Raw genomic sequence first — 72,089 nt, forward strand, 5'->3', positions numbered from 1 at the left:
GAGTGACGACAGTGGTCCGGCGTGACTGGCTGGACGGCGGCGACAAGGAGAGGGCAGGGTTTGTGCGTCGTGGATGTTGAAGCAAGGAGAGAGAGAGAGAAACGGTTGAGGGCTTGCTTGTGGTTTTTTTGTACGTGAAACAGAGAGGAGGAAGGGCTTTGGTGTTTTACGTGAAAATAGTTTGGGTGGGGTTTTGAGGTTTGGGTTTTAATGTTGGGCTTTCCCAAGTGGGCTAGAATTAGGATTTAGCTTTTAGGATTCGAATCCAAAACTGAATAGGATCGTTTTCTAAATTCAATCAATTTTCGTAATTCAAATTCTTTTCAACTTAAAATTCTAAAATTATTCTTGATTGCACAAATCGTTAAAATATTTATAATATATTTACATAAAATTAAATATACATTAAATATATAATAAAATTCAAAAATCGTTAAATATTTAGAACGTACTTAAAATAAAATAAATATACGTTAATTATATATTTATTACTTAAAATTCATAAATTCTATTTAAATATAAATAATATACGTTAAAATATATTAATAAAATTTATAAATTTACGGGGGATTACAATCTACCCCTCTTAAAAGAAGTTTCGTCCCGAAACTTGACACGAAATTTCCCACATTTTCCCCAAAAGCTTTTAACTTATTCTTACTAGAGAAGTACTTGTGCCACCTATGTGCACTCTTTTGCCAACTCAAAGCTATTTGTGTTACTCATGAACACCTTTTCTTATGCGAAGAGTCTATTTGCTTTGCCTAAACTTGTAAAATTTGCTAAAATAAGAATAAAAATGCATAAAAATGCCATAAAATAGGTAAAAAAAACGCGAATTTCTATCGCATTCTACCCCCCTTAAAGAAAACGAGTTACGCCCTCGTAACTCACCTCAGGGAATAACTAACCAAAATTTCTTTAGACGAATTCTATCCTCAAAATTCTTGTTTCACTAAAACTACTAATTTTAGACTTTTCACAACAGATGACGAAACAAAAGAACAAGTCACCACGAATTAAATAATGCTTAACTTGCGCGGAGTTGATAGAAAAGTACCAGAATCTATATCGGCAGATCATTCAATTTCATTCTGATTCATCATGTACAACTTTCCTGGAGCCTTATTCGGGTTGTTGTCATCATTTGCAGGCTTATTATAGTTCTCTTGATTGTTTTGTGCCCCTCCAGGCTTTGAATTTTGACCTCCAGACTGGTTAAACCTCACTTGGTTTCCACCTCCATTACTATTTTGTTCCTTTCTGTGCTTAGTGAAGCACTCATACTCCCTATGCCCCCTTTTCTGACAATAGTTGCAGGTCACTAATTCTCTTTTGCAGTTCTTACCAGGGTGATTGTTACTGCACATCTTGCAATGATACACTCTCTCAGATGGGTTTTAGTTGTTGTGGTGCCCCTGATTGTTTCCTCCTTGGAAATTTCCATTTCCATTCCCATTTCCGTTTCTATTCCTTTTAAAGTTTTCTTGGTTACCCCCAGTATTAAAATCTTTTCTCTTTTCCCCAATTACCAAAGTTTTCTTGTCCCTTCTAGATTGCAGACCATAAATATGAGCAGCTCTCCCATACACTATGTCTAAGGATGTAAAAGTTTCCCCACCTAATCCTAGTTGAATTTCATCAGTCAGCCCTTGCTCGAACCTATGAGCTTTCAGCTCCTCAGTAGCTACAACCTCAGGTGCAAACCTCGATAAAGCTATAAACTTGCTATAGTATTCAGCAATAGTCATATTCCCCATCCTAAGGTTGATGAACTCCTGCGCTTTCTGCTTTCTCATAAAAGGAGGATAAAACTTCCCCCTCAAGGCAACTATGAATGAATCCCAATTGAATCCCGCAACAGCACTTAGTCTATTTCCATTTTCCCTCCACCAAAGGTCGGCCTCATCTTTCAGATAAAGGACAGCTTGACTTACTCTCATACTCCCAGGGCAACTCACAGCCTCAAATAGTTTCTCAAACCCCCTAATCCAGTTTTCCAGGAAGGTTGGATCGGCTTGCCCCTTGAAATATGGTGGCTTAACCTTAGAAAGTCTTTCAAACATTTCCCCTGCAGAGTCGGGGCGCTCAGTTCTCTCTTGGGTTAGCTTTTCCGCCAAGAGGCGAATCGCAGCAGCTAGATCATTGTTGTTGGCCATTCTAGAACGCGACCTGCAATTAGTATATTCTACTTTAGGTTTGAAACATCACTTATACGTTATCCCATACAATTTAATACTTGAATTGACCATAAAGATCGCCTCAACCAACAATGTTCACATTAATACACATCATTTACGAAGGCGCGACAATCGTTTACGAAGGTGCAACGATCGTCTACAAGATGCAATAATCATTGAAAAATAATCATCCTCAATAATTCACGAAAGACATTTACACACTATACATAAGGCATAACATTTTGAATCATATTGGTCATGAGGGTCTAGATTGGCCCTCACTTCCTTTATGTACTCAAATCATTTAATATTTTTGTGGCAATTGAATTGATCCACAAATCACACTGAGTATGCAACAAATAGGAAGATTAATCCACGACGTACTACCTAGAGGTTGGGGTATTATGGAATCCTCAAAATAGAATAAAGAACAATTCCTTGAAAACTTTAACTTTTATTGCTAACTCCATAGAGGTTTATTACATCCTTGAAAATAATAAAAAATATTTCAAACTTCAATAAACTTAAACCTTAAACAGTTGTAGCTTTGCTACTTATTCTTTAAAACATAAAAGAGCTAATTAACTATTTATGACTTCAAAATATTTGTGGCCTTTTGCCTATCCATTGCTCCTGAAACTTGCGGAGTAAAATTTAGATCTCAAGATCATCGAACTCTTCTTCAGGGTCTTCATCGGGGTCTTCCTCAGGGTTTGCATCTTCACCCATGTCTTCATCTTGATTAGGCTCACTTGCCATCTCCTGTTCACTTTCGAGCTCTGCATCCGAATCACTAGAGATCTCAATGGTTGGTTCATGAGCCGCTGGGTTAGGATTCTCTGCCTCAACACCTACATTCTCATTCTCCACAGTTACATCATTTTCCTCTAGGTCATTATTTACACTTATTCCCATAGGTTCTTCTGTAACTGAATCCCCAACATGACTCCCTACGATTTTACCGTCTCTAAACCCACTTTCTGCCGCTTCAATAATGGTGGTCAGAATTTCTGAATCATATTTCCATCTACCATCCCAAGTTCCATACTTAGCCAAGTTTGGAGTTCCATTATCAGAATGCATGTCTTTAAACTTTTCCTTGAGTTCTAGGTATGGAAATTTGTTAGGTAAGCAATTAATGATAGTTGCTGCTATGATATCCTTTCTCATTAAGATAGGTTGCCCATGAACTTTAGCATAATATTCACATCCAAACACAATTTTCTTCACGTAAATATCTGGGGTTTCTATATCAAGTTTCTCGAAGGATCCTATATTGGTATACTTAGAAAGAAACATTTTATTCCTGAAATAAACAATTCAAGGTCTCACTAACGATTTTCCAGCCAAAACATAAACAAGGTTCAATAATCAATAAGTTTGGTGGAATCAAACAATTCTTTATGCACTTGTAAATGTAACACTTAAACAATTAGCACATGCACACACATAACAATCAATTTCTTATCATTGACTAGCTACTAATGCACATATAATTCTATCTTATATGCCCTTCTTATACTACCCATCTCTCATTAACTAAAGCATTAGAATCAATTATATAACGAAATAAAAGAACGAAAATATAATAAAATTATAACATAGAATAATAACATAAATAAAAATATAAAATAAATAAAATGAAATAAGTTAAGAAAATGCGTAGCGAATAAATTCGAGAATAAAGTTATTAATTCGAAAAGATTTATATTTCCTAATTAACGAATTCTAACTCTTAAAACAACTTTAAAAAAAAATTGAACTCCTTTTTAAAAAAAATGTATTCATATTATTTTTATTTATTTGTTTGAATAATAAATAATAAGAAAAATAAAAATGTCGAAAGTATCACTTTAACTTGGAAAAATAATTTGATTTCGAACGTAAATAAGGAATATCGTATACTTTCAAACAAGATAAAAGGAAATCGGCCCCCCAAAAAAAAGTACCAATTTTTGAACACTATAATACGTAGAATCTCGATTTTTAAGAAATTTATTTTAAATAACTAGATAGTTAGGCGCCTAAAAATTTATTAAAGTAAAACCTTAGCTTCTAGATACCACTTTGTAACACCCCGACAATTCTCTCTTTTCTAAAACAACATTTTAATATAAAACGTAGAGAATTATCAAGGCATTATCGCCCGTGTGAAAACGTAACGGCTTATTCAGAATTTTGCAGCGGAAAACATAAAACTAACTTTAGGTTTATAAATAATCGATTACAGGTTTAATCCCAAAAATCATCCAACGAAAATAAGGAAATATAAATAGTACGACAAGTTTAAAGTCCCAATTAACAAACCCAGGTTAACTTAGCAAATCAAAACTAAATACAAGCTCTCTATTCCCGATCCCAATGATGCAACATCTTCAAACCTGCAGATGGACAATGCTTATTGATCCTTGGAGACTGCTCACCAAAGATTGGGTCATCACAGGATCAATAAGGCATAGCCATGATCAACATGCACAAGCAAAAGCACGTAATCAGCAAAGCTGAGTACTACATACTAAATCAATAATAATCCTAACATGATTCTATTAAACGAACAATCCTAACATGGTACTAAATAAAACATAAGCAAGGATAATCAAGATATATTGACTTGAAGACTATATTTGACTGAAATAGACCTTTGTATCATTAACATTATTTTAATTGAAATAGTCAATGGACTGAGTTGTCTACTAGAAACTTCTTCGTCTTCACTAAGGAAGACGAGGTACGGGCGCGACTCCGTAAACCCCAATCACCTGCGATATCGAGTGTAATACCTCGAATTTTTAAAGCTTGATTAATTATGCTAAATTATTTTTATTTAGCCTAAAACCGTTTTAAATCCTAATTTCAAACTTTATTTTAATTAACGAAGTTTTATTGCGATTAAGTTTTAATATCGTTACACGATTTATTTATTTTTCAGATTTTATAATTTAATTTTTTTACGAGCTTAAACTACCTTTTTAAATCTTGTTTATTTCGAATTTTTAATAATTTCGAAACGTTTTTGTTTTATTCGAAAACTAAATTTTATTTTTCGTAACAAAAGATTATTTGGAAACTTGATTTTAATTAAACATTACTATTTTAATTAATTTCCTAAAATAGAAACCAAATTTTCAGAAATTTGCCTAACTAAAGGAAATTACCAAAATACCCCTAAGAGCAAAATTGGCATCTTGCTTCCTCCTCCTTTGTCTTCACGTAACTCCTTCCTCCCTCTCTTCCCTTAAATCAGTCCATGTTCATGCCTTGGCCTCCAAGGTCTTCATTCTTCTTTTTCACTCTACTTTTCACTATAAACCACCATTTTCTTCCATTTTTCTAAATCAATAATCACTTAACCAAAAATATGAAAATCACCCCTCCTTGTTTTCCTTGATCTGAACCAACCACCACCGTGCCAACCACCATCGACCACCTACTGAACATCTTAACCATAGACACCCAGCTACACCGCCCGACTGCCGTAGTCGACCACCCCCGCCACAAATTCCACCCTTTTCCTTCGACCAAACCGGCCCGCAGAGCCGCCGCCCCCCCTGCCTCCCTCGTCTTTCCCTCTCGCTGCTCCACCGTCGCACAACCACCACCATCTCCGTTGCTTTATTGCGCCACCGTGCCCCCTAGGCGTCAGCCTCCCCTGCCTCCCTCCTCAATCAACTCCCCTGCTTTCCCCTCCTCTGATTCGACCACCCTCTCCCCTTCCTTGGTTCTCCGCCGCTGCGGAACCCCACCACCACCGTCGCCTTCTCCAGTACAACCCGACGACACCGGGAAACCCGAGCTCAGCCGCCCCCTCCCTTCTCTCTTCTCTCCCCTCGTGCTTCCGCCTCCCCTGTTCCTCTGCTTCCCCTGTTTCTGTTCGAAAAACCCCAGGGAACGAAACAAAAAAAAAAAAAAAGAAACCCAAGTGGTTTTACTGATTCTAAACCCATCCTCCAAGCCAAGCCCAATATCCTTTCCTTGACCCAATACTTCAAAGTGAGTATTATTTCTTTAATTAAGTATTAATGTTTTATGAACATAAATTATTACAAAACTCAATATTGTGATAATATAGATTTTAAATGATGATTTGAAATACATACTTTGACTGAAATTTTAATTTAAATAATATTTTCGTTAAATTATGAAATTTAAATAATATTTCATGTAAATCTATATATGAAATATATGTATTTTGATTAAAATGTCGTTTAATAATATTTTGAAGATTTTATAAATTTCAATATATTTTTATTAAATTTATTTTAAAATTCACTATCTATAAATTCTGTATTTATAAAATATTGATTTTAAATTATTTATCGCTTTAGTTATTAATTCAATAATTCGATATTTTGAAAGAAATTGGACTCGGGGCCCAGGACGAACGAACCAAGGAAAAAGGCCTAGCAATCATGGAATTAAGGTAACGGTTATTGCTAGTACCCGCATTCCCTTCGAAATGTATTTATGAATGATGTTATGAATGATTGATGTTTTATAATAATGTTTTACGAATTGCGGGATTACAAGTATGATTTGATTGAATTGTTTTACGATAATGCAGCTTTATGCAAAGTACTGATTTAATGGATTATTATTCCTGAAAGAAACGATTTTATGAAATAACGAGATTTAATGGTTTATTGAACCACCCTGAATGATTGAGATTTTCCTGATTAATGTTCAACTTAAAGAAATGTAAACATGATAAATGAAAGTTTAAGAACTGGTCAAGTTCCCCTGATATGGAGCCCAGGCTCCCCCTGATAAGAAGCACTGGCTTCCCCTGATATGGAACCAAGGTTCCCCCTGATAAGAAGCACTGGCTTCCCCTGATATGGAACCAAGGTTCCCCCTGATAAGAAGCACTGGCTTCCCCTGATATGGAACCAAGGTTCCCCCTGATAAGAAGCACTGGCTTCCCCTGTTCGTAGGAGACGTCCTACCATGTTTTCCTGTAAAGTTATGACGACCAGAATAATACTGTTAAAAGGAAAAACGATATTAATGAAATGATATTCCTGAAATGATGTTCTTGAAATGATATTCTTGAAATAATATTCCTGAAATGATGTTCCTGAAATAATGTTCCTGAAATGATATTACTGAAATGATGTTTCGAAATGATGCTTTTGAAATGATGATTTATTAAATGTTTTACTATATTCTATTCTCCCTGTGTTATTAAATAAAATGAATTGAAATGATGTTACGATGCTAGGGTAACTCGTTACTGAGTCTTCGGCTCACCGTTTTGTGTTCCGTTTTAGGTACTGCTGAGGACCACGAAAACGAGTAGTGGCGAGGATTTCACTATTACAAAGTTTACCTAAGTTAATGTTAAGTTGTAACAAGTTTAAGTAAAGATTCTTGATTAAGTTACGTACTTTTATTAAGGAATTAAAAATTATTATTATGCTAATTGTGGAGTTTAAAAGTAATTAATATGATGGTTGCCTTGTAATTCCTAAGAGGAAGTTACAGCGGTAATGTCCCGACCAAATTAGGTAATTCCGCTGCTAATTATGCTTTAACAAGTGATTTAGAGGTCGGGGTGTTACAGTTTGGTATTCAGAGCCAAGGTTCTGGACCATAAGTGCTAAACCTTACGGGTTTTTGCACGAAATAGAATTCATTAGGCTTTAAGAAAAGAGTTTTAGGGAATAAGTTAAAAAGAATATGTTAAAATCAAGTCAAGTTAAAATGGAATGAGTGTGAGTGTAGGAACGGGATTAAAGGGATTTATTCTCATGTTATTTATGTTTTCCTGATTGAATATGTTATGCAAAATATTTATTATCGAGGTTACTAATGATGCCACGAACGAAGCTCACAACAAGCGCAATATTCACGATGACGTCGTCCACAATGATGTTTTCCATGATGATTCATGTGACGAACAATTTATAGAAGACCACGAGGAGATGATGAAACGATTAGGAACTGCAAGTACAATGTCAACTTAATCGGTCAAACATTCTCGAAAAACGAAATCGAACGAAAATGCATCACTATTTGAGAAAATTTCACCCTGGAATCCACCAATCTATGACGACAAGCCTATTCGATGGAATTTGAAGAATGGACCAACAAGATGGATCAACTATGGGAGACTTTGCAATGCCCTGACGAATAAGAAACTAATGTCGTGTAGGAACGAATACGTGGACGGAAAGAGAATTTCGTCAACCTCGACCAATCATGAACGAAATAACAACAATTCTAGGGTTAATCATAATCCAACACGATCACGACATATGCAAGAGCTTACATGATGAAAGACGATGATTACGACAAAGCTGATATTATTTTAACCGAACTTCCCTTGATTTCATATTTATCGTCACATGTCATGTTATAAGTTTTCTACCCTAGACAGACAAGGCAAAGTTTAAGCATTACTGTTTTCTTGGAAGAAGTTAAGGTAAGCATGGCTCGAACTCAAGATTTTGTGGATATAAATCGTTTTGAGGAATTTTTATGGTTATGAAAATTTTAAGGATAGTATAAATGTTAAGAGTACCAAGCGAGCATAAGGTTGTATTTCATGACTGGTGGATTCACTAATTAAGTTAAGATTATTCGAAGTTTAAAGCGTTAAAGTTATGAATAAAAGTGATTCTTGGGTTACCTTTCCGATGAATGTTTTGGTGTTTATAAGTACACAAGTCTAGTATCTGAAAAATGATTGATATGCCTTTATTAAGGAAGCTAAGAAGTTATACATGAATGTTATGAACCCCATGAGTTATGGTAAAAACCCCGTTTGAGTTGAAGCATGAATAAGATCTTGAGGATGTTATCAAAATGAGTTATCAAGAATTAGTTAGCAAAAAGGTTGAATGGTAGAGTATCGAAAGAGCATGAGTTTGAACTTCTTAAGTGGCGAATCAAAAATTAAATCAAGGTTTAAAGCATTGAAGTTATGATTGAAATCAATTTTTAGTTTACTTTTCTGCATCATAGTAAGATTTATTTTTATGAATTTATTTGAAAGGATGTGTGATTATCTCCATAAAGAAAGTAAGCGAAAGAATTTAAGGTTTTGCAAAGTGTTATTTATGGTGAAAATATGGAATTGAGTTTGCATATAAAGCTTTAAGGAACTTACCAAAATAAGTTATCAAGAATTAGTCTGTCTATGAGGTTGATGATATCAATAAATGTTAGGAATTTCGAAAAGAATTATGAATGATTGAGGAATGCAATGGAGTTAAGAAAAGAAATCGACGAAATAACATGTCTGTAAAACCAGGTAGTATGAACTAAGTTTATGGAATCTAGTTTGTTTATGATAAAGGCATGCTTGATGGTTTAGCATTGTCCGCAAAATCCGAGGTTTGTCGACTTAAGATACTAAGGATAAGTAGCGAATTCGTATATCTACGATGTATTTCCTGTCACGTGAATGGACTCGAACCCCCGCAACGAACGTAGTCAACAAAGTTGTGTGACGCAGAAGAAAAGATCGGAAATCAAAATCGAAACGAATCGAATAACGGAAGTCAACGACATGATTCCTGCAACCAAGAGGCCAATAGAAAATGGAAACGACATATCTCTAATTACTCGCCCATGAACGATGTGATGCATGAATGACTATGTTTTCTATGAATGATTATGTATGGTCAACCATGCTCGTGTGTTAGATCAAATGATTATGAATGTTATGCTTATGTTGAATTTGAAATTTTCACACGAATTATGTCTCTATGATATGGATTATGTTTGTGCTAACATGACAAGATTATATTGGTAATCTAATTGTTATAAATGGAAGCCGTCTCCGATGGAAGTTCTCCTGAGCTCAGAGTACGAGATTGATATAATAAATGACTTTTACAAATTATTCGAGTATTGAAATTGGTTGATAAATATTTATTTTCACTACATATACGTATATTTTCAGAATTATAATTTAAATTGCATTAAAAGTTACTGTTTTCGGTAGAAAATATTTTCAAACAAGATATCACAAAGTAAAATGAGAGCCTAGTCTAAGCTAACAAGTTTGCCCTTTTATGGTCTTTGCTCCTCGATCCTATTTTATGAAGTAAAGTAGAGATACGAAAGACGATGGCGGAATGTAATTGACCTTAATGACGATTAAGGATTAATATATAATTTTGCCCCTTTTGTATTCTTTACTCTTCGATTCTAGGTCTCGAGTTGAAGCGGATTCCTAAAAGATGATGGCGGAATGAAGGCTAGACATTGTCAGAATTGAAATTGTGAGATCTTGGTTTTAAAATAAAACAACATACTTTTATTCGAGCGTTTACAATTTTCAACAAACATTTTATAAATCAAATTTTCAAGATTCGAGGACGAAACTTTTTCTAAGGGGGTAAGAATGTAATACCCCGAATTTTTAAAGCTTGATTAATTATGCTAAATTATTTTTATTTAGCTTAAAACCGTTTTAAATCCTAATTTCAAACTTTATTTTAATTAACGAAGTTTTATTGCGATTAAGTTTTAATATCGTTACACGATTTATTTATTTTTCAGATTTTATAATTTAATTTTTTTTTACGAGCTTAAACTACCTTTTTAAATCTTGTTTATTTCGAATTTTTAATAATTTCGAAACGTTTTTATTTTATTCGAAAACTAAATTTTATTTTTCGTAAAAAAAGATTATTTGGAAACTTGATTTTAATTAAACATTACTATTTTAATTAATTTCCTAAAATAGAAACCAAATTTTCAGAAATTTGCCTAACTAAAGGAAATTACCAAAATACCCCTAAGAGCAAAATTGGCATCTTGCTTCCTCCTCCTTTGTCTTCACGTAACTCCTTCCTCCCTCTCTTCCCTTAAATCAGTCCATGTTCATGCCTTGGCCTCCAAGGTCTTCATTCTTCTTTTTCACTCTACTTTTCACTATAAACCACCATTTTCTTCCATTTTTCTAAATCAATAATCACTTAACCAAAAATATGAAAATCACCCCTCCTTGTTTTCCTTGATCTGAACCAACCACCACCGTGCCAACCACCATCGACCACCATCACCACCTACTGAACATCATCACCATAGACACCCAGCTACACCGCCCGACTGCCGTAGTCGACCACCCCCGCCACAAATTCCACCCTTTTCCTTCGACCAAACCGGCCCGCAGAGCCGCCGCCCCCCCTGCCTCCCTCGTCTTTCCCTCTCGCTGCTCCACCGTCGCACAACCACCACCATCTCCGTTGCTTTATTGCGCCACCGTGCCTCCTAGGCGTCAGCCTCCCCTGCCTCCCTCCTCAATCAACTCCCCTGCTTTCCCCTCCTCTGATTCGACGACCCTCTCCCCTTCCTTGGTTCTCCGCCGCTGCGGAATCCCACCACCACCTTCGCCTTCTCCAGTACAACCCGGCGACACCGGGAAACCCGAGCTCAGCCGCCCCCTCCCTTCTCTCTTCTCTCCCCTTCGTGCTTCCGCCTCCCCTGTTCCTCTGCTTCCCCTGTTCCTCTGCTTCCCTTGTAAATCTATATATGAAATATATGTATTTTGATTAAAATGTCGTTTAATAATATTTTGAAGATTTTATAAACTTCAATATATTTTTATTAAATTTATTTTAAAATTCACTATCTATAAATTCTGTATTTATAAAATATTGATTTTAAATTATTTATCGCTTTAGTTATTAATTCAATAATTCGATATTTTGAAAGAAATTGGACTCGGGGCTCAGGACGAACAAACCAAGGAAAAAGGCCTAGCAATCATGGAATTAAGGTAACGGTTATTGCTAGTACCCGCATTCCCTTCGAAATGTATTTATGAATGATGTTATGAATGATAATGTTTTATAATGATGTTTTATGAATTGCGGGATTACAAGTATGATTTGATTGAATTGTTTACGATAATGCAGATTTATGCAAAGTATTGATTTAATGGATTATTATTCCTGAAAGAAACGATTTTATGAAATAACGAGATTTAATGGTTTATTGAACCACCCTGAATGATTGAGATTTTCCTGATTAATGTTCAACTTAAAGAAATGTAAACATGATAAATGAAAGTTTAAGAACTGGTCAAGTTCCCCTGATATGGAACCAAGGTTCCCCTGATAAGAAGCACTGGCTTCCCCTGATATGGAACCAAGGTTCCCCCTGATAAGAAGCACTGGCTTCCCCTGATATGGAACCAAGGTCCCCCCTGATAAGAAGCACTGGCTTCCCCTGATATGGAACCAAGGTTCCCCCTGATAAGAAGCACTGGCTTCCCCTGTTATGGAGCAATGGCTCCCCCTGTTATGAAGCACTGGCTTCCCCTGTTCGTAGGAGACGTCCTACCATGTTTTCCTGTAAAGTCATGACGACCAGAATAATACTGTTAAAAGGAAAAACGATATTAATGAAATGATATTCCTGAAATGATGTTCTTGAAATGATATTCTTGAAATAATATTCCTGAAATGATGTTCCTGAAATAATGTTCCTGAAATGATATTACTGAAATGATGTATCGAAATGATGCTTTTGAAATGATGATTTATTAAATGTTTTACTATATTCTATTCTCCCTGTGTTATTAAATAAAATGAACTGAAATGATGTTACGATGCTAGGGTAACTCGTTACTGAGTCTTCGGCTCACCGTTTTGTTTTCCGTTTTAGGTACTGCTGAGGACCACGAAAACGAGTAGTGGCGAGGATTTCACTATTACAAAGTTCACCTAAGTTAATGTTAAGTTGTAACAAGTTTAAGTAAAGATTCTTGATTAAGTTACGTACTTTTATTAAGGAATTAAAAAGGATTATTATGCTAATTGTGGAGCTTAATAGTAATTAATATGATGGTTGCCTTGTAATTCCTAAGAGGAAGTTACGGCAGTAATGTCCCGACCAAATTAGGTAATTCCGCTGCTAATTATGCTTTAATAAGTGATTTAGAGGTCGGGGTGTTACATTTATCGTCACATGTCATGTTATAAGTTTTCTACCCTAGACAGACAAGGCAAAGTTTAAGCATTACTGTTTTCTTGGAAGAAGTTAAGGTAAGCATGGCTCGAACTCAAGATTTTGTGGATATAAATCGTTTTGAGGAATTTTTATGGTTATGAAAATTTTAAGGATAGTATAAATGTTAAGAGTACCAAGCGAGCATAAGGTTGTATTTCATGACTGGTGGATTCACTAATTAAGTTAAGATTATTCGAAGTTTAAAGCGTTAAAGTTATGAATAAAAGTGATTCTTGGGTTACCTTTCCGATGAATGTTTTGGTGTTTATAAGTACACAAGTCTAGTATCTGAAAAATGATTGATATGCCTTTATTAAGGAAGCTAAGAAGTTATACATGAATGTTATGAACCCCATGAGTTATGGTAAAAACCCCTTTTGAGTTGAAGCATGAATAAGATCTTGAGGATGTTATCAAAATGAGTTATCAAGAATTAGTTAGCAAAAAGGTTGAATGGTAGAGTATCGAAAGAGCATGAGTTTGAACTTCTTAAGTGGCGAATCAAAAATTAAATCAAGGTTTAAAGCATTGAAGTTATGATTGAAATCAATTTTTAGTTTACTTTTCTGCATCATTGTAAGATTTATTTTTATGAATTTATTTGAAAGGATGTGTGATTATCTCCATAAAGAAAGTAAGCGAAAGAATTTAAGGTTTTGCAAAGTGTTATTTATGGTGAAAATATGGAATTGAGTTTGCATATAAAGCTTTGAGGAACTTACCAAAATAAGTTATCAAGAATTAGTCTGTCTATGAGGTTGATGATATCAATAAATGTTAGGAATTTCGAAAAGAATTATGAATGATTGAGGAATGCAATGGAGTTAAGAAAAGAAATCGACGAAATAACATGTCTGTAAAACCAGGTAGTATGAACTAAGTTTATGGAATCTAGTTTGTTTATGATAAAGGCATGCTTGATGGTTTAGCATTGTCCGCAAAATCCGAGGTTTGTCGACTTAAGATACTAAGGATAAGTAGCGAATTCGTATATCTACGATGTATTTCCGGTCACGTGAATGGACTCGAACCCCCGCAACGAACGTAGTCAACAAAGTTGTGTGACGCAGAAGAAAAGATCGGAAATCAAAATCGAAACGAATCGAATAACGGAAGTCAACGACATGATTCCTGCAACCAAGAGGCCAATAGAAAATGAAAACGACATATCTCTAATTACTCGCCCATGAACGATGTGATGCATGAATGACTATGTTTTCTATGAATGATTATGTATGGTCAACCATGCTCGTGTGTTAGATCAAATGATTATGAATGTTATGCTTATGTTGAATTTGAAATTTTCACACGAATTATGTCTCTATGATATGGATTATGTTTGTGCTAACATGACAAGATTATATTGGTAATCTAATTGTTATAAATGGAAGCCGTCTCCGATGGAAGTTCTCCTGAGCTCAGAGTACGAGATTGATATAATAAATGACTTTTACAAATTATTCGACTATTGAAATTGGTTGATAAATATTTATTTTCACTACATATACGTATATTTTCAGAATTATAATTTAAATTGCATTAAAAGTTACTGTTTTCGGTAGAAAATATTTTCAAACAAGATATCACAAAGTAAAATGAGAGCCTAGTCTAAGCTAACAAGTTTGCCCTTTTATGGTCTTTGCTCCTCGATCCTATTTTATGAAGTAAAGTAGAGATACGAAAGACGATGGCGGAATGTAATTGACCTTAATGACGATTAAGGATTAATATATAATTTTGCCCCTTTTGTATTCTTTACTCTTCGATTCTAGGTCTCGAGTTGAAGCGGATTCCTAAAAGATGATGGCGGAATGAAGGCTAGACAATGTCAGAATTGAAATTGTGAGATCTTGGTTTTAAAATAAAACAACATACTTTTATTCGAGCGTTTACAATTTTCAACAAACATTTTATAAATCAAATTTTCAAGTTTCGAGGACGAAACTTTTTCTAAGGGGGTAAGAATGTAATACCCCGAATTTTTAAAGTTTGATTAATTATGCTAAATTATTTTTATTTAGCTTAAAACCGTTTTAAATCCTAATTTCAAACTTTATTTTAATTAACGAAGTTTTATTGCGATTAAGTTTTAATATCGTTACACGATTTATTTATTTTTCAGATTTTATAATTTAATTTTTTTACGACCTTAAACTACCTTTTTAAATCTTGTTTATTTCGAATTTTTAATAATTTCGAAACGTTTTTATTTTATTCGAAAACTAAATTTTAATTTTCGTAAAAAAAGATTATTCGGAAACTTGATTTTAATTAAACATTACTATTTTAATTAATTTCCTAAAATAGAAACCAAATTTTCAGAAATTTTCCTAACTAAAGAAAATTACCAAAATAAGTCCATGTAACTCAGTCCATGTTCATGCCTCTCTTCCCTTAAATCAGTCCATGTTCATGCCTTGGCCTCCAAGGTCTTCATTCTTCTTTTTCACTCTACTTTTCACTATAAACCACCATTTTCTTCCATTTTTCTAAATCAATAATCAGTTAACCAAAAATATGAAAATCACCCCTCCTTGTTTTCCTTGATGTGAACCAACCACCACCGTGCCAACCACCATCGACCACCATCACCGCCTACTGAACATCATCACCATAGACACCCAGCTACACCGCCCGACTGCCGTAGTCGACCACCCCCGCCACAAATTCCACCGTTTTCCTTCGACCAAACCGGCCCGCAGAGCCGCCGCCCCCCCTGCCTCCCTCGTCTTTCCCTCTCGCTGCTCCACCGTCGCACAACCACCACCATCTCCGTTGCTTTATTGCGCCACCGTGCCTCCTAGGCCTCAGCCTCCCCTGCCGCCCTCCTCAATCAACTCCCCTGCTTTCCCTCCTCTGATTCGACCACCCTCTCCCCTTCCTTGGTTCTCCGCCGCTGCGGAACCCCACCACCACCGTCGCCTTCTCCAGTACAACCCGGCGACACCGGGAAACCCGAGCTCAGCCGTCCCCTCCCTTCTCTCTTCTCTCCCCTTCGTGCTTCCGCCTCCCCTGTTCCTCTGCTTCCCCTGTTTCTGTTCGAAAAACCCCAGGGAACGAAACAAAAAAAAAAAGAAACCCAAGTGGTTTTACTGATTCTAAATCCATCCTCCAAGCCAAGCCCAATATCCTTTCCTTGACCCAATACTTCAAAGTGAGTATTATTTCTTTAATTAAGTATTAATGTTTTATGAACATAAATTATTACAAAACTCAATATTGTGATAATATATATTTTAAATGATGATTTGAAATACATACTTTGACTGAAATTTTAATTTAAATAATATTTTCGTTAAATTATGAAATTTAAATAATATTTCATGTAAATCTATATATGAAATATATGTATTTTGATTAAAATGTCGTTTAATAATATTTTGAAGATTTTATAAATTTCAATATATTTTTATTAAATTTATTTTTAAATTCACTATCTATAAATTCTGTATTTATAAAATATTGATGTTAAATTATTTATCGCTTTAGTTATTAATTCAATAATTCGATATTTTGAAAGAAATTGGACTCGGGGCTCAGGACGAACGAACCAAGGAAAAAGGCCTAGCAATCATGGAATTAAGGTAACGGTTATTGCTAGTACCCGCATTCCCTTCGAAATGTATTTATGAATGATGTTATGAATGATTGATGTTTTATAATAATGTTTTATGAATTACGGGATTACAAGTATGATTTGATTGAATTGTTTTACGATAATGCAGCTTTATGCAAAGTACTGATTTAATGGATTATTATTCCTGAAAGAAACGATTTTATGAAATAACGAGATTTAATGGTTTATTGAACCACCCTGAATGATTGAGATTTTCCTGATTAATGTTCAACTTAAAGAAATGTAAACATGATAAATGAAAGTTTAAGAACTGGTCAAGTTCCCCTGATATGGAGCCCAGGCTCCCCCTGATAAGAAGCACTGGCTTCCCCTGATATGGGACCAAGGTTCCCCCTGATAAGAAGCACTGGCTTCCCCTGATATGGAACCAAGGTTCCCCCTGATAAGAAGCACTGGCTTCCCCTGATATGGAACCAAGGTTCCCCCTGATAAGAAGCACTGGCTTCCCCTGTTATGGAGCAATGGCTCCCCCTGTTATGAAGCACTGGCTTCCCCTGTTCGTAGGAGACGTCCTACCATGTTTTCCTGTAAAGTCATGACGACCAGAATAATACTGTTAAAAGGAAAAACGATATTAATGAAACGATATTCCTGAAATGATGTTCTTGAAATGATATTCTTGAAATAATATTCCTGAAATGATGTTCCTGAAATAATGTTCCTGAAATGATATTACTGAAATGATGTTTCGAAATGATGCTTTTGAAATGATGCTTTTGAAATGATGATTTATTAAATGTTTTACTATATTCTATTCTCCATGTGTTATTAAATAAAATGAATTGAAATGATGTTACGATGCTAGGGTAACTCGTTACTGAGTCTTCGGCTCACCGTTTTGTTTTCCGTTTTAGGTACTGCTGAGGACCACGAAAACGAGTAGTGGCGAGGATTTCACTATTACAAAGTTCACCTAAGTTAATGTTAAGTTGTAACAAGTTTAAGTAAAGATTCTTGATTAAGTTACGTACTTTTATTAAGGAATTAAAAAGGATTATTACGCTAATTGTGGAGTTTAATAGTAATTAATATGATGGTTGCCTTGTAATTCCTAAGAAGAAGTTACGGCAGTAATGTCCCGACCAAATTAGGTAATTCCGCTGCTAATTATGCTATAATAAGTGATTTAGAGGTCGGGGTGTTACATCGAGGGACTTTTAAAATAAAAATAGAACCGGTGATCAATCCGGCCCCAGAAAAAGCCATAGGCTACCCATGAATCCAACTCCTGATTGTCCGTCACTTTAGACGTGCACAGTCTAAAGCTATTGCTACTCATTTTCACTTTACATGACTTAACTTTTAATACTTGGTTATGATCATCAAACATAAATATTATATTCAACAAGTAAACACAACTTCTTTTATCTTTGAATTAAACCAGTGATCACAACATTCAACCAAGAGCCAATTCCAACTATTTTAATCCTTCCTTTATCCATATTTAAAAACCTTTATTAGGTATAAGGTTCAACTACCAAACAAGGTCCTCGGCCCTTATAAAGTAGTGAAAATCTAAAGAGGAACAACGATCAATAAAGATCTAAACCAACATTAAATAATATAAAGTGCCACAAAACCAACATGCTTGCATCAATATTCCATGCTAACATGATTCAGTTCTTATAAATAAAGTTCTATGCTCAACGCATTAATTCAACGACATTGAACATGAAATTCCAACATAAACAAGTTCATAAATATATTCATCATATTCTCAATACAACACACATCCAAGCACACAGGCATGTACGTACCTTGTGTAAACAAACTGATAGGCCACTTTAACGAATTCAAAAGTCGCCCACAAAGAATTTTCCGCCTAAAAACAACCAATAAAATTCCCCAATCAATTTCCAACAATTTACAGCAATACTAAAGTATTCCAAATACATCCTAAACATATTTTGAACCATCCCCAATATCGAAACTTAACTAAATAACCTCCAAGCATAATAACTATTAAACTAATGATCCCAAATCGTTCTAAACTCCAATAAAACATCCCTTTTAAAATTTCCAGCAATATAAAATTATTTCAAACGTCCACAAAACATAATCAACGTTCTTAAAATCATAAAAAAAATAGCTTTAATAATATATAATCATTCTATTATGATTTTAGAATATTAAAACCTTAAAAATCCATGCTTTAATAATTAAATTCCTTATTTCAATTCAATTACATAATCTGAAAATTAAATTTATTATTTAAACATAATATATAATATGAAAATATAATTTGATCATGATAACTTATAATTTACATTCAAGGAGCATGAATTAAATTAATAAAACTTCATTAAGACCCTAAATTAAACGTAGTTAATAAATCTGAAAATAATTAAATTAATTTCAACAACATATAATCTGAAATTTCATAACTTAATCATAAAAATCATAAATTTAATTCAAGAAACATAAATTAAATTAATAAACTTAATTAAACATTTAAATAACTTAGGGTTTAAGAAAAACAACCAAACTAAAGAGAAGAGAGTGGGCGGCCTGCGGTCCGGGGCACGGCGGCGCGGCAGCTGCTGGGTTGGTGGTTGCGACTGGTGGGCGGCGGTTGCTGTCGGCATAAACAGGGCACGAATGAGTGCCACGAACGAAATAGAAAAAGAAAGAGAACGAAAGACAAAAAGAGAAGGGAGGATGGGCGAACTACCGTGCAACGACGGCGACCTTTCGCGGCGACGACGGCTGGCGGCGAGGGAGGCTCACGACTTGGCTGCGCGAAACTTAAACAAGAGGGAAGCAATGGTGAGGGAGGACGAAAATCCAGAAAAAAGAAAAGAAGGAGAACGAAGAGAGAGAGAAGGAGAAGGGGGATTACCGGCGGCTGGCGAGGGACGACGGTGGTCCGGCGTGACTGGCTGGACGGCGGCGACAAGGAGAGGGCAGGGTTTGTGCGTCGTGGATGTTGAAGCAAGGAGAGAGAGAGAGAAACGGTTGAGGGCTTGCTTGTGGTTTGTTTGTACGTGAAACAGAGAGGAGGAAGGGCTTTGGTGTTTTACGTGAAAATAGTTTGGGTGGGGTTTTTGAAGGAAATAATGCCCTTGGTCCAAGTATGCATTCTATGTTAAGTCTAATAAATGCGGTTCAGTATTAATTAACAAGTTAATAATTCAGTGAGATCAAGTGAGCTGAATGCCTAGCTAGAGGCCGCTTCAGTTCAAGTGGAATTAATGATATTAATCCACAGCTTACTCTTGACTGAACCCGTAGGGTCACACAAATAGTACGTAAACGGATCAAGTATCTAATGGCATTAGATACTCTATCTATGAATATTCGGAACCGACGGATCTTGGTTTCAGTGGGAGCTAAGATCGTCACAGGCAAGAAATGAATACTCCGGAAACGATGATATTGCCGGAAACGGAAATATGGATCGTATCGGAAATATAGATATTATCCAAGTCGTAGATGTTGCCGGAAACGGAAACATGGTACGTATCGGAAAATATTATCGGAAATGGAAATATTGCCAGAATCGGAAATATTGCCGGAAACGGAAATATTGTCAGAATCGGAAATATTACCGGAATCGGAAAATAATTCCGGAAACGGAAATATTAAATATTTGTTCGAAACGGAAATTAATTCCGGAATCGGAAATATTAAATATTGTTCGTATCGGAAATGAATTCCGGAATCGGAAAATTTAATCGGAAGCGCATCGTACGAATAAGCATCGGACGAGGCCTGCCGGACGAGGCCCAGCACGAAGCCAGGCCATCGCCCAGCAAGCCAAGCGCGCCGCACAAACAGCAAGGCCAGGCCCAGCAGGCTGCGCGCAGCGCGCAGCGCGCACAGCACGCGCAGCGCACAGCGCGCACAGCGCGCGCAGCGCGCAGCGCGCGCGGGCGCTGAGTGGGCTGCTGCTCGCGCGCACGCATGAGGCCCATCGTGGCTGTCGTGCGTGTGTGTGCAAGTGTTTGTGTTCGTGCACGTTTCCTAAAACATGCAGAGTTCGGTTAATGATTAAATTCCTAATTCTATTTGATAAATTAATTAAATTAGAGTTCTTGTAGGATTCTAGGTTTGATTAATTTGTATCTGAATAGGATTACGATTCCCTTTCCATACCGCTATAAATATGAGGCTAGGGCTCACAATTTATAACAGAAGTTTCAAAGTATTCAAAGTGAGTTTTTGAGAGAAAATTCAAACACATCTTGCTCAAATTGCCGAAATTTTCTAGTACCTTAAGGGCGATTCTAGTTGGTCAATCTTAAGGCGGATCCGGACGTGCTGTGGACTATCTACGGAGGGACGACACTTGGAGTCCTAAAGACTTGTTCTTGTTCGGTTCGGGCGCAGCTAGGGAAGGCACGCAACAAAGAGTATGCATCTATTCTATGCTAAATGATTATGTGTAAATAATATGTTTTCCTGGGTTTATGGTTTTTCCGCATGATTTATGAATTGTCATATGTATCATAACATAACAGTGGTATCACGAGCCCCTTATTATTTTCATAATCTAAATTGCATGAACATGGTTAAATATTACAAATTTGCAAGAATTAAAAGGGGTGATTAATTTTCGTAATTGTTAATTAATTGCAAATTGCGTTTATTTAATTATACGTACGCAGTTTTTCGGCAGTTTCTTCGTTACTCATCCAAATCGAGTGATATTTGTGTCAATTCCGCATGTAAAAGGCATTCTAAAATTTTGACAAAAGTAGTATTTTTCTGCCGAACCCAGAATTCTCAATTTCGAAGCCTAACTATGACTTTTCGAAGGTTTTAGTTTTTCGAATGCAAAATTTAGTAAATTTAAGATGTTAAATTAAATATTTGCTATTCTTGTTGATAAATCTTGAATTTTTGATTGACCTACTGCATATGTTTAACAAGTTTGAATGCCTAGTCTTGTTAATTATGCAATCTAATTTGTAATTATGATTAATTTGTTGAAAATTAGAATAATTTAGAATTAATTTGATTTTCATAATTAATTGTAATTTAATTAGAAACCTATGATTAAAAACCACCATAAAAATTGTAAATTTACGATAAATTTTAAATTTTTATGACCTAGACTTGAATCCATAACAATCGGAAATCAATTGGATAATAAATTTTCGATTTTTCGCCCTAAAATTATGAAATTAATAATATTTATTAATTTGTCATTAATTTTAAATATAAATTTTAAATTTTTATGCGATTCGTTCATATAACTTGCACGCACGAAGCAATGGACGCTTCGTGTTACCCTTAAGGGGTGTTGTATAATGCGGGCATGCGACGACGAGCAAGGGAGCTCGTCGCCCGTGCGGCACGAATGCAATGAGCAAGGGCGTAGTGCACGAGCACAAGGCAGCAGCCCTGCCTTGTGTCGTGTGCCACGAGCAATGAACGAATGGGCATGGGCGAAGGGCGAGCCAAGGCAGTCGCGTGTGGGCAGCAAGCGAGCTGCGCCACAACGCGCGCTGCCTCGCACAAGAGCGCGCAGCCTCGCGCGCAGCGAGCGCAAGCTCGCGTGCCACGAGCGCTGCGCCCAGCATTACTCGCGCGCACAGCGCGCGATGTCGCCCGCCCAGCGAGCGATGTCGCGCCCCAGCGAGCGATGGCTCGCGCGCACAGCGAGCGATGTCGCGCGCCCAGCGAGCGATGGCTCGCGCGCCCAGCGAGCGATGTCGCGCGCCCAGCGAGCGATGTCGCGCGCGCGCACTGCGAGCGATAGCTCGCGTGCGTTGAGCGCTGGCGCGCGCAGCGAGCACCAATGCGTGCGGAGGCTTGCGATAGGGAAGCAGCAGCTATGCGACGAGCGCATGGGCTGCGCGCACATGGCCAGCAATGGCTGTGTGCGTACGGCCCATGGGCGTGCAATGCGTAGGGTGTTTGCGTTACGATTAGATCGTTTTGAATGTTTAATTTAAAAATTTCAGTTCACGTAATTTTAATTAATTTTAAAATTAATAATTTAAATTATTTTCTTGGATTTTAATTTTGAATATTATAATTATAATAAATGTTATTTATTCTAATTATTTTACTAAAATTAAAATCATGAGTTAATTTAAATACGACTGAAATTAAATTAAATTTTTTGGATTCAATTATAAATTGATATGAGCTTTAAATTTTAATTAAATTTGTATGTTTCCGGTTGGACTAGAAATACATTTTTATGTTTAAAATTGGTAAAGCATATGAATTTATTGGTTTAAGTGGGAGCGCTTTTTAGTCATAAACTCTTGATTAAGTCTACAAATCCTTAAGGTTAAAACAACTTGATTAGAATTAATAAGGACTGAATAATTGGTAGATTATTGGTGCCCTTGATTAATTGCTGCAAATGTTTACGTGATGCATAATGTGTTTTACTAACCAGCTATGTGGGCCATTCATGATAATGAATGGGTGAATGGTATATATTGTATATGTACTGTTTTGCAGGTTATGAAGTGACTAGTATGGCCCAAATAGGATAGAAAATATGGTCTGCGTACCATTAATTTGAATGTAAATGGTCTAAAGTACCAAAGTTATTTTTCAATTCAAATATGGTCTGCGTACCATCAAATAGTTGTAATTAGTTATAGCTTATCCTATTTGAAGAAAATGGTGCCTCCCACGGAGATTTTCAAGACGGACTTTGAAGTTAAAGCTTCAAGATGAAGTCGGGCCATACTAGATCACATTTATCTTATGCATGTTTTAAGTTATTTATTGCTTTTAAATATGTCTTAAAATGCATAAGATCAAAAGCTTGATTATGTTGCATGATTAAGGATTTTAGTTCACTTAAAATCTAACCAACATAGTAAGAGCCTTAAGTTCCAAACTTAAAAAAATTGAGTTAAAAGGTGCCATGCCAAAATATACACTTGCTTGGATATCCTTTACATCAATCTAGTAATAGTTTTCGCTCAGCGAGGTGTTACTTATTGGTCCTAAAGGGGCAAGGTACACAAATAATTGTGAGTACATGTTAGTTTTGGTGAAACTCAACGATATAAGTAAGGAGTCCTTTTATGTCGTGGCAAAATCGATAGGTTTACCTAATAAGTTCTTAGACGTACCTATCAACCAAGAATAGTTTCTAGACTATTAGCAAAAGGCTTTTGCTTACCTAAGATGTTTTAGGATTAAGTCGACAAACTGTGCTTAGTTCTTCAATGATTTTAGGATCTTGGAATCATTTTATTCACACCTGCCGGAACAATAAAATCGAATAAAATGCTAATAACTTGTTTGAATTGCATGGTTGCTTTAATTTCAAGTTATTATTCATGATAAATGTTTAGACTTTGCATGCTTCAATGTATGTTTTAATTATTGTTTATAATTAAATATCTTGCACTGCAATAAATCCTTTTAGAAAGGTAACAGTAAATTTCCTTGATTGGTAGTGAATCCAAGAACGATTCACGGAAATGAGAGAAAGTGAGCAATTTAAAATGTACGTTTCTTATATCGACTTTTATGGTTGTTTTCGAGTATCAAAGTCGAATGGCAAACCGATTGGTGCTTGTGAATTCAAAATACAATGTGGTTTTGAGATCATAAAGCATTGAGTTTAAACGCTCAGCTTTACCAATGGTTAACAACCTAAAATCCTTTTTCCATTTAATTCTCGAATGAGTCTAGTTCCTAGACATTCGAATAGATCGATGCTTAGAGAACTTTAGAAGCTTCTGGTAAGATCATCTAGTTGAAACAGAATATTCAACATAAATTAAAATGGTAAAGAACCTTGTTGGTGACATTGGACATGTCTAACAAAGTATAAAAGTCAACACTAAAGAATTCAATTCTTAAGACTATAAGAAAGGGTACAAGAAATAGGAAAACGAGGAACAAATGAAAGGAATTTACGATTCCGTTTCTACCTATAAATTTATGTTTAAAGAGAAGTGACCTAGCAATCAAACTTCCTTGGTATCATATACCGCTTGAGGTTCTTACTTCGGTAATAACTCAAATAATGGAAGCTAGGATACACTAATGACCTACAAGTGGGAAATGAAGCATGGCAATGCTACATTAGTTGTAGGGTCATCTAGTTTGTTTTAAGTCCTTTCAAAGGCTGGAACTTAATGGCTATTTTGTTCCATAATCAGCATACCTTTTTTCTGCTTCAAACACAGAAAGACTCACATTCAGAAGAACAAAAACAATGCTTGTTTGTTTGTTTATTTGAATGAAATGGTCAATTACTGGTTGAGTCAATATGCTTGATTAAAACAAACAACTCTTTAAAGAACTTTACTAGGTTCAAATCAAACCCTTGATTTGAGTTCCATTAAATCTTTGGCATTGTTGCTTAGACCATATCAACAAGTTAACATTCATAAGCTCTATTTTGATGGACTTTTGAAAGTTGGTTGATTTCTAGATCAACTTAAGACAAGCTAGTCTTACTTGTTGAAAGTAACAAAGAATATGAACTATTGTTAGAACGCCTAGACGATAGAGTTCAAAGCTAAAGAAAGGTTTTATGACTTTATTATTTCACATGGATTTGAGTGAATATAGGTTTATTTACTCAAATGTGATATAAGTTGAATCTGTTTGGCTAGTTCAAAGATTCAGAAGTATAAAATCCACTCGGCAAGAAATCATAAAGATCTAGGTTAGATCATGTTGATGATTACTTGAGACCAAATATGATCATCAATGATTGTGTGTTGTAATTTCACAATCTAGCTCCATAAGATATGGCATATCTACGTTGGAATGATCGAAGTCAATTAGTACTTGATTCGATCAATGATGAATCATAAAGACTTTTCCTATAATTTCTAAAACAAAATGCTCAACTACCACCAAACTAAACCAAATTCGTCAAAGCTATTGAAAAGTAATTTCAGGATATCTTTTCAATTATATATATCTAAAGAGTTGCTAAACTCAGTGGGAGCTTAGTGTTTGTTATTCAAAAAACTAAGGCCCAAGTCTAGATATATGTTTCATTGTGATTTATTCAAATGAGACACAAGGGTATTGTTTCTACCACGAATTTTTGAGAACATAATGTTTGTTTGCTCGAAATAATGTCCTTTTGGAGATTCGTTTCCAAAATGACAAGTGGGAGAAAATAGACCTCGAAAGTTTTCGAGGCGAACAACAAACATAAACGGACATTCCGGAGGCTTTTCGAAGTGCTTCAGAAAATCCGAACTTATTCTGAAAGGACTTTAGAAGTAGCTTTTAAAGAATAGACATCTCTTAGAAGACTTTACAAGTGCTTCAAGGAGAATAGAATATTCAAAGGACTCTCAAAGTGCCTGTTGATATTCTATTGTTTGATGTTCTATACCCAAGTAGGCATAGAGTTCAAGTCACTGGAACTATGAGATTCTTCTATTAGATAGTAAGGAAACATAGAGTTCTGGTCAATGAAACTATGAGATTCTTCTATTCGATAGTGAAGAAACCTACAACTTGCAGTCAAACTATTATCATGTAGATTAATGAGTTTATGACTTGTAAGAAAGCTATGACGAAACCTAGATTCCCTAAAATGGTTAGAGGCCATATATAGACTCAAATGTTTTAAATGGTTAGAGGCCATAAAACATACTCAATGTTTTGATGACAAAATTGAAATTTTGTTGATTTGCAAGAATAGTTTCACACTTATTGGTTGCAAGTTTGTTTTAAGGATAAAAACCATCAAACATGGAATTGTGTTCACACACAAAGCTAGATTAATTGCTAAAGGTTACAAGCAAATTCATGGCATGGATTGTGTTGAAACCTCATGCAAAATCGTAATGCTTAAGTCTATAATTCAAGCAATGATTGCATATTGGTACATATGGAAATTGGATGACAAAACGTATTCCTCAATCAAATGTTGGAATAAACTATGTACATGGTATGTCATAGGATTTGTGGATCCAAATAAATGCTTGAAAAGGAAAGCTAGCTTATGAAATCTAAGTCCAGATTTAAGCAAGCAATTGGGAATTAGAACTGTATTTTAGTGAAGCTAATAAGTATTTTAGTTTCATATACATGATTCTTATAGATATATAAGAAGTTTAGTGGGAGTACTTAAAACTTAATTGGTCCTATGTGTATTACACACATATCTCTCTATTGTGAAATAACATTCAAATGCTAATGACTTAGATTTGAAATTATTCATCAATGATGGACCATGGCGAAACTTAGTACATACTGGGTATTAAGATCTATTTACAAAAATCTTATGATATTGTTTTGGATTAAGTAATGGCATTTACTAAATCAAACACGAAAGTCTCCATTGGAGATATTCGACCCATGTGAATAAATCTAAGTAAAGGATGTTTGAACTATGTATAAGCATTTACTAAGTTAAACATCAAAGAGTCTAAATGAGATTCTTAACCTATATTATATGTCAAAGAATTTAGCTGGATTCAGTATCTGCTGAAATTGAATAAGCTAAAGTTACATGAATAGAATTCAATTGGGAATTATTCTGCAAAAGAATTTATCATGTATGATATAATATGAGGATCGCCAAAAACGTATCGTATGACTTTAGCCATGACGAACATATACCAATCTCTATTGATCTAAGTGAAGATCAACTAGATTGAGATCAAGAATACTTATGGTACTTGAAAAGGTACATAGGAATAGTTCTTGATTCAAGGAAATAAAGATATGCTAAATATTGATGCTACACGCAGAAACACTGGCAAAGGATCAAGCAAGACCCCTTTGGAGTTAACCATTGACAAGGACGAGCTATAGAGCATCGTGTTTTGAAATGGCAACATGGGTTGGAGACCATGAGTTGTTGCGTGGGAAATTAAAATAATGATTTCTATGTTCTAAGATATAGTTGAGAGTATTCCACATATCTGTGAACTGCTTGGATAAGTAATTCCAAACAAAGCATCACTAGCAACCTATAAAGTTGAAGTAAAAGTAATTATTGCCTAAGAAGCAATAAAACAGGGTTGTTTAAAGTTCTTCACTGAACTTGGGTAGATCACCTATCTGCTGGCTTGATGATTCTTCATTGAAAAATGCGTAGAACCACTCTTGAAGCAAGAAAAACGTCTGCTAACTTGATGGTTCTTCATTGCAAAATGAGTAAAACCACCATCGAAGTAAGAAAGACTAGATCACATAATAAACAAACTCGAAAAGATCTTATCATCATATCTCGAAGAACATTCGATGAAAAGGATATTAAGATTGGCAAAGCATGATAACTAAACCTATGCAACAAGTGAGAAGCAACACTCACATTGTAGCACTGGAAATCAAGCATAGCTTTGAATTCCATGAACTGTTTTAGAAGATGGGTTTGAGGCCCATGCTTGTAAAACATTGGGGTTGAACATTTATCATATATGAAATGTATTTTCATATTCCATTTAATCTTGGTTTAGTATTAAATGATGAGTCCCTTCAATTTGACGATATATTCAAGATAGACTGTCAGGACCAGTCCTGTGACTAAGAAATGTCTATCAAGTGAACTTGAATGTCAAAGATTGAAAATGGTCCCTAATCGGAGTTTTCTATAAAATTGGACGCATAGAAAACGTTAGACGATTAGAATGCAAGATGACTAGTAGTTCTGTTTCTTGAACTATGTGGACATGGCAATGTCATAATCATTTGCATAGATACTTACTTTGGGAAGACTAGTATCGGACAAGACCTATGAAACTTTACTGTAAGAGATGAAAATCTGTCATGAGTAAATTTCATTAAATTATTAGACACTAAATCCTCAATACCTGAGTGATTTGAGATTACTTGTTTGAGAACTGGTTGCTTTGACGTTGACCAACCGTCGCACCGTAAAAGGAGGCTATAAAGGCAACGCTCAGGTAATCACCTATCAAACGAAGTCTAATCTCAAGATCGCAAGATTGGGATTGTCCTCCCATAAATCGGGATGAGATGCTTAAAAGTTGTACAAGGCCACTCGGAGAGCTAGAAACTGTGAAATGCATGGCCGTGCTCGGATGAATCATAGGCTATGATTATCTGTTTATTTGATCAGTTGAACTCTGAAACCGAGGAACACCTCTGGACATAATAAGGATGACAACTCTTACCTTATGTTCAAGAGCAAGCATCGAGCGACAAAGGAATTAGGAAATGCACACTTGTCCCTAAGGACAAGTGGGAGACTGAAGGAAATAATGCCCTTGGTCCAAGTATGCATTCTATGTTAAGTCTAATAAATGCGGTTCAGTATTAATTAACAAGTTAATAATTCAGTGAGATCAAGTGAGCTGAATGCCTAGCTAGAGGCCGCTTCAGTTCAAGTGGAATTAATGATATTAATCCACAGCTTACTCTTGACTGAACCCGTAGGGTCACACAAATAGTACGTAAACGGATCAAGTATCTAATGGCATTAGATACTCTATCTATGAATATTCGGAACCGACGGATCTTGGTTTCAGTGGGAGCTAAGATCGTCACAGGCAAGAAATGAATACTCCGGAAACGATGATATTGCCGGAAACGGAAATATGGATCGTATCGGAAATATAGATATTATCCAAGTCGTAGATGTTGCCGGAAACGGAAACATGGTACGTATCGGAAAATATTATCGGAAATGGAAATATTGCCAGAATCGGAAATATTGCCGGAAACGGAAATATTGTCAGAATCGGAAATATTACCGGAATCGGAAAATAATTCCGGAAACGGAAATATTAAATATTTGTTCGAAACGGAAATTAATTCCGGAATCGGAAATATTAAATATTGTTCGTATCGGAAATGAATTCCGGAATCGGAAAATTTAATCGGAAGCGCATCGTACGAATAAGCATCGGACGAGGCCTGCCGGACGAGGCCCAGCACGAAGCCAGGCCATCGCCCAGCAAGCCAAGCGCGCCGCACAAACAGCAAGGCCAGACCCAGCAGGCTGCGCGCAGCGCGCAGCGCGCACAGCACGCGCAGCGCACAGCGCGCACAGCGCGCGCAGCGCGCAGCGCGCGCGGGCGCTGAGTGGGCTGCTGCTCGCGCGCACGCATGAGGCCCATCGTGGCTGTCGTGCGTGTGTGTGCAAGTGTTTGTGTTCGTGCACGTTTCCTAAAACATGCAGAGTTCGGTTAATGATTAAATTCCTAATTCTATTTGATAAATTAATTAAATTAGAGTTCTTGTAGGATTCTAGGTTTGATTAATTTGTATCTGAATAGGATTACGATTCCCTTTCCATACCGCTATAAATATGAGGCTAGGGCTCACAATTTATAACAGAAGTTTCAAAGTATTCAAAGTGAGTTTTTGAGAGAAAATTCAAACACATCTTGCTCAAATTGCCGAAATTTTCTAGTACCTTAAGGGCGATTCTAGTTGGTCAATCTTAAGGCGGATCCGGACGTGCTGTGGACTATCTACGGAGGGACGACACTTGGAGTCCTAAAGACTTGTTCTTGTTCGGTTCGGGCGCAGCTAGGGAAGGCACGCAACAAAGAGTATGCATCTATTCTATGCTAAATGATTATGTGTAAATAATATGTTTTCCTGGGTTTATGGTTTTTCCGCATGATTTATGAATTGTCATATGTATCATAACATAACAGTTTTGAGGTTTGGGTTTTAGTGTTGGGCTTTCCCAAGTGGGCTAGAATTAGGATTTAGCTTTTATGATTTGAATCCAAAACTGAATAGGATCGTTTTCTAAATTCAATCAATTTTCGTAATTCAAATTCTTTTCAACTTAAAATTCTAAAATTATTCTTGATTGCACAAATCGTTAAAATATTTATAATATATTTACATAAAATTAAATATACATTAAATATATAATAAAATTAAAAAATCGTTAAATATTTAGAACGTACTTAAAATAAAATAAATATACGTTAATTATATATTTATTACTTAAAATTCATAAATTCTATTTAAATATAAATAATATACGTTAAAATATATTAATAAAATTTATAAATTTACGAGGGATTACACTAACAACCACACAATGACGGGAATAACCGTCGCAAAATGTCTTTTACGACGGTTTAACGACGGAATTTTCTATTAACGACGGCCCCCTTTTTATGACGGGTTCACGACAGGAAATCCCGTCATTAATCAACGATTATTAGCCTTTCACGACGGGATTTCCCGTCGTTAATAGTACAATTTCTTGTAGTGATAATAGGTAGAATTCAACACTACAAGATTGTTAGGTTATGATACATATGAATAAACATAAATCATGCGGAAAAACCATAAAGTCAGGAAACATATTATTTACACATAATCATTAAGCATAATTCAGATGCATACACTTTGTAGCGTGCCCTCCGTAGCTGCGCCCGAACCGAATAAGAACAAGTCTTTAGGACTCCAAGTGTCATCCCTCCGTAGATAGTCCACAGCACGTTCGGATCCGCCTTAAGCTTGACCAACTAGAATCGCCCTTAAGGTACTAGGATTTTCGGCTAAATAGGGCAAGTGTGTGTGGCTGATTTTTGCTTGAAAATCTTACCTTTGAATACTTCAATTCTCGATGTAAATATGTGACCCTAGGTACCTATTTATAGAGTTATGGAAAAGGACTTGGAATCCTATTAGGATACTAATTTATTTAATTAGAATCTTATTAAAACTCTATTAAACAAATTCAATCTTTATTAGGATTAGGATTTAATCATATGACGAATCCCGGTAGCTTTAGGATCCGAGTAACACACTTCGAGTGATACACTAGCACCGCACGCAGGCCTTGCGGCCCACGCACAGCGCCAGCCCACTTCGTCGCAGCCCCGCGCGCGCGCCTAGGCCATTGTTGGGCCTGGCCTTGCGTTGGGCCTGGCGTGGCTTGGCAGCGTGTGTTTGGTGCGCTTCGGCTTGCTGGGCGATGGCCCGGCTTTCGTGCTAGGCCTTCGTCTGGCAGGCCTCGTCCGATGCTAATTCGTACGATACGCTTCCGATTAAATTCTCGATTCCGGAATTCATTTCCGATACGAACAATATTTAATATTTTCGATTCCGGAATTAATTTCCGTTTCGAACAAATATTTCCGATTCTGACAATATTTCCGTTTCCGGCAATATTTCCGATTCCGGCAATATTTCCATTTCCAATAATATTTTCCGATACGTACCATGTTTCCGTTTCCGGCAACATCTACGACTTGGATAATATTTATATTTCCGATAGGATCCATATTTTCGTTTCCGGCAATATCATCGTTTCCGGAGTATTCATTTCTTGCCTTTGACGATCTCAGCTCCCACTGAAACCAAGATCCGTCGATTCCGAATATCCATAGATGGAGTATTTAATTCCATTAAATACTTGATCTGTTTACGTACTATTTGTGTGACCCTACGGGTTCAGTCAAGAGTAAGTTGTGGATTAATATCATTAATTCCACTTAAACTGAAGCGGCCTCTAGCTAGGCATTCATCTCACTTGATCTCACTGAATTATTAACTTGTTAATTAATACTGAACCGCATTTATTAGACTTAACATTAAATGCATACTTGGACCAAGGGCATTATTTCCTTCAAAGATATTGTACTATTAACGACGGGAAATCCCGTCGCGAAAGGTCAATAATTGTTGATTAACGTCGGTATTTCCTGTCGCGAACCCGTCATAAAAGGGGACCGTCGTTAATAGAAAATCCCGTCGTAAAAGACATTTCCGACGGTTAATCTCGTCTTTGTTTGGTTGTAATCCCCGTCGCAAAAGCCTTTTGCGACGGGATTTTTAGCTCGTCGTAATTATGTTGTCGTTAAAGATACAAATTTTTGTGTGCAATGACCAAAAATTTAAATAAGACCATAATTCGGTATACCCGAGTATGAAAATAAGACTGTAATTTTCAAACGGAGGGAGTAGTACATCAGGGCTCACAACGTTGAAAGCACTATATATCAATTGTCTAAAATTAAATGGTACCTGTTTCGGTGTTGAAACGATGGAAGGAGCGTCCTTGATATCTTGAGTTCCGGTCACGTACGGTGCCTGCAAGATGAACTCTGAGCCAAGGGGGGTCCCCGAGGCGGAGCCTCCGATGCTCAAGTCAGTACAATTTATGTATAAAATGAGAGTGTTTAGGGGAGAGAGAGTGTAGGTGGCTTCTCTAGGGTTAGAGAATGACACCTTTTACCTTGCCCTTTGAGGGGTATATATAGTGCATTGTTGGGCCTTTGAGGCCTTGTAAGTGATATTGGGCTTGAGTGGGTTTTATTGGCTTTTGGGTTAAAATGATGGGCCCATTTTAACACCCCAACAAATGCCCCCCAGACCCAATTCTATTTGAAAAATGGGTCGGGTTTTGATTTTGATCACCGCCAAGTGAAAGTCAATTTCAGCTCGGAATTTTAACCTCGGCTCGGATTTGTAACATCGGTTCGAGTTGTAATCGGCTCGGTTTTTAACCTCGGTCTGGATTGTAACATCAGTTCGAGTTGTAATCTCGGCTCGGTTTTTACCTTCGGATTTTACCTTCGGCTCGGTTTTATCCTTCGGATTTTTACCTTTGGCTCGAATTTATCCTTGGGCTCGAATTTTACATTCGGCTGGATTTATCCTTCGGATTTTTACCTTCGGCTCGAATTTATCCTTCGGCTCGGATTTTACCTTCGGATTTTACCTTCGACTCGATCTCTTCAAATCTGTGGATTTGCTAAGAGGTTCGTCTTGCTTCGATTTCTTCAAATCCGTAGATTTGCTAAGAGACTCGTTTTGCTTTGAGTTCTTCAAATCTGTAGATTTGCTAAGAGACTCGTCTTGTCTTTGAGTTCTTCAAATCCGTAGATTTGCTAAAAGACTCGTTTTGCTTTGCGTTCTTCAAATCCGTAGATTTTCTAAGAGACTCGTCTTGCTTTGAATTCTTGAAATCCGTAGATATGCTAAGAGACTCGTTTTGCTTTGAGTTCTTCAAATCCGTAGATTTGCTAAGAGACTCGTCTTGCTTTGAGTTCTTGAAATCCGTAGATTTGCTAAGAGACTCGTCTTGCTTTGAGTTCTTCAAATCCGTAGATTTGCTAAGAGACTCGTCTTGTCTTTGAGTTCTTCAAATCCGTATATTTGCTAAGAGACTCGTTTTGCTTTGAGTTCTTCAAATCCGTAGATTTTCTAAGAGACTCGTCTTGCTTTGAGTTCTTCAAATGCGTAGATTTGCTAAGAGACTCGTCTTGCTTTGAGTTCTTCAAATCCGTAGATTTGCTAAGAGACTCGTCTTGTCTTTGAGTTCTTCAAATCCATAGATTTCCTAAGCGATTCGTCTTGCTTTGAGTTCTTCAAATCCGTAGATTTGCTAAGAGACTCGTGCTGCTTTGAGTTCTTCAAATCCGTAGATTTGCTAAGAGACTCGTCTTGCTTTGATTTCTTCAAATCCGTAGATTTGCTAAGCGACTCGTCTTGCTTTGAGTTCTTCAAATCCGTAGATTTGCTAAGAGACTCGTCTTGCTTTGAGTTCTTCAAATTCGTAGATTTTCTAAGAGACTCGTCTTGTCTTTGAGTTCTTCAAATCCGTAGATTTGCTAAGAGATTCGTTTTGTCTTTGAGTTCTTCAAATCCGTAGATTTGCTAAGAGACTCGTCTTTATTTGAGTTCTTCAAATCCGTAGATATGCTACGAGACTCGTTTTGCTTTGAGTTCATCAAATCCGTAGATTTGCTAAGAGACTCGTCTTGCTTTGAGTTCTTCAAATCCGTAGATTTGCTAAGAGACTCGTCTTGCTTTGAGTTCTTCAAATCCGTAGATTTTCTAAGAGACTTGTCTTGTCTTTGAGTTCTTCAAATCCGTAGATTTGCTAAGAGACTAGTCTTGCTTTGATTTCTTCAAATCCGTAGATTTGCTAAGAGACTCGTCTCTCTTTGAGTTCTTCAAATCCGTAGATTTGTTAAGATACTCGTCTTCCTTTGAGTTCTTAAAATCCGTAGATTTTCTAAGAGACTCTTCTTGATTTGAGTTCTTCAAATCCGTAGATTTTCTAAGAGACTCGTCTTGTCTTTGAGTTCTTCAAATCCGTAGATTTGCTAAGAGATTCGTCTTGTCTTTGAGTTCTTCAAATCCGTAGATTTTCTAAGAGACTCGTCTTGATTTGAGTTCTTCAAATCCGTAGATTTGCTAAGAGACTCGTCTTGTCTTGAGTTCTTCAAATCCGTAGATTTTCTAAGAGACTCGTCTTGCTTTGAGTTCTTCAAATCCGTAGATTTTCCAAGAGACTCGTCTTGTCTTTGATATCTTCAAATCCGTGGATTTGCTAAGAGACTCGTCTTGCTTTGAGTTCTTCAAATCCGTAGATTTGCTAAGAGACTCGTCTCTCTTTGAGTTCTTCAAATCCGTAGATTTGCTAAGAGACTCGTCTACTCTTTGAGTTCTTCAAATCCGTAGATTTGCTAAGAGACTCGTCTTGCTTTGAGTTCTTCAAATCCGTAGATTTGCTAAGAGACTCGTCTCTCTTTGAGTTCTTCAAATCCGTAGATTTGCTAAGGTACTCGTCTTGCTTCGATTTCTTCAAATCCGTAGATTTGCTAAGAGACTCGTTTTGCTTTGAGTTCTTCAAATCCGTAGATTTGCTAAGAGACTCGTCTTGTCTTTGAGTTCTTCAAATCCGTAGATTTGCTAAAAGACTCGTTTTGCTTTGAGTTCTTCAAATCCGTAGATTTTCTAAGAGACTCGTCTTGCTTTGAATTCTTGAAATCCGTAGATATGCTAAGAGACTCGTTTTTCTTTGAGTTCTTCAAATCCGTAGATTTGCTAAGAGACTCGTCTTGCTTTGAGTTCTTGAAATCCGTAGATTTGCTAAGAGACTCGTCTTGTCTTTGAGTTCTTCAAATCCGTAGATTTGCTAAGATACTCGTCTTGCTTTGAGTTCTTCAAATCCGTAGATTTGCTAAGAGACTCGTCTTGCTTTGAGTTCTTCAAATCCGTAGATTTGCTAAGAGACTCGTCTTTTCTTTGAGATCTTCAAATCCGTAGATCTGTTTAAGAACGTGCTTTTAACTTCGGCTCGTATTTTAACATCGGCGCGAATTTTAATCTCGGCTCGATTTTTAACCTCGTTCTTCAAAACCGGAGGTCTGTTTAAGAACGTGCTTTTAACCTCGGCTCGGATTGTAAAATCGGCTCGAATTTTAATCTCGGAGCGGTTTTCAACCTCGGCTCGGATTGTAACATCGGCTCAAATTTTAATCTCGGAGCGGTTTTCAACCTCGGCTCGGATTGTAACATCGGCTCGAGTTGTAATCTCGGATGAGTTTTTAATCTCGACCCGGATTGTAACATCGGTTCGAGTTGTAATCTCGGCTCGGTTTTTAGTCTCTTTCAAATCCGTAGATTTGTTCGGAGACTTGCTACACAATTTTGATCTTCAATATTTAATGTATTTATGTTTGTCAAACGTGAATTTACAATTTGTTTTGAATATGATGAACAATTTGAGGTGTATGCTCTTGCAAAATGACTTATTGTTAGACAATGTCCGTCAAATTAAGTCTCCAAGAATATTTTGCATTTTACCAAATTCAAATTAATCAAGTCAAATAAATTATATATTAGACAAAATATAAAGTACAAAGCTTAAATAAATGAGAGACTTAGCTTTGAGCTGCAAAGTGGACAATATTGTTTTGAGGGAGCAAGGGATAAAGCCCACTCCTTTTAATTTTGAGTCAATACTCGGACCAAAGATAAAGCCCACTCCTTGGCATTTACTAAAGATCTTCTCAAATAAGATCTTCAGGGTTTTTATTTTTGCTTCTTAAATTAAGGACGCAAGGTTAGTTGCAGCTTCTGGCATTACCAAGAGGCGTTGCCTCGGTCCTGTTTATTTTCATCTGCTCCGATCCTCGGCGTGGACATTGGGAGCAATGATTCAGACATTGGAAACAGAGCCTCGGATGGGTTAACTTTGGGAGCTTTCATTTGAACCTTGGGAAGCCCCAGCTTCGGGAGTCATTGAGCATCGGCATTGCTTTTATTTGGTTCGTTCCTCTGGTTAACCTCGGCAGCTTTAGGTCGGACCTTGGAAGCGCGGCTTCGGCACTACTGCTCGGCACTGCTCGAGAGCTTCGGCCTTGCTCTGGAGCTTCGGCATTGCTCGGGAGCTGAATTTTCACCTTCAATTGGTCATTGAAGCATTTTATCAAACACTTGATGGGCAGCAACTGGACTTTGTAATCATGTCGCTCCTTTGTAAGTTAGTAGCTGCTTTGCTAATGAGCTCGGACTTCGGGAGCTTAAGTCGAACTTCGGGAGATGAGCTTTGGCTTGATACCACATTCAGTTCTGATGCTGGAGATAACCCTGCTTTCGGCAACTCTGCTTTCGGCTCCGATGTTCGTGACATGAATTACTCTATACCTCAGCAGCTTATTTTGCTTTGCAAAGCTCCTAGCTTAATTAAACTAATGTTGAGAATGGAGTAAACTCATGTGGATCACCAAGAAAGTCCGCAAGAATGGTATGCTGGCCTTTCAGGTGATTTATAATTGCTGGAGTATGCTTGTCATTTACTCAACTAGTTTGTTCAATTGGAGTACAGCCTCGGCGGTGCTAACCCAATGGGTTAAGCTTGACTCGACCTTTGGTATGAGCTCGTGAGTTGCTATGTTCTTCTCGGGAGGCTGACCTCGGCAACGAGCTTCGGCATTGCTCGGGAGCTTCGTCTGTGCTCGACCCTGCTTTTCGGCACCGAGCTTGGCATTGGCATCTTCGCATTTGCTGGAATACCGATTGGTATTCACTTTGCTTCATTTCATATTTTGTAGTTGATGTATTATGAAATGGCATCAGCATTTAAGCCTAACAACTCCATTATAATGATGAACAAAATTGAAGGTGACTTCATGACTCATCCTCTTGGTTTGTTGGAGATGAGTTCGTCATTTCTTGATGGGGGGTATATGCTATCAATCACTGACTTCCAACCCTCTGAGGTGAGAATTAAAAGTAGTGCAGCCTGCATATATGAGTTCCCTCAGCAAAGCATCTTTGCTTGGGCTATTTTGACAACTCAAGCAAAATAAATCATCACAAATTGGATTGATGCAAAGTGTTGCTATTTCGGCAAATAAAGTTTTCTTCATGCTTTTGCGGTATTCGAAGAACAAGAGCTATGTTCTGCTACGTATCATCTTGGACTTACACCAAAGTAGATGTAGCACCTTGCACTTTTCGGATTTTTTTGAATAAATCAAGCAAAATAAACCATTTTTTATTTTGTTGACTCGTAGCTCGCGCTTTGGACGAATTAAACCACTGGTAGTAGTTCTTAATCCCCTTTGTCGACCAAAAACGGTTGAACCTGGTTGCATGAAAATGTGGATCTTCATGGGTTTTTGCTCTCGATCCCCACAGACGGCGCCAAATTTAAATAAGACCATAATTCGGTATACCCGAGTATGAAACTGTAACGCCCCGACTTCTAAACACCATTAATTAGGTTGATTATCTTTAATTAGCAGCGGAAATCCTAATTTAGTTGGAGCGTTACATGCCTTATCTCCCTCGCGGAAATACAAGGCGACAAAATACTTCTTAAATTACTAAATAAACTTTAATAATACATACTCCTAACATTGATTAAATATTAATATAAAAGTCTAACTCAATTCTTGCAATTAAACTAGAGTTTAATTAATACATCTATTATTACTAGTGAGACATAGTTATCTTAACTAAACAACGATCGTGAATTTGATGGTTGCATCCTCACTCTAAGGCATCCCATGATCTTCTTTGTACCTAAAACAAAAGCAACATCGTGAGCCGAGGCCCAGTAACATACTACCCTAACAACGTAAATTCATTTCAATTCATTTTATTTACTTTGCAATCAGGGAGAATAGAATATTGTAAATCACTTTCATAAACTCATTATAATAAAACATCATTTATAACTTGAAACTTTAATAGTTCCCATTATCTTTCATAAAACCTTCATTTTACTTGGTATCTGACAAGTTAGCCTTGCGGGACGTCTCCCACCTTGTGATAGTCCTCAAGGAGCACTCTCCCTTGTTGGACATACGCCCGTACCTAAATAGTTTCTCTTTTAGCTTGCGGTAACCCTCGAGGAGCACTCTCCCTTGTTGGGTATCCCGCGGTACGGCGGTACGTGCACGACCTAAAAATAGTAACCCCACTAACTGCCAGAACCGGTTACACTTTTATTTATCATGTTCCATATCTTTTTATAACTCATAGACATCGTTCTATAAAATCATACATAAACATGATTGAATATAATCATCATAAAACATACTTTATAAACACATTTCATATCCCACAACCCAATAACACATTTTTATAAACATATTTCATAAACTCATAAAACACATTTAATAAGGGGATTGTGGGTGTTAGCAATAGATGTTACCTCAACCGTAGTTTATATTCCCTGTTCGATGGACCGATCTTCCTGAGCTCCGAAGTTTGATTTCTTTAAAGAAATTTATTGAATTAATAAATAAAAATGTAAATAAAATAAAAGCTATTGTTCTTTAAAACCATATTCCTATTTAAATGAAATATATTACTAAAATTAATTATTTGAAATAAAATTATACGTAAATACTGAATTTTGTTTCAAAAAATTTATTTAGCATTAACATTGGTATAAAAAGTAAGAGTTTAGTTACATGAAATTTGATTTAAAGCTTACCTAAAATAAGTAGTGGGCTAGTGGGCCATCAAATAAGTAGAATGGGCTGCTTTGAATTAGGAAACCAAAGTTCCAACCAAATTGGAATTTGGTTCCTGATTATTTCAACGTGAAGTGAAGCAAGGAGAAGAACAAGAGGAAGTGCAGCCGTGTAGTGGTGCGCGACTAGGTGGTTGGTCGGCGGTTCGATACCGGAGGAGGGAGGCGCGGAAGAGGCGACGCGACAGTAGGAAGGAGGAAGGGGAGGTGGAGCGTCGCGACAACACGACGGTACTGGTGGCTGGGCTGGAAGGCAGGGGAGGTCGAGCGAGGGGGAAGAGAACGGCGAGGGGTGTGGGGGTGGTGGTCGGCTGAAGGTGGCCGAGACCTGGGCGGCACGAAACTGGAAGGTGAACTCCGACAGAGGGCGTGAGGTGGTTGTTTTCAGGTGGTGGTTTGATGGGGGTTGTGGTGGTGGTGCTCGAAAAACAGGGGAAGGGAGGCCATAGGAGATTGTGAAGTAAGTATATAAACTCAACTGATTTTTCTTTAGAAACTGATTGTTGTGAATATTGGAAGCAGATTATGGCACTATTTATAGAGATATGTAATCCCTACTGACATCATAGATGAACTCATTGTGGAAGTAGAGTGAGGAAGAAGCTAAAGTGCTTGGAGACCAAGGAAATGAACCTAGACTGAATAAGGGAGGAAGAGCAGTCAAGAGAGTAAGAAAATATTTCTGCCCATTGACTGTAATTGACGCGTGAGAAAGAAGAAGAGGAGTATGGATTTTGCTCTCTTGGGTGAGCAAGGGCATTTTCGTAATTTCACATGGTTGACTAAAATTCAGAAATTCTGTTTCTATTTTCGAAAATTACTAAAAATAGAAATGTTTAATTAAAACAAAGTCTCGTAAAATATATCGTTAACGAAAAATAAATAAATTTTCGTTTATAAATTTATCGTTTAAAATAAATCGTAAAAACGTCTAAAATAACGAAATTTTTAAATTATTTCTAATAATTAAAACGAAATTACGTTAATAAAATATTATTAATTTTAATAAATCGAGTTTAAAAATTTCGGGGTATTACATTCTTACCCCCTTAGAAAAAGTTTCGTCCTCGAAACTTTGAATTGATTGTTGAAAGTCGAAAATATTTGAATAAAAGTACGATATTTTATTTTAAAACCAAGATCTCACAATTTCATTCCAATTCCGACAATGTCTAGTTTTCATTCCACCATCTTCTTTAATGACTCCGCTTCAACTCGAGACCTAGAATCGAAGAGTAAAGAATACAAAAGGGGCAAAATTATATGTTGATCTTAATCGTCATTAAGGTCAATTATATTCCGCCATCGTCTTTTGTATCTCTACTTTACTTCATAAAATAGGATCGAGGAGCAAAGAACATAAAAGGGCAAACTTGTTAGCGTAGACTAGGCTCCCATTTTTCTTTGTGAGGTCCCGTTTGAAAATATTTTCTACCAAAAGTAGTAATGTTTTTAATACAAAATTATAATTCTGAAGATAGATATAATGAAAATAAATATTTACCTAACAATTATAATAGTCAAATAATTTGCAAAAGTCATTTGTTATAATAATCTCGTACTCTGAGCTCAGGAGAACTTCCATCGAAAACGGTGTCCATGTATAACGATTTATTATTACAAATACAATCATGTCAGCATAAAGATAATCCATAAATCATACCATAAAGACATAGTTCTTTAATTGAAACTTTCACATTCATCATAAGCATAACATTCATACCATAATCATTTGATCTAATACACGAGCATAGTTGATTCATAACACGTTTACATAAAACATCGTGATTCGTGCATTATATTATTCTTAGGTGACTATTTGGACATATTGCGTTTTCGTTTGTTCTAGAGCTTCTTTGCTGCAGGAATCTTGTCGTTGACTTTCTTTATTCGATTCGTTTTGATTTCGATCTCCGATCTTTTCTTCTACGTTGGATAACTTCGTTGACTACGTTCGTTGCGGGGGTTTGAGTCCAATCACGTGACTAGAAATATATCGTTAGACATACGACTTCGTTACTCATCCTTAATATTTTAAGTCAGTAAATCTCGTATTTTGCAGATAATGCCAAGCCATCAAGCGTGCCTAGCTCCTAGAGAACTTAGTTCAGACTACCTGGTTCCATAGACATGTCATTTTTTCGACTTTCTATTCTCAATTCCATTGCATTCCTCAATCATTCATAATTCTCTTTGATTCCATAACATTCATTGATATCATCAACCTAATAGACAAACTAATTCTCAATAACTTATTTTGGTAAGGTCCTCAAAACTTTATATGCAAACCCACTTTCATATTTTCACCATAAATCATGGTCGATTTCACATAATATTCTTGCATAACTTTTAAAATTTCTAGCTTAGCTTCCTTAATAGAGGCATATCAATCATCATTTAGATAGTAGACTTTTGTACTTATTACCACCAAAATATTCACCATGAATAACACAAGAAGATAACCCTAAAATCAATTTCATTCTTAACTTGAACACTTTAAACCTAGAAAACCTTTACTTAATTAATGATCCACCACTCGTGAAATACAACCTTATGCTCGTTTGGTACTTAAACATTTATACTATCCTTAAATATTTCATAACCATAAAAGTTCCTCAAAACAATTCATATCCACAAATTCCTTGAGTTCGCATCGTGCTTAACCTAACTTCTTCCAAGAAAACAGTAAGGCTTAAACTTTGCCTAGTCTGTCTAGGGTAGGAAATTCGATAAACATGAAATCAAGGGAAGTTCGGTTCCAGAGTGAGAGAGATAAATTAAAATAATATCAACATTGGCGTCATCTTCGTCTTTCATCATGTAAGCTCTTACGTATGTTGGTGGTCGTGATAGAATATGATTAACCTTAGCATCGTTGCTCCGTTCTTGATCGGTCGAGGTTGCTCCTCCTGGATTCGTGAAAGGTGGTTTAGGACAGTCTCTGACGAAATGATCTTTCCTCCACATCGATAACACGTATTCGTTTCTGCACGATACTTGCTTCTTATTCGTCGGGTATTGCAAATTTTCGAATAGTTGATCTATCTGGTTGATCCATTATTCAAGTTCCATCGAATCGGGCTGGTCGTCATAGATTGGTGGATTCGAGGGTGAAATTTTCTTCAATAGGGACGCATTTTCGTACATTTTAGTGTCTTTCATTTGCCGAAAATCTTTGACTAATTTAGTTAACATCGTACTTGCCGTTCCTAATCGTTCCATCATCTCTTGTGGTCTTCCATAGATTGGTCGTCATAAATATCATCATGGAAAGCATCATTGTAGACGACATCATCGTGAATGTTGCGCTTGTGAGCTTCGTTCGTGGCATCATTAGTAACCTCGATAGTCGATATTTCGCATAACATATTCAATCAAGAAAACATAAATAACAGAAGAATAAATCCCTTTAATCCCGTTCCTACACTCACACTCATTCCATTTTAACTTGACTTGATTTTAACATATTCTTTTTAACTTATTCCTTAAAACTCTTTGCTTAAAGCCTATTGAATTCTATTACGTGCAAAACCCGTAAGGTTTAGCACTTATGATCCAGAACCTTGGCTCTGAATACCAAATTGTAACGCGCCGACTTCTAAACACCATTAATTAGGTTGATTATCTTTAATTAGTAGCGTAAATCCTAATTTAGTTGGAGCGTTACATGCCGTATCTCCCTCGCGGAAATACAAGGCGACAAAATACTTCTTAAATTACTAAATAAACTTTAATAATACATACTCCTAACATTGATTAAATATTAATATAAAAGTCTAACTCAATTCTTGCAATTAAACTAGAGTTTAATTAATACATCTATTATTACTAGTGAGACATAGTTATCTTAACTAAACAACGATCGTGAATTTGATGGTTGCATCCTCACTCTAAGGCATCCCATGATCTTCTTTGTACCTAAAACAAAAGCAACATCGTGAGCCGAGGCCCAGTAACATACTACCCTAACAACGTAAATTCATTTCAATTCATTTTATTTACTTTGCAATCAGGGAGAATAGAATATTGTAAATCACTTTCATAAACTCATTATAATAAAACATCATTTATAACTTGAAACTTTAATAGTTCCCATTATCTTTCATAAAACCTTCATTTTACTTGGTAACTGACAAGTTAGCCTTGCGGGACGTCTCCCACCTTGCGATAGTCCTCAAGGAGGACTCTCCCTTGTTGGACATACGCCCGTACCTAAATAGTTTCTCTTTTAGCTTGCGGTAACCCTCAAGGAGCACTCTCCCTTGTTGGGTATCCCGCGGTACGGCGGTACGTGCACGACCTAAAAATAGTAACCCCACTAACTGCCAGAACCGGTTACACTTTTATTTATCATGTTCCATATCTTTTTATAACTCATAGACATCGTTCTATAAAATCATACATAAACATGATTGAATATAATCATCATAAAACATACTTTATAAACACATTTCATATCCCACAACCCAATAACACATTTTTATAAACATATTTCATAAACTCATAAAACACATTTAATAAGGGGATTGTGGGTGTTAGCAATAGATGTTACCTCAACCGTAGTTTATATTCCCTGTTCGATGGACCGATCTTCCTGAGCTCCGAAGTTTGATTTCTTTAAAGAAAATTATTGAAATAATAAATAAAAATGTAAATAAAATAAAAGCTATTGTTCTTTAAAACCATATTCCTATTTAAATGAAATATATTACTAAAATTAATTATTTGAAATAAAATTATACGTAAATACTGAATTTTGTTTCAAAAAATTTATTTAGCATTAACATTGGTATAAAAAGTAAGAGTTTAGTTACATGAAATTTGATTTAAAGCTTACCTAAAATAGGTAGTGGGCTAGTGGGCCATCAAATAAGTAGAATGGGCTGCTTTGAATTAGGAAACCAAAGTTCCAACCAAATTGGAATTTGGTTCCTGATTATTTCAACGTGACGTGAAGCAAGGAGAAGAACAAGAGGAAGTGCAGCCGTGTAGTGGTGCGCGACTGGGTGGTTGGTCGGCGGTTCGATACCGGAGGAGGGAGGCGCGGAAGAGGCGACGCGACAGCAGGAAGGAGGAAGGGGAGGTGGAGCGTCGCGACAGCACGACGGTACTGGTGGCTGGGCTGGAAGGCAGGGGAGGTCGAGCGAGGGGGAAGAGAACGGCGAGGGGTGTGGGGGTGGTGGTCGGCTGAAGGTGGCCGAGACCTGGGCGGCACGAAACTGGAAGGTGAACTCCGACAGAGGGCGTGAGGTGGTTGTTTTCAGGTGGTGGTTTGATGGGGGTTGTGGTGGTGGTGCTCGAAAAACAGGGGAAGGGAGGCCATAGGAGATTGTGAAGTAAGTATATAAACTCAACTGATTTTTCTTTAGAAACTGATTGTTGTGAATATTGGAAGCAGATTATGGCACTATTTATAGAGATATGTAATCCCTATTGACATCATAGATGAACTCATTGTGGAAGTAGAGTGAGGAAGAAGCTAAAGTGCTTGGAGACCAAGGAAATGAACCTAGACTGAATAAGGGAGGAAGAGCAGTCAAGAGAGTAAGAAAATATTTCTGCCCATTGACTGTAATTGACGCGTGAGAAAGAAGAAGAGGAGTATGGATTTTGCTCTCTTGGGTGAGCAAGGGCATTTTCGTAATTTCACATGGTTGACTAAAATTCAGAAATTCTGTTTCTATTTTCGGAAATTACTAAAAATAGAAATGTTTAATTAAAACAAAGTCTCGTAAAATATATCGTTAACGAAAAATAAATAAATTTTCGTTTATAAATTTATCGTTTAAAATAAATCGTAAAAACGTCTAAAATAACGAAATTTTTAAATTATTTCTAATAATTAAAACGAAATTACGTTAATAAAATATTATTAATTTTAATAAATCGAGTTTAAAAATTTCGGGGTATTACATTCTTACCCCCTTAGAAAAAGTTTCGTCCTCGAAACTTTGAATTGATTGTTGAAAGTCGAAAATATTTGAATAAAAGTATGATATTTTATTTTAAAACCAAGATCTCACAATTTCATTCCAATTCCGACAATGTCTAGTTTTCATTCCACCATCTTCTTTAATGACTCCGCTTCAACTCGAGACCTAGAATCGAAGAGTAAAGAATACAAAAGGGGCAAAATTATATGTTGATCTTAATCGTCATTAAGGTCAATTATATTCCGCCATCGTCTTTTGTATCTCTACTTTACTTCATAAAATAGGATCGAGGAGCAAAGAACATAAAAGGGCAAACTTGTTAGCGTAGACTAGGCTCCCATTTTTCTTTGTGAGGTCTCGTTTGAAAATATTTTCTACCAAAAGTAGTAATGTTTTTAATACAAAATTATAATTCTGAAGATAGATATAATGAAAATAAATATTTACCTAACAATTATAATAGTCAAATAATTTGCAAAAGTCATTTGTTATAATAATCTCGTACTCTGAGCTCAGGAGAACTTCCATCGAAAACGGTGTCCATGTATAACGATTTATTATTACAAATACAATCATGTCAGCATAAAGATAATCCATAAATCATACCATAAAGACATAGTTCTTTAATTGAAACTTTCACATTCATCATAAGCATAACATTCATACCATAATCATTTGATCTAATACACGAGCATAGTTGATTCATAACACGTTTACATAAAACATCGTGATTCGTGCATTATATTATTCTTAGGTGACTATTTGGACATATTGCGTTTTCGTTTGTTCTAGAGCTTCTTTGCTGCAGGAATCTTGTCGTTGACTTTCTTTATTCGATTCGTTTTGATTTCGATCTCCGATCTTTTCTTCTACGTTGGATAACTTCGTTGACTACGTTCGTTGCGGGGGTTTGAGTCCAATCACGTGACTAGAAATATATCGTTAGACATACGACTTCGTTACTCATCCTTAATATTTTAAGTCAGTAAATCTCGTATTTTGCAGATAATGCCAAGCCATCAAGCGTGCCTAGCTCCTAGAGAACTTAGTTCAGACTACCTGGTTCCATAGACATGTCATTTTTTCGACTTTCTATTCTCAATTCCATTGCATTCCTCAATCATTCATAATTCTCTTTGATTCCATAACATTCATTGATATCATCAACCTAATAGACAAACTAATTCTCAATAACTTATTTTGGTAAGGTCCTCAAAACTTTATATGCAAACCCACTTTCATATTTTCACCATAAATCATGGTCGATTTCACATAATATTCTTGCATAACTTTTAAAATTTCTAGCTTAGCTTCCTTAATAGAGGCATATCAATCATCATTTAGATAGTAGACTTTTGTACTTATTACCACCAAAATATTCACCATGAATAACACAGGAAGATAACCCTAAAATCAATTTCATTCTTAACTTGAACACTTTAAACCTAGAAAACCTTTACTTAATTAATGATCCACCACTCGTGAAATACAACCTTATGCTCGTTTGGTACTTAAACATTTATACTATCCTTAAATATTTCATAACCATAAAAGTTCCTCAAAACAATTCATATCCACAAATTCCTTGAGTTCGCATCGTGCTTAACCTAACTTCTTCCAAGAAAACAGTAAGGCTTAAACTTTGCCTAGTCTGTCTAGGGTAGGAAATTCGATAAACATGAAATCAAGGGAAGTTCGGTTCCAGAGTGAGAGAGATAAATTAAAATAATATCAACATTGGCGTCATCTTCGTCTTTCATCATGTAAGCTCTTACGTATGTTGGTGGTCGTGATAGAATATGATTAACCTTAGCATCGTTGCTCCGTTCTTGATCGGTCGAGGTTGCTCCTCCTGGATTCGTGAAAGGTGGTTTAGGACAGTCTCTGACGAAATGATCTTTCCTCCACATCGATAACACGTATTCGTTTCTGCACGATACTTGCTTCTTATTCGTCGGGTATTGCAAATTTTCGAATAGTTGATCTATCTGGTTGATCCATTATTCAAGTTCCATCGAATCGGGCTGGTCGTCATAGATTGGTGGATTCGAGGGTGAAATTTTCTTCAATAGGGACGCATTTTCGTACATTTTAGTGTCTTTCGTTTGCCGAAAATCTTTGACTAATTTAGTTAACATCGTACTTGCCGTTCCTAATCGTTCCATCATCTCTTGTGGTCTTCCATAGATTGGTCGTCATAAATATCATCATGGAAAGCATCATTGTAGACGACATCATCGTGAATGTTGCGCTTGTGAGCTTCGTTCGTGGCATCATTAGTAACCTCGATAGTCGATATTTCGCATAACATATTCAATCAAGAAAACATAAATAACAGAAGAATAAATCCCTTTAATCCCGTTCCTACACTCACACTCATTCCATTTTAACTTGACTTGATTTTAACATATTCTTTTTAATTTATTCCTTAAAACTCTTTGCTTAAAGCCTATTGAATTCTATTACGTGCAAAACCCGTAAGGTTTAGCACTTATGATCCAGAACCTTGGCTCTGAATACCAAATTGTAACGCGCCGACTTCTAAACACCATTAATTAGGTTGATTATCTTTAATTAGCAGCGGAAATCCTAATTTAGTTGGAGCGTTACATGCCGTATCTCCCTCGCGGAAATACAAGGCGACAAAATACTTCTTAAATTACTAAATAAACTTTAATAATACATACTCCTAACATTGATTAAATATTAATATAAAAGTCTAACTCAATTCTTGCAATTAAACTAGAGTTTAATTAATACATCTATTATTACTAGTGAGACATAGTTATCTTAACTAAACAACGATCGTGAATTTGATGGTTGCATCCTCACTCTAAGGCATCCCATGATCTTCTTTGTACCTAAAACAAAAGCAACATCGTGAGCCGAGGCCCAGTAACATACTACCCTAACAACGTAAATTCATTTCAATTCATTTTATTTACTTTGCAATCAGGGAGAATAGAATATTGTAAATCACTTTCATAAACTCATTATAATAAAACATCATTTATAACTTGAAACTTTAATAGTTCCCATTATCTTTCATAAAACCTTCATTTTACTTGGTAACTGACAAGTTAGCCTTGCGGGACGTCTCCCACCTTGCGATAGTCCTCAAGGAGGACTCTCCCTTGTTGGACATACGCCCGTACCTAAATAGTTTCTCTTTTAGCTTGCGGTAACCCTCAAGGAGCACTCTCCCTTGTTGGGTATCCCGCGGTACGGCGGTACGTGCACGACCTAAAAATAATAACCCCACTAACTGCCAGAACCGGTTACACTTTTATTTATCATGTTCCATATCTTTTTATAACTCATAGACATCGTTCTATAAAATCATACATAAACATGATTGAATATAATCATCATAAAACATACTTTATAAACACATTTCATATCCCACAACCCAATAACTCATTTTTATAAACATATTTCATAAACTCATAAAACACATTTAATAAGGGGACTGTGGGTGTTAGCAATAGATGTTACCTCAACCGTAGTTTATATTCCCTGTTCGATGGACCGATCTTCCTGAGCTCCGAAGTTTGATTTCTTTAAAGAAATGTATTGAATTAATAAATAAAAATGTAAATAAAATAAAAGCTATTGTTCTTTAAAACCATATTCCTATTTAAATGAACTATATTACTAAAATTAATCATTTGAAATAAAATTATACGTAAATACTGAATTTTGTTTCAAAAAATTTATTTAGCATTAACATTGGTATAAAAAGTAAGAGTTTAGTTACATGAAATTTGATTTAAAGCTTACCTAAAATAGGTAGTGGGCTAGTGGGCCATCAAATAAGTAGAATGGGCTGCTTTGAATTAGGAAACCAAAGTTCCAACCAAATTGGAATTTGGTTCCTGATTATTTCAACGTGACGTGAAGCAAGGAGAAGAACAAGAGGAAGTGCAGCCGTGTAGTGGTGCGCGACTGGGTGGTTGGTCGGCGGTTCGATACCGGAGGAGGGAGGCGCGGAAGAGGCGACGCGACAGCAGGAAGGAGGAAGGGGAGGTGGAGAGTCGCGACAGCACGACGGTACTGGTGGCTGGGCTGGAAGGCAGGGGAGGTCGAGCGAGGGGGAAGAGAACGGCGAGGGGTGTGGGGGTGGTGGTCGGCTGAAGGTGGCCGAGACCTGGGCGGCACGAAACTGGAAGGTGAACTCCGACAGAGGGCGTGAGGTGGTTGTTTTCAGGTGGTGGTTTGATGGGGGTTGTGGTGGTGGTGCTCGAAAAACAGGGGAAGGGAGGCCATAGGAGATTGTGAAGTAAGTATATAAACTCAACTGATTTTTCTTTAGAAACTGGTTGTTGTGAATATTGGAAGCAGATTATGGCACTATTTATAGAGATATGTAATCCCTATTGACATCATAGATGAACTCATTGTGGAAGTAGAGTGAGGAAGAAGCTAAAGTGCTTGGAGACCAAGGAAATGAACCTAGACTGAATAAGGGAGGAAGAGAAGTCAAGAGAGTAAGAAAATATTTCTGCCCATTGACTGTAATTGACGCGTGAGAAAGAAGAAGAGGAGTATGGATTTTGCTCTCTTGGGTGAGCAAGGGCATTTTCGTAATTTCACATGGTTGACTAAAATTCAGAAATTCTGTTTCTATTTTCGGAAATTACTAAAAATAGAAATGTTTAATTAAAACAAAGTCTCGTAAAATATATCGTTAACGAAAAATAAATAAATTTTCGTTTATAAATTTATCGTTTAAAATAAATCGTAAAAACGTCTAAAATAACGAAATTTTTAAATTATTTCTAATAATTAAAACGAAATTACGTTAATAAAATATTATTAATTTTAATAAATCGAGTTTAAAAATTTCGGGGTATTACAGAAACTAAGACTGTAATTGTCAAACGGAGGGAGTAGTACATCAGGGCTCACAACTTTGAAAGCACTATATATCAATTGTCTAAAATTAAATGGTACCTAACCTTACTAGCTATATATCCCCTTCTCCCTGGCCTCCCAAGTAACAAGAAACACCTACCAAAATTCATTGCTAAAACTATCCCAAGCTCATAATTAATTTGCCTATTAATATCATTTTAAAAACGGGATAGGTAAAAAATAAAAAGGAATATCATTATTTTCCCTAAAGTTTATCTATCAAATGAGTAGTATAAATAGATTAACCTTAGGGCTCAACTCTTCACCCCTTCCATCAATATTCAATACAATCAAAGTAAGTAGAAAAGAAAAAGCTAGAAAATGGCGAAACAGTCAAAGTTGGCTCTCTTGGCATTTCTGATGCTGGCTATAGCTGGTATATTTCTAGCTACTTAATTATTCTTATGCTTATGCTTGTGATTTGTAATCCGTATATATGATGTAATGATCTGATGTATATATAATATATAGGTGCGACGATGGGGACGATGCAAGCAAACAGTGAGACAAACCCTGAAGTCATGAAAGCATCCATAATACAAGAACTGGGAAAGGAACAAGTTGTTGCTGTTGCTGTTATTATAATTACCTGCAGGCAATATTGCATAACTTTAAAAAAGTAGGCTTGGAAGAAGCAAATCTGGCCATGGTTACTGAACAAAAGCCACTTAAATGCCAGAAAAAAGGAGGCATTTGTAATGCATTGGGTGGCTCTGATTGTTGTCCCGGACTTGGTTGTGTGCCGGGCTATCCAATTGGCACTGGTTATTGCTACTAAGAATTAAGAAATTAAAGGATATAATGTATGTATCCGACCTAGGCCGCCGCCTGGCCTGCTGTACGTTATTTCAAATTATGTATGTTATGTAACTGTGTTGTGTCATGTGCTATCATCGATGCTTATATAGTTATATAAACTTCAATAAATTGTTCACTTTCCTTTACTACTCATCTCCTCTCCTATCCTCATGCAAATGCAAATGCCAAAATCAAAACAGAAACGTGTGTTTTATGTATGTTTATCTTTTCTTTCTTTTATTCCACTTTTTTTACGGAGAATAACAAATATCATTAATAATCAGTTATACGACATCTAATTGATAAAATTTATTTGTATACCATAATCAGGAGGAGGATAAAATTTTTGAATTACAACTGAAATTCAAGTAAGAGCATGAAGCACAAAGTACATACCTTTATTTTTCAGAAACTCACCAAATGTTATAATTTTGAAAGGAAGTCTAACTTCGTTAGTTTTAATTAATGATACTTAAATTAACTTCTTATTAACCTCATCAACCCTAAACCAAACATAATTAACCATAAACTAAACCTAATTAAACATATACCCCACAACCACCCACCTAACCGTTCCTGAGCTCGTTGGTGCTAGTTGAACCCACCTGACCCATCGTCTCCCCACGCCCCTTCACACTCACCACCACTCACCCATGGTTTCAACACAAAAGATCTCTCTTCCATTTTGATAGAGATAGAAATCTACTAGGATTTAATCTCTTAGGATATTTGATGTATATTAGATTTCTAGTCATATTAGTGTTCATAATTCTAGTAGGACTCATATTGTAATCCCTATATATTTGATCAATGGAATTCACTCCAATTCAAAGAGTTTCTAATAATCTAGCTTGGTATCACAGCTTAGGATATAGATTTAGATTTCACAAAAATTATTTGTCGACCTTGGAAAAGTGTTCGCCCATCACCAACCTTCCCCCTTTTTTTTTCCCTAGCACATGTTTGTGCGTACACAATAGTCAACCATCACAAATAATTTCTCATAGTTTTGCCTAATTCAAATTAAAGTGCTACTTTTATTTTCTTGGGTTTTGTTTCTTTGCTTGACATTAATACGAGCAACATCCCTGAAAGACATGCCGCCTGGGATGCGGATCTCAAGAAGGTTATGAGTCTCATGCTAAACAACATCCCTGATGATTGGGCTACGAGGTTTGTAGCTTACGAACCTTTTATGCTCATCGAATCTGGGGGATATCTATCGTGGAAACACGGAGGACAGAGACCTAAATGTCCATGAGTTGATTGAATCAATGTCAGGCTTGAAGGTTAGTTCTCATAACAGATGTTTTAGGATGGAAGTCCAAGAAACACATGTTCAGGTCCTTCGTACTAAACAAAGGGTTGGTGTTCCACTAAGGTTTCATGTAGACCTTATGCTTTCATTATTTGAACGCTTAAGTCTACTAGGATCACCAATGAGCGAAAAGATGGAAGTCTCAATCTTACTCAATTCACTCCACAGTGGGTTTGGTCGCTTTAAGCAACTATACATGAGTGAACCAAGAGAAGAAACAGTTGAAGAGTTTGTTCACCTGGTCAAAAAGGCTGAGATAATACTCGACTGTGAAGCCAATGATTTACTCAAGGCTAAAGGGAGACCCTTCAAGAAAGGTGGAAAGTCTAAGGGCAATGCTGAGTCAGTTCCCAGAAAGAAGATAAAGCAGGACAAGTCCACATCAAGCTGTGTTTATTGTGATGGAATTGGCCATTACAAAACAGAATGTCCAAAGCTTAAGGAAGATCGGAAGAACGGAACGGTCGTTCCATTTTCAGGTATTTTTGTTATAGACTGTATACTTGCAAATTCAACTTCTTGGGTATTAGATACAGGTTGTGGCTCACAATTATGTTCCAATTCACAGGGACTAAGAAGAAGTAGAATATTAAGCAAGGGTGAAGTCGACCTACGAGTGGGAAATGGAGCAAGGCTTGCTGCATTAGCTGTAGGAACTTATTATTTGTCGTTGCCCTCTATACTAGTTTTGGAACTGGAAGAATGTTTCCATATTCCAAGTCTTACTAAAAACATCATTTATGTTTCTTGCTTAGTTGCTCGTTTTATTTTAAAGAGATGTTTTATGGATCTGCTAGATTAGTCAATGGACTTTATTTATTAGATCACGACAAACAAGTTTATAACATAAATAACAAAAAGGCCAAAAAGAATGATTCAGATCTCACATATCTGTGGCATTGTCGATTGGGCCATATTAACATGAAGCGCATAGAAAGACTTCAAAAGGAAGGAACTCTAGAACCATTTGACTTAGAGGATTATGGTAAGTGCGAATCATGTTTACTTGGAAAAATGACAAAGCAACCTTTCTCTAAAGTTGGAGAAAGAGAAACTGAACTATTGGGTTTAATCCATACAGATGTATGTGGACCAATGAGTACAAATGCTAGAAGTATCACTTTCACTGATGACTTCAGTAGATATGGTTATGTATACCTAATGAAGCATAAGTCTGAATCCTTTGACAAATTCAAGGAATTTCAAAATGAAGTAGAGAATCAGTTAAGCAAGAAGATTAAGGCACTGCGGTCTGATAGAGGCGGTGAATATCTGAGCTATGAATTTGTTGACCATCTGAAAGAATATGGAATTCTAACAGAATTGACTCCTCCCGGAACACCACAATGGAACAGTGTGTCAGAACGGAGGAACAGAACCTTCCTAGACATGGTTAGATCAATGATGGGTCAGGCCGAACTTCCAATAGAATTTTGGGGACATGCACTAAACACAACTGCACTCACACTAAATAGAGCTCCGTCTAAAGCTGTCGAAAAGAATCCATATGAGTTATGGTTTGGAAAGCCTCCAAATGTGTCTTTTCTTAAGATTTGGGGTTGTGGAGTATACGTCAAACGATTAATTTCAAACAAACTTCAACCAAAATCTGACAAATGTATCCTTGTGGGCTATCCAAAGGAAACGAAGGGGTATTACTTCTACAATACATCTGAGAACAAGGTGTTTATTGCTCGAGATGGTATCTTTTTGGAAAGAGATCACATTTCCAAAATGACAAGTGGGAGAAAAGTAGACCTCGAAGAAATTCGAGTCGAACAACAAACTCTAGAAAATGCTCTAGATGACATTCAGGTTGAAACTCAGAGATCTTTAGAAGTATCTGGTGAGAATCAAGAACCATCTAGAAATGTAACCCCGCGTAGATCGCAGAGATATAGGACTCAACCGGAAAGGTACTTAGGTATTTTGACGAACGAGAGCCATGAAGTTCTATTGCTAGAAAGCGATGAACCTGCGACTTACAAACAAGCTATGACGAGCCCTAGCTCCAAGCAATGGCAAGAAGCCATGCAATCTGAATTAGACTCCATGTCTGAAAACCAAGTTTGGGATTTGGTCGATTTGCCAGATGGCTACCAAGCCATAGGAAGCAAATGGGTTTTCAAACTGAAAAAGGACAAGGATGGGAAACTAGAAGTTTACAAAGCTAGATTGGTTGCAAAAGGTTACAGACAAGTCCACGGTGTGGATTACGATGAAACCTTTTCACCAGTTGCAATGCTAAAGTCTATTCGGATAATGTTAGCAATCGCTGCATATTACGATTACGAAATATTCCAGATGGATGTCAAAACCGCTTTCTTAAACGGCGTTTTAACAGAAACTGTGTTTATGACATAGCCTGAGGGTTTTGAGGATCCAAAAAATGCTAAAAAGGTATGCAAGCTTAAGAAATCCATTTACGGATTGAAGCAAGCATCTAGTAGCTGGTATATACGTTTTGATGAAGCAGTCAGTGACTTTGGCTTCGTCAAGAACGCAGACGAATCTTGTGTATACAAGAAGGTCAGTGGGAGCAAAACTGCTTTTCTAGTATTATATGTCGACGACATATTACTTATCGGAAATGGCATTCCTATGTTGAACTCTGTCAAGATTTAGCTTGGGAAATTTTTTTCGATGAAGGATCTAGGAGAAGCACAGTACATACTGGGCATCAAGATCTACAGAGATAGATCTAAGAAGATGATTAAGTCAAAGCACTTATATCAATAAGGTGCTTGAAAGGTTCAAGATGGCAGACTCCAAGCGAGGCTACCTACCCATGCCTCATGGAATGACTCTAAGCAAGACTCAGTGCCCAAAAACACTTGATGAGCGTAGACGAATGAGTGGGATTCCATACGCATCATTGATTGGTTCAATAATGTATTCTATGATATGTACACGCCCGGATGTTGCGTATGCACTCAGTCCTACGAGCAGATACCAGTCAGACCCAGGAGAGGCACATTGGACTGCTGCCAAGAATATTCTGAAGTACCTGAAAAGGCACAAAGATGACTTCCTGGTCTATGGTGGAGATGATGAATTAATTGTTAAAGGCTATACGGACGCAAGTTTCCAAACCGACAAAGATGATTTCAGATCACAGTCTGGGTTTGTCTTCTGCCTCAACGGAGGTGCAGTAAGCTGGAAAAGTGCTAAGCAGAGCACCATTGCGGATTCTACAACTGAAGCGGAGTACATTGTTGTACATGAAGCAGAAAAGGAAGCTATTTGGCTAAGGAAGTTCATAGGAGAACTTGGTGTAGTCCCCTCCATTAAAGGACCAATAGCCCTATACTGTGACAATAACGGAGCTATTGCACAGGCAAAGGAGCCTAGACACCACCAGAGAGTCAAGCATGTACTTCGTAGATTTCACCTTCTATGAGAGTTCGTTGAAAGAAAAGAAGTCTAGATTAGCAAGATTGGAACTGACGACAACATCTCAGATCCATTAACTAAACCTCAGTCGCAAGCGAAGCACAACTCGCACACTGCACTATGGGAATCAAGCATGTTGGAGAATGGCTTTTGCTGTGGGCAAAATTATCGTGCCTTCGTGTACCAATGAGGATGTGACACATGGCACGTATTACGCCCCGTAAGCAGGAACCATACGAAGTCTACTCCGGAGCATGGGTATCAATCTACGTACCTGCAATGTATATGTATTCGTATCTATGTATGTATAAATGTATGTATTGTACCTATACCTAAAAAGGGGCTTGAGTAGTAAGTATCCTACGGAGTATAAATAAGCACAATAGGCCCAAATAGCCCACTATTGTCTAAAAGGGCCAGTAAACTGTAAGAAGGAAGGACACGTGTCCTCCTCTCATACCTCAGCCAATCATGTAAAAGGAATATTAGGTTATTCCTACAAAAATCTAGTACTATAAATAGCCCCACTTCCCTAGAAAAAGGGGTCACAATCAATACAATCAAGAACATTTTACTGCTCTGCCTTCTCTCTACTTTCTCTCTTTAAAGATAGACTCTTGCTAAAACCTTAACTACCGGAAACCTCCAAGTCTAAATCTCCAGGAAAAACCCCACAACATTTGGCGTCGTCTGTGGGGAGGTACGGTAGTATGGAAGGACAACAGAAGGAGAACGATGCTGGGCGGCCTCTGAGGGTGGAGCGGCCACCGCTGGAAAGGGAAATGCCGAGAGAGTAGTAGTATACGCCGGCTCCGAGGATAACTGGAGAAGCCGCCCGGATTTTCGCAGCAGGGCACACACCTCGTCATGCCGCCGAGGTGGAAGTGCTCAGTGAGGAGGACGAGCAGGCTAATCGCACTCCCCCTGGTGGGCATCTAAATCCTCAAGCGGATACAGTAATGGAGGAGAATCCAGATCTGCCCGTGTCTGTGGGTGCTCTGCGGGCAATTCTGGCCGAGTTCCAAGCTGATATGGGCAAAACGGTCAACGCTGAGGTGCAGAAGAGCATGATGATTTACACCTCCACTGCAGCTGCCAATCATGGGAGACCGACGGATACCAGGCCATCCCTGTCCCTGCGGCCTCCCAACGTCTGGACCAGACAGACAGACAGGGATGTTAGGAGTCGGCTGCCAGCCAATCAGGCCGTGTCTTACCTGCCGCGCCGACTGCCTCAGCGACTGATCGGCGAAGCGTCTCGAGGACGAGAGCAGCCACATGCAGAGCAGGTGCCTGATTCTGAGTCTGAACTTTCGGACACCGGGTCAACCCCCGTCATGCCGGATAGACCTGTCCCTCACCCAACTTACACGCACTTGAGCCAAACGCGCCCAGGGGTCACTCGGCCAACTCTCCAAACTCGCCGACGAGAGTCTTCTCGGCGGGAACCCTACTCAAGGCGTCAGGATCCTGTGTATCACATTCAGGAGGGGGTGTCCAACATGGCCCTGGGACACTCCACCCCTTTTGAAGATAACATCATGAGAGCCCCAAGGGAGCCCAAAGTTAAGCCGCCCAACATTGATGCCTATGATGGGACCACAGATCCAGACATGCATCTCTTAGTTTACCGGCATCACATGTATGTCCAAGGAACAACTGACTCAACTTGCTGTAAGTATTTTCCAGGTACACTCAAAGGAGTAGCATCTAAGTGGTTTGAAAGGCTTCCAGCTGAAACTATTCGCTCTTTCTCAGAGCTCGAGTTATTATTTTCTACCCGGTTCATGGCTCACAAGGAAGAAAAGAAGACGAGTATGCATTTGAGTAGAATTCAGCAGGGGAAAGACGAGTCTCTGAGGAGCTATGTGAAGAGATTCAATTTAGAGGCCGGGCAAATTCCAGATTTGCCGGATGGTGTTGCATTTGATAACTTCATTAGAGGGCTTAAGAAAGGCTCCTTCAAATTTGATCTGGTAAAGAAAAGCGTCCGAACCATGGCAGAAGTGCTAGATGAGGCCGAGGCCTTCATCCACGCAACAGAAATTTGCAGTGTCCCGAAAGACCCAAGGGGAAGTGATACCGCTGAGCCGGCAGCAAAAAAGGAAAAATTTGAGAAGAAGAGCGGGCCTAATGGGACGTGGGCTATTGCAAAAGAATCAGAAAGGGCCCCCGGAGCGGCAGGCCAAAAGAGATCCAGAACTTATGACCGGGAGCGATTTGAGTATAACACAGACATGTACACAATTATGATGGACGTTGGGTCCAAGTATGAGATTGATCGTCCATTTCCCATGAAATCGCCACCAGAAAGCAGGGATCCCAAGCTGTATTGTCACTTTCATAGTGACATTGGACATGACACCAAAGAATGTAAGAGCCTAAAAAGGGCACTGGATGGCCTAGCTGCTAAGGGGTTCCTAAAGAGTTATATCAGCAGAAACACGGGAGGTTCTGGCAAGCCATTCTACAAAAAGAACAAATCACCCCCCTCGGAAGAAGATGGGAACCGTACTGACCCAGAGTGTGTGGCAGTCATCTCAGGAGGACTGGCCGCCGGTGGTCCGACCATGAGGGGTCAGAAAGATTATGCCAAGCGGCTGGGGCAAGTGATGCTGTCTGGGAAAGCCACAGCCGACCCATTTCCAAAAGTGGAAATCGGCGAGGCCGACCGTGGGAAAATAGCCACCCCGCATGACGATCCGTTGGTGATTGAGTTAAAGGTGGCTAATCTGAGGGTTAGGCGTATCTTGGTTGATACAGGAAGTTCTTCAGACATAATTAGTCTAGATTGCTTGAATCGGCTGCAACATGATTCCTCGAAGATTGAGAAAATCCACTACCCCATTATAGGCTTCGGAGGTAGTATCATCCATCCAGTCGGCATCATTTCTCTACCTTTGCGAATGGAAAATAAGAAAGAATCTCGTCAAATGAACGTCCGTTTCCTCATAGTGAAAGATCTGACGGCATATAATATCATCTTGGGGCGTCCTACCTTGAATAGGGCAAAGGCGGTTATTGTGACTCACTTGATGCTTCTTAAGTTTGTCTATGATGATGGGAGCGTCAGCACTATACATGGTGATCAGCAACAAGCTAGAGATTGCTATTTAACCACCTTGAGTCCGGAAGCGTGGGGGTCAGGTGAAGAGAAAGACACGGTGGGAAACAAACCAAAATGTGGTGACACACAACCCAAAGTCGTCAAAGAAACATTAACTATCTCAGCAGGGCACATGGAAGAGAGACGACCAGAGCCTGTTGGGGCTCATTTCAATGTGGTATTAAATACAGACAAGCCGGACAGAGTAGTGCCCATCGGAATCCCTCCTGACGACCCGCTGGCGGCAGAGTTGGTCCACCTACTGAGAGAATTTGAAGATATCTTTGCCTTCACTGTGGAGGAAATGCCGGGTATTGACCCTGTTGTGGCCGTCCATAAGCTGAATGTGGACCCGAATTTTAAACCGGTTCGTCAGAAGAAAAGGAACCATGGGGAAGATAGAAATCAGGCGGCAGCAGCGGAAATACAAGTCTTACTAAAAACATCATTTCTGTTTCTTGCTTAGTTGCTCGTTTTATTTTAAAGAGATGTTTTATGGATCTGCTAGATTAGTCAATGGACTTTATTTATTAGATCACGACAAACAAGTTTATAACATAAATAAGAAAAAGGCCAAAAAGAATGATTCAGATCTCACATATCTGTGGCATTGTCGATTGGGCCATATTAACATGAAGCGCATAGAAAGACTTCAAAAGGAAGGAACTCTAGAACCATTTGACTTAGAGGATTATGGTAAGTGCGAATCATGTTTACTTGGAAAAATGACAAAGCAACCTTTCTCTAAAGTTGGAGAAAGAGAAACTGAACTATTGGGTTTAATCCATACAGATGTATGTGGACCAATGAGTACAAATGCTAGAGGTATCACTTTCACTGATGACTTCAGTAGATATGGTTATGTATAACTAATGAAGCATAAGTCTGAATCCTTTGAAAAATTCAAGGAATTTCAAAATGAAGTAGAGAATCAGTTAAGCAATAAGATTAAGGCACTGCGGTCTGATAGAGGCGGTGAATATCTGAGCTATGAATTTGTTGACCATCTGAAAGAATATGGAATTCTAACAGAATTGACTCCTCCCGGAACACCTCAATGGAACAGTGTGTCAGAACGGAGGAACAGAACCTTCCTAGACATGGTTAGATCAATGATGGGTCAGGCCGAACTTCCAATAGAATTTTGGGGACATGCACTAAACACAACTGCACTCACACTAAATAGAGCTCCGTCTAAAGCTGTCGAAAAGACTCCATATGAGTTATGGTTTGGAAAGCCTCCAAATGTGTCTTTTCTTAAGATTTGGGGTTGTGGAGTATACGTCAAACGATTAATTTCGAACAAACTTCAACCAAAATCTGACAAATGTATCCTTGTGGGCTATCCAAAGGAAACGAAGGGGTATTACTTCTACAATACATCTGAGAACAAGGTGTTTGTTGCTCGAGATGGTATCTTTTTGGAAAGAGACCACATTTCCAAAATGACAAGTGGGAGAAAAGTAGACCTCGAAGAAATTTGAGTCGAACAACAAACTCTAGAAAATGCTTAAGATGACATTCAGGTTGAAACTCAGAGATCTTTAGAAGTATCTGGTGAGAATCAAGAACCATCTAGAAATGTAACCCCGCATAGATCGCAGAGATATAGGACTCAACCGGAAAGGTACTTAGGTATTTTGACGAACGAGAGCCATGAAGTTCTATTGCTAGAAAGCGATGAACCTGCGACTTACAAACAAGCTATGACGAGCCCTAGCTCCAAGCAATGGCAAGAAGCCATGCAATCTGAATTAGACTCCATGTCTGAAAACCAAGTTTGGGATTTGGTCGATTTGCCAGATGGCTACCAAGCCATAGGAAGCAAATGGGTTTTCAAACTGAAAAAGGACAAGGATGGGAAACTAGAAGTTTACAAAGCTAGATTGGTTGCAAAAGGTTACAGACAAGTCCACGGTGTGGATTACGATGAAACCTTTTCACCAGTTGCAATGCTAAAGTCTATTCGGATAATGTTAGCAATCGCTGCATATTACGATTACGAAATATTCCAGATGGATGTCAAAACCGCTTTCTTAAACGGCGTTTTAACAGAAACTGTGTTTATGACACAGCCTGAGGGTTTTGAGGATCCAAAAAATGCTAAAAAGGTATGCAAGCTTAAGAAATCCATTTACGGATTGAAGCAAGCATCTAGTAGCTGGAATATACGTTTTGATGAAGCAGTCAGTGACTTTGGCTTCGTCAAGAACGCAGACGAATCTTGTGTATACAAGAAGGTCAGTGGGAGCAAAACTGCTTTTCTAGTATTATATGTCGACGACATATTACTTATCGGAAATGGCATTCCTATGTTGAACTCTGTCAAGATTTGGCTTGGGAATTTTTTTTCGATGAAGGATCTAGGAGAAGCACAGTACATACTGGGCATCAAGATCTACAGAGATAGATCTAAGAAGATGATTAAGTCAAAGCACTTATATCAATAAGGTGCTTGAAAGGTTCAAGATGGCAGACTCCAAGCGAGGCTACCTACCCATGCCTCATGGAATGACTCTAAGCAAGACTCAGTGCCCAAAAACACTTGATGAGCGTAGACGAATGAGTGGGATTCCATACGCATCATTGATTGGTTCAATAATGTATTCTATGATATGTACACGCCCGGATGTTGCGTATGCACTCAGTCCTACGAGCAGATACCAGTCAGACCCAGGAGAGGCACATTGGACTGCTGCCAAGAATATTCTGAAGTACCTGAAAAGGCACAAAGATGACTTCCTGGTCTATGGTGGAGATGATGAATTAATTGTTAAAGGCTATACGGACGCAAGTTTCCAAACCGACAAAGATGATTTCAGATCACAGTCTGGGTTTGTCTTCTGCCTCAACGGAGGTGCAGTAAGCTGGAAAAGTGCTAAGCAGAGCACCATTGCGGATTCTACAACTGAAGCGGAGTACATTGTTGTACATGAAGCAGAAAAGGAAGCTATTTGGCTAAGGAAGTTCATAGGAGAACTTGGTGTAGTCCCCTCCATTAAAGGACCAATAGCCCTATACTGTGACAATAACGGAGCTATTGCACAGGCAAAGGAGCCTAGACACCACTAGAGAGTCAAGCATGTACTTCGTAGATTTCACCTTCTATGAGAGTTCGTTGAAAGAAAAGAAGTCTAGATAAGCAAGATTGGAACTGACGACAACATCTCAGATCCATTAACTAAACCTCAGTCGCAAGCGAAGCACAACTCGCACACTGCACTATGGGAATCAAGCATGTTGGAGAATGGCTTTTGCTGTGGGCAAAATTACCGTGCCTTCGTGTACCAATGAGGATGTGACACATGGCACGTATTACGCCCCGTAAGCAGGAACCATACGAAGTCTACTCCGGAGCATGGGTATCAATCTACGTACCTTCAATGTATATGTATTCGTATCTATGTATGTATAAATGTATGTATTATACCTATACCTAAAAAGGGGCTTGAGTAGTAAGTATCCTACGGAGTATAAATAAGCACAATAGGCCCAAATAGCCCACTATTGTCTAAAAGGGCCAGTAAACTGTAAGAAGGAAGGACACGTGTCCTCCTCTCATACCTCAGCCAATCATGTAAAAGGAATATTAGGTTATTCCTACAAAAACCTAGTACTATAAATAGCCCCACTTCCCTAGAAAAAGGGGTCACAATCAATACAATCAAGAACATTTTACTGCTCTGCCTTCTCTCTACTTTCTCTCTCTAAAGATAGACTCTTGCTAAAACCTTAACTACCGGAAACCTCCAAGTCTAAATCTCCAGGAAAAACCCCACAACATTTGGCGTCGTCTGTGGGGAGGTACGGTAGTATGGAAGGACAACAGAAGGAGAACGATGCTGGGCGGCCTCTGAGGGTGGAGCGGCCACCGCTGGAAAGGGAAATGCCGAGAGAGTAGTAGTATACGCCGGCTCCGAGGATAACTGGAGAAGCCGCTCGGATTTTCGCAGCATGGCACACACCTCGTCATGCCGCCGAGGTGGAAGTGCTCAGTGAGGAGGACGAGCAGGCTAATCGCACTCCCCCTGGTGGGCATCTAAATCCTCAAGCGGATACAGTAATGGAGGAGAATCCAGACCTGCCCGTGTCTGTGGGTGCTCTGCGGGCCATTCTGGCCGAGTTCCAAGCTGATATGGGCAAAACGGTCAACGCTGAGGTGCAGAAGAGCATGATGATTTACACCTCCACTGCAGCTGCCAATCATGGGAGACCGACGGATACCAGGCCGTCCCTGTCCCTGCGGCCTCCCAACGTCTGGACCAGACAGACAGACAGGGATGTTAGGAGTCGGCTGCCAGCCAATCAGGCCGTGTCTTACCTGCCGCGCCGACTGCCTCAGCGACTGATCGGCGAAGCGTCTCGAGGACGAGAGCAGCCACATGCAGAGCAGGTGCCTGATTCTGAGTCTGAACTTTCGGACACCGGGTCAACCCCCGTCATGCCGGATAGACCTGTCCCTCACCCAACTTACACGCACTTGAGCCAAACGCGCCCAGGGGTCACTCGGCCAACTCTCCAAACTCGCCGACGAGAGTCTTCTCGGCGGGAACCCTACTCAAGGCGTCAGGATCCTGTGTATCACATTCAGGAGGGGGTGTCCAACATGGCCCTGGGACACTCCACCCCTTTTGCAGATAACATCACGAGAGCCCCAAGGGAGCCCAAAGTTAAGCCGCCCAATGTTGATGCCTATGATGGGACCACAGATCCAGACATGCATCTCTTAGTTTACCGGCATCACATGTATGTCCAAGGAACAACTGACTCAACTTGGTGTAAGTATTTTCCAGGTACACTCAAAGGAGTAGCATCTAAGTGGTTTGAAAGGCTTCCAGCTGAAACTATTCGCTCTTTCTCAGAGCTCGAGTTATTATTTTCTACCCGGTTCATGGCTCACAAGGAAGAAAAGAAGACGAGCATGCATTTGAGTAGAATTCAGCAGGGGAAAGACGAGTCTCTGAGGAGCTATGTGAAGAGATTCAATTTAGAGGCCGGGCAAATTCCAGATTTGCCGGATGGTGTTGCATTTGATAACTTCATTAGAGGGCTTAAGAAAGGCTCCTTCAAATTTGATCTGGTAAAGAAAAGCGTCTGAACCATGGCAGAAGTGCTAGATGAGGCCGAGGCCTTCATCCACGCAACAGAAATTTGAAGTGTCCCGAAAGACCCAAGGGGAAGTGATACCGCTGAGCCGGCAGCAAAAAAGGAAAAATTTGAGAAGAAGAGCGGGCCTAATGGGACGTGGGCTATTGCAAAAGAATCAGAAAGGGCCCCCGGAGCGGCAGGCCAAAAGAGATCCAGAACTTATGACCGGGAGCGATTTGAGTATAACACAGACATGTACACAATTATGATGGACGTTGGGTCCAAGTATGAGATTGATCGTCCATTTCCCATGAAATCGCCACCAGAAAATAGGGATCCCAAGCTGTACTGTCACTTTCATAGTGACATTGGACATGACACCAAAGAATGTAAGAGCCTAAAAAGGGCAGTGGACGGCCTAGCTTCTAAGGGGTTCCTAAAGAGTTATATCAGCAGAAACACGGGAGGTTCTGGCAAGCCATTCTACAAAAAGAACAAATCACCCCCCTCGGAAGAAGATGGGAACCGTACTGACCCAGAGTGTGTGGCAGTCATCTCAGGAGGACTGGCCGCCGGTGGTCCGACCATAAGGGGTCAGAAAGATTATGCCAAGCGGCTGGGGCAAGTGATGCTGTCTGGGAAAGCCACAGCCGACCCATTTCCAAAAGTGGAAATCGGCGAGGCCGACCGTGGGAAAATAGCCACCCCGCATGACGATCCGTTGGTGATTGAGTTAAAGGTGGCTAATCTGAGGGTTAGGCGTATCTTGGTTGATACAGGAAGTTCTTCAGACATAATTAGTCTAGATTGCTTGAATCGGATGCAACATGATTCCTCGAAGATTGAGAAAATCCACTACCCCATTATAGGCTTCGGAGGTAGTATCATCCATCCAGTCGGCATCATTTCTCTACCTTTGCGAATGGGAAATAAGAAAGAATCTCGTCAAATGAACGTCCGTTTCCTCATAGTGAAAGATCTGACGGCATATAATATCATCTTGGGGCGTCCTACCTTGAATAGGGCAAAGGCGGTTATTGTGACTCACTTGATGCTTCTTAAGTTTGTCTATGATGATGGGAGCGTCAGCACTATACATGGTGATCAGCAACAAGCTAGAGATTGCTATTTAACCACCTTGAGTCCGGAAGCGTGGGGGTCAGGTGAAGAGAAAGACACGGTGGGAAACAAACGAAAATGTGGTGACACACAACCCAAAGTCGTCAAAGAAACATTAACTATCTCAGCAGGGCACATGGAAGAGAGACGACCAGAGCCTGTTGGGGCTCATTTCAATGTGGTATTAAATACAGACAAGCCGGACAAAGTAGTGCCCATCGGAATCCCTCCTGACGACCCGCTGGCGGCAGAGTTGTTCCACCTACTGAGAGAATTTGAAGATATCTTTGCCTTCACAGTGGAGGAAATGCCGGGTATTGACCCTGTTGTGGCCGTCCATAAGCTGAATGTGGACCCGAATTTTAAACCGGTTCGTCAGAAGAAAAGGAACCATGGGGAAGATAGAAATCAGGCGGCAGCAGCGGAAATACAAAAGTTGATGGATGCAGGGTTTGTTCGGCCGAGTCAGTATCCCGACTGGGTTGCTAATGTGGTCCTTGTCAAAAAACCAAACGGCACCTGGAGGATGTGCGTTGATTACACCAACCTCAATAAGGCATGTCCCAAAGACAGTTTCCCATTGCCAAAGATTAACCGGCTTGTCGACTCCACGGCGGGGCATGCCATGATGAGCTTCATGGATGCATACTCAGGGTTTCATCAGATCCCCTTGTGGCCTGACGACCAGAAGAAAACGTCATTTGTTACAGAACAAGGCCTTTACTGCTACAAAGTAATGCCATTCGGATTAAAGAATGCACCGGCCACCTTTCAGCGTCTTATTAACACTGTGTTCACCAAACAGTTCGGCAGAAATATCGAAGCTTACATTGATGATATGATTGTGAAAAGTAAGCTGCGGGCGGCACACATAGCTGATCTTAGGGAGACATTTGAGACTATTTGAGCCTACAACATGAGATTGAACCCTAAGAAGTGTGTGTTTGGGGTGACGTCGGGCAAATTCTTAGGTTTCCTGATTGATGAGAGAGGAATTGAAGCCAACCCAAACAAGATCCAGGCAGTAATTGATATGAGCTCACCAAAGACAGTAAAAGAGGTCCAGCGGCTCACAGGTTGCCTGGCCGCTCTGGGCAGATTCCTTTCCAGGGTCGGAGACAAGTGCCACTACTTTTTTAGGGCAATCAGAAAGAAGGCTAAGTTTGAATGGTCGGACGAAGCCGAGGCGGCGCTGGTTAGACTAAAGGAACACTTGCACACCCTACCTCGTCTGGTTAGCCCCTTGCAGGGAGAGACTTTATACGTGTATCTTGCCGTGTCTGAACACTCGCTGAGTGCCGTTCTACTGACAGAGAGGGAGGAAGTACAGATGCTAGTATACTTTGTCAGTCATGTTCTTCAAAATGCTGAAATTAGATACCCTGCAGTATACAGATCAACCGCTTAAACTGCCCTTCACGAAGCTGGAGGCGTCAAGACGAATGCTGAATTGGGCAATAGAACTGAATGCCTTTGATATCACTTATGAGCCGAGGAAGGCTGTCAAGGGGCAAGCATGTGCCGACTTTATTGTTGAAATGACGAGGCCTGACTTTGCCAAGAACACAAAGACTGTGTGGACACTGTATGTAGATGGCTCGTCCACGCATAATGGGTGTGGAGCTGGGATAATCTGTCACTCCCCCGAAGGGGATACTTTTGAGTATGCTATGCGATTTAACTTTCAGGCGTCCAATAATGAAGCCGAATATGAAGCCCTGCTTTGTGGCATAAAAATGTGTAAGGCGGCGGGCGCCGAGGAGATTGTAGCTCTATCTGACTCTCAATTGATTGTAAGCCAAGTTAATGGAACCTACGAGGCTAGGGACCCGACGATGGTCAAATACATCCAGGCCGTCCACCGGGAAGTAGAACCACTGAAAAGCTTTGAGGTAAGACAAGTTCCTCGCTCGGAAAATAACCAAGCTGATGCCTTGTCAAAATTGGCCAGTTCTGCGTCTTGTGATACTCCTCGGCACGTGTTCTGGGAGGTGAAGGAACACAAAAGTATTGAGCAGATGGAGGTGGAAACCCTTGACAGGACCTCCACATGGATGGATGATATAGTTAACTTCAAAATGAATGGAGTATTTCCAAAAGACTTAAGGCAAGCGGCAAGGCTTCAGAAGAAATGCTCTTGGTTCGAAATGTGGAATGGCACCCTCTACAAAAAGGCCTACTCCCGTCCCTTGTTAAAATGTGTGACGCCTGAGAAGGGGCAGGAAATTCTAGAAGACCTTCACCAGGGATTGTGTAGCTCGCATATTGGTGGAAGTGCTTTGGCTGAAAAGGCACTTCGAACCGGCTATTACTGGCCGACTCTTAAAGATGATGCAATCTCAACGGTCAAGAAGTGTGACAAATGTCAGCGCTTTGCTCATTTAATACACCTATCACGAGCCCAATCCCATTTGCCAAATGGGGAATGGATCTCCTAGGCCCATTTACTGCCGCTCCTGGAGGGAGGCATTATGTCATTGTTGCTGTAGATTACTTCACCAAATGGGTGGAGGCAGAAGCACTCAAAAACATAAAAACCAGTGATGTAAGAGCATTCATTTGGAAAAATATCATGACCCGTTTTGGGATCCCACAGGCTATCGTCTTTGATAATGGGCCTCAGTTTGAAACGCCTAAGCTGAAAGAGTGGCTGGCCGACCACGACATACATACTTGTTTCGCGTCGGTCGGGCGACCCCAAGCCAATGTTCAGGTCGAGGCATTTAACAAAATTATCTTTAAAGGAATAAAAAAGAAGCTTGACGAAGCCAAGGGTCTATGGGCTGATGAACAACCAAATGTCTTATGGTCCATCCGCACCACGGCTAAGAATTCAACCGGTGAAACACCCTTCTCGCTAGCTTATGGTGCCGAGGCTGTTTTACCCAGAGAGATGTGCGAACCAACCTTGAGAGTCATGCTGTATGACGAAAATGCTAACTGGGAGATGATGAAAGCAGCCCTAGACTTCCTGCCCGAGGTTAGAGGAAATGCGGCACTAAGACAGCAGCTGTACAAGATAAGAATGGCAAGAGAATACAACAAGAAAGTCTCTAACAGAGTGTTTAAAGTGGGGGATTTTGTCCTCCGAAAAATGGAATCCACAGGCCGAGCAAATGAACAGGGTAAGATGACGCCCACCTGGGAAGGACCTTATGAGATCTATGATGAAGTCAGGGATGGAACTTACCGCATCCAGGACATGCAAGGCCGACCTATTTTGCGCACCTGGAATGCTGACAATCTTAAGAAATACTTCTTCTAGTCGTGTGATTAGCTTTGTCTTACATAGAACTAACCGTTGCCTATGGGGCGGTCTCTAATGTTCCTAATAGGGTAGTAACCACTTTTGTAACCGGCTAAATTCTCCATGCAAAGTTATAAATAATACTACTCTATTCTTTTCATGTCATTTATTACTCGCAAGTCGAACATCAAAGCCTAATTGAATGACGGTCTGAGAAGTGGCCTAGATTAGAACCCGCGCATAACAAGCCTAATTGTTTGAAGCCTAAGAAGTGGCCTAGATTAGCACTAAGTTATAGGATGATCACCTATTCAACTCTCACATCAGCGGCATAACATGCCGCAATTAAACCGCTCAGTGGCACATAAGCCCTGCGGCAAAATTAACCTTGTTACAAAGGTGGCTTACTCGAAAGCCCTGCGGTAGAAGTCACCTTGAAACAAAGGTGATTTGCTCAAAAGCCCTGCGGCAGAAGTCACCTCAAAACAAAGGTGGCTTACTCAAAAGCCCTGCGGTAGAAGTCACCTTGAAACAAAGGTGGTTCGCCCAAAAGCTCTGCGGCAAAAAGGACCTGTTGGAAAGGTCGCCATATGCCCTTAATTGGGTCGTTCACTCCATTTGACGAGCATGTCTAGCGGCAATCATACCTATTGATTGACTTGCGTCAATCAATGTAGTAGTAGACACGCTCGTCAAAGATTGTGACAACCACATCAGTGCCGAGCACATTCTCAGACACCCACGGCCGAAACAACCATAAGGCAAAAGTTGTTTGCTCAAATGTGCGGCGGCACGAACATCTGTGGAACAAAGGGTTATTCGTGCAAGTTCTTTGGTCGTCCACCCCATTTGACGAGCATGTCTAGCGGCAATCATACCTATTGATTGACTTGCGTCAATCAATGTAGTAGTAGACACGCTCGTCAAAGATTGTGACGACCACATCAGTGCCGAGCACATTCTCAGGCACCCACGGCCGAAACAACCATAAGGCAAAAGTTGTTTGCCCAAATGTGCGGCGGCAGGAACATCCGAGGAACAAAGGGTTGTTCGTGCAAGTTCTTTGGTCGTCCACTACATTTGACGAGCATGTCTAGCGGCAATCATACCTATTGATTGACTTGCGTCAATCAATGTCGTGGTAGACACGCTCGTCAAAGATTGTGACGACCACATAAGTGCCGAGCACATACTCAGGTGCCCGCGGCAGAAATAACCATGGGGCAAAAGTGGTTGCCCAATTGTAATCTATATGATGGTGGACACACTCGTCAATAATTGGGACGACTACATAACTGCTTAGTGTATGCTGAATGGCCGGCGGCAACGTCTCATAACATATATCTTGGTCGACATCTTTATCTGACAGGCAGGCTACACCTTTGATAAATGCCAGATAATTTGACGACCATACCTATTGATTGGTAACACCCCGAAGAAAACATCAAAGTACGAAAAACAAATAAACACGAGATAAAGGAAACCACGGCCAACCTACTTATAGAACAACGCCCATTGTAAGGCGTGCAAAAGTAGCCCAAACAAAAAAAAGAAATTGTTGTGTGCTCAGCAGGCACAATGATACAGACGCCAGCGGCACCAAAACTTGATAAAAAGGAATTGTTTTTTGCCCTAAGGCATAAGAACACTGAAATTAAAATTATTTCACAGCAAAGGACAACAAATCAAGGGGCAGTGTCAGCAGCGTCATCTTCGTCATCAGAAGGCACAAACTCAGGAGACGGCTGCCCGAGACGCTTAGCAGCCAACACGGCAGCGCTGTGTTCTAAGCGCCGCTGGAACCACGCGAGGTCCTACTCCTCCATGTGGTTCTCCTAGGCATGCTTAACGGCGTCCTTCGCCGCCTGCTCCCCCTGATTGTAGGACTCGAGAAGACGTTCGCGCAGGGTGCGAACCTGCGACCTGGCAGTCTCCAGATCCTCCCGAAGTTGCTCGGCATCCTCAGCCGCCTCTTTGATTTGGGGATACTCCCGCAACTGGTCCTGAAGCGTGCGTATTTCTGCCGCTGCCGCCTTGGCCTCCTCGACCATCGCCACCATATCCTTGTCCTGCGCCAAGACCTTCTTTAGCAGCTCGGCCTTATCAGACCGTAACGAAGCCACCTCCTTCGCCTGAAGGTCTATGGTCGTCTGCATCTGCAAGGGGACCTCTTCAATCGACTTGAACGCGTAATCACCATGATGGGTGGACTCGGCCACTTGAGCTTTGAGATCCTCAGCAGTCTGGGTCTTCCAACTCTTACAGAATTCCATGTGTGAGGGGGTCGAAAAAGCACGAGGCTAATGCGTGACCTCGTCCCTCGTGGGTGTGACGATTCTTTTTATTCAATCAAGTGTAATTGGATTTCCTGTGAGTTTACACCCAATTGACTAGTAATATAGGAGTCGCCATTCAGTTTTTAACGACAATGAGAAAAATTGACAAAACCCAGTTATCGTGACATAAAGGGAGTGCAATTATGTTTAACCACGACGACCGTAGGTTCCCTTGTGATCCCTGGTGTGGGGATCTCTCAACATACACCCGCAAGGTAGAGATTGAGGGTTCGGGGGACTGTAACTACCGAGAGGAGTACTTCGCTCGTCGATAACTCCAGAGGCAGGATATCCTTACTAGCTCAGCATAAATAATTGAAGGGACATGCGTTAACTATTAAACTAATCTGAATTGATTTTAGCAATATGCAACATATAATACTAGATCGATCGTGTTTATCTGATTTAAATAGCATTAAGGGACCTAGCATGATAATCCAATTTCCCAAAAGTATTATATTTGTTAGGCGTGATAGAACAATCAGATTTGGTTAGTTTAACAGTTCATAAAAAGGGCGAGGAAAGCAGTTAAATCATCGAAAAGGGACACATTACGACGCACCCTGGAGAGGTGCGTCACGGTTCTCAGAAAACTAACCACTTTGACTTTGCTATTTCTCCTTTTTATTTAACGAATCTCAATTATGGGACAGGATACGTTCTGTTCGATTTATGGATCGATTGCGACAGAACGCGTGAACAATTTCGCAGCGTGAGGCTTAGGCTAAGGGTTGGAGTCAATACTCAGAATATAATTGTGTTGTGTGTGTTCCTTTCACGTCGAATTTGGGGCTGTATTTATAGGGAAGAGTTCGTGGAAAGATAGAATTGCAGAGTTCTAATCCACAAAGAATTAGGAAAAAACACGTACCCAGGTATTTTCAGCGCCCAGGCCTAGGCGCCGAAGATTTCGGCGCCCAGAGCCAGGCGTTGAAAATAGGGTCTGGGCTGTTTTCTTAGTCAGATTCGGATTCCTGAAATCCGTAGAGTTTGAGACTTAATCGAGTCTTTTAGTGCGTATTAATTTCATGACGGAATGCGTCTGGGCCCGTTACGAACTCTAGGCTCGTTAGGATTTTAATTAATACGTGACTCTTATTTCCGAATCATATTAGGAATAGGATTCTCACAGTTTTCTATCTCATTTAGGATTTATGTTGGAATGCAACACCTAATTCTGACAGGTTTCTATCCTTTATGATTTGCCACTTTTAGAAGCTACCTTTTACGGTAGTTACTATTTTTAGCAGGTTCCCATAAATAGCAGTTTTCTATAAGTATCAGGTTTCGGGTGAAATGAAAAGGGGATTGAGATTCGTTTATTTTATAGGAGATGCGTTGTCAAGTGGAGATTTATGCTTTCATCATCGAACCTTTCCCTTTCGGGAATGGGGACAAAAGTAGGTGTCTACAGTTAGCCCCCACTTTGAC

General features: G+C 38.8%; 1 protein-coding gene and 1 long non-coding RNA gene across 2 annotated transcripts; one reads left to right on the top strand and one right to left on the bottom strand.

The window, feature by feature from the left end:
* Window positions 1–11,409: 11,409 nt before the first annotated feature.
* LOC130463189 (spore wall protein 2-like) lies at window positions 11,410–36,674 on the bottom strand. The gene is made up of 3 exons (XM_056832245.1): window positions 36,634–36,674; window positions 15,984–16,180; window positions 11,410–11,657 (listed from the first exon to the last, which is right to left on the bottom strand). Exons 1-3 carry the CDS (start codon window positions 36,672–36,674, stop codon window positions 11,410–11,412), a joined length of 486 nt encoding a protein of 161 aa, XP_056688223.1.
* Window positions 36,675–50,527: 13,853 nt separating this feature from the next.
* Window positions 50,528–51,197, top strand: LOC130462444 (uncharacterized). Its single transcript, XR_008922665.1, has 2 exons — window positions 50,528–50,629; window positions 50,725–51,197. It is a non-coding gene; the product is annotated as an uncharacterized lncRNA (long non-coding RNA).
* Window positions 51,198–72,089: the final 20,892 nt, after the last annotated feature.

This window comes from Spinacia oleracea, chromosome 6 (assembly GCF_020520425.1).
Source record: "Spinacia oleracea cultivar Varoflay chromosome 6, BTI_SOV_V1, whole genome shotgun sequence".
Classification (NCBI taxonomy): domain Eukaryota; kingdom Viridiplantae; phylum Streptophyta; class Magnoliopsida; order Caryophyllales; family Amaranthaceae; genus Spinacia; species Spinacia oleracea.

Excerpts from the sequence above, each read along its gene's own strand:
- LOC130463189 (XM_056832245.1), bottom strand. The coding sequence starts at position 36,674 with ATGCCGATGCTCAATGACTCCCGAAGCTGGGGCTTCCCAAG. Across the intron at positions 16,181-36,633 it reads CGAAGCTGGGGCTTCCCAAG|AAACAGGGGAAGCAGAGGAA; the intron begins GTTCAAATGAAA and ends TTTTTCGAACAG. Across the intron at positions 11,658-15,983 it reads AGAGGAGGGAAAGCAGGGGA|ATTTACAAGGGAAGCAGAGG; the intron begins GTTGATTGAGGA and ends TTTCATATATAG.